This window comes from Phocoena sinus, chromosome 1 (genome assembly GCF_008692025.1).
Source record: "Phocoena sinus isolate mPhoSin1 chromosome 1, mPhoSin1.pri, whole genome shotgun sequence".
Lineage (NCBI taxonomy): Eukaryota > Metazoa > Chordata > Mammalia > Artiodactyla > Phocoenidae > Phocoena > Phocoena sinus.
The window spans coordinates 99,162,909-99,234,997 of NC_045763.1; the positions used below are offsets into that span (position 1 = coordinate 99,162,909).

General features: G+C 42.8%; 3 protein-coding genes across 3 annotated transcripts; all 3 read left to right on the forward strand.

Annotated features, from left to right (window-relative positions):
* Positions 1–1,394: 1,394 nt before the first annotated feature.
* CHI3L2 (chitinase 3 like 2) lies at positions 1,395–16,012 on the forward strand. The gene is given in 11 exon segments (XM_032646978.1): positions 1,395–1,434; positions 3,737–3,938; positions 4,232–4,288; positions 9,645–9,742; positions 9,745–9,794; positions 10,336–10,456; positions 10,891–11,028; positions 12,293–12,415; positions 12,418–12,491; positions 14,957–15,073; positions 15,869–16,012. Coding segments are annotated over 11 exon segments (1,164 nt in total).
* A 3,661-nt stretch (positions 16,013–19,673) lies between these two features.
* Positions 19,674–32,485, forward strand: LOC116761280 (acidic mammalian chitinase-like). The gene is given in 14 exon segments (XM_032647099.1): positions 19,674–19,680; positions 23,456–23,479; positions 23,578–23,779; positions 25,108–25,136; positions 25,139–25,163; positions 25,660–25,825; positions 26,993–27,117; positions 27,575–27,631; positions 27,633–27,687; positions 28,559–28,744; positions 29,582–29,698; positions 30,586–30,611; positions 30,613–30,725; positions 32,259–32,485. Coding segments are annotated over 14 exon segments (1,359 nt in total).
* A 20,840-nt stretch (positions 32,486–53,325) lies between these two features.
* Positions 53,326–63,540, forward strand: CHIA (chitinase acidic). The gene is made up of 11 exons (XM_032638721.1): positions 53,326–53,449; positions 54,646–54,675; positions 55,712–55,913; positions 57,023–57,079; positions 57,767–57,932; positions 60,686–60,810; positions 60,991–61,114; positions 61,403–61,588; positions 62,101–62,220; positions 62,308–62,449; positions 63,198–63,540. Exons 1-11 carry the CDS (start codon positions 53,419–53,421, stop codon positions 63,437–63,439), a joined length of 1,425 nt encoding a protein of 474 aa, XP_032494612.1. The 5' UTR covers positions 53,326–53,418; the 3' UTR covers positions 63,440–63,540.
* The last annotated feature ends 8,549 nt before the right edge of the window (positions 63,541–72,089 follow it).

Genomic DNA, 72,089 nt, shown 5'->3' on the forward strand with positions numbered 1-72,089 from the left:
TCTACAGTCAATATAAGTTACAAACACAATTCAGTTTACTAACCAGTCCCAGATGATAACCAAGACTCCAAACTTGACTAAAAGTTAAATCGGATCCTCTTCCCCAGCTCAGCCTGCTATGGGATGCTGCTTGAACCCACCTTCCTTTTCTCTTTTCTTGCTTTACTCTTCTGCCCCCTGATTTTCCATCTTGCTATTTTGATTTCTGAACCAGCTTTAGTCAAAGCCAGGGGAGGGAGAAGAGTGGCAAGAGGAATTAACTGGTGTGGGCTTAAGAGGGCATCATGCCTCCAGGGCCTGGCAGATGTTTCAAGCTGACATTTTTCCCTCCTGAGAGAATTTGTGCATTTTCCTCCAGCCACTGGTTCCCATCTGTCCCTGATTTTCAGGTATGTCCCTTCAAACAGCAGACTTTCTCTGTTGGGGTCGTATTGCTCTTCGTTGGGCAGAATTTAAGATGGATCCAGGCCATTTTTCTTTTCTGCGTGTGGCCCACATCTGATGTATGAGAAACAGCAGGTTCAAGGCTGGAGAGAGGTATCCTGGGACTAACACAGAGCAAGAGAGCAGAGTCAGGAAAAGTGAGAGACAGAGACACACCCACAGAGAAAGCCAGGAGACCGGAGAGGTAGTCAGGGAGCAGATCGTGTAGGGCCTTGAGAGTCTGTCTGCACCTTAGAATCTGGGGTACAATTCAATTCTAATCTTCAATAAATATTTGTTGAGGTTTTTGTTTTTCTTGTTTCACTCAGTTCTTGTACTTAAGAACTACACAGGCAAGTTGGGGAGATAGACATGTACACCAGTGCGCTACAGTACAGTGTGGAGACATGGGAAGAAATACAGTGTTCTGTGAGCAGAGGAGCCAGCTACCCTGGGCTCAGGGAGAAGCAGAAAAGGTTCCATAGAGAAGGCGTCATTGGATGTTATCAGGTGAAGAAGAGCTGTAGGGTAGGACCACCTGGGATGGTAGCACTGCCTGATTAGATGATCAAGAATATGCAGGCCACAAGTGATGTGAATATGGAGGGAGGTCAGGGAAAGAAGAAGGAAACAGATCCTGGGTGGTGGAGAAAGGGGATTTGGGAGCCAGAAAGCAGTATGAAGAGGCAACCCGAAGTACCATCTTCTTCCCTTCTCAGGGACCAGATCCCTTCAGGGTGAGACTGGAGGAAAAGGACCTCTCAGTGGTTGTCTCCACTGCAGCTTTTTTTTTGACACTTGGCATTGCACAAATCTGGGTCTCATTGCCAGGAAGTTTCACAAGGCAGATTTGCCAAGGGAAGTCCCCGGAATCTCCTGGACTTCTTCCTGCTTCCTTCCCATAAGAGAGGCTGTTGAAACCTCTAGGGCATAAAAGGCCCAGAGGCATCCCAGGGAAGCTGACCAGGGATATGGGAGAAATCACCGTGGACCAGAAGTCTGTCTCTCTGGGCAGGTGAGCTCTGGGCTGATAATTCAGCAGGAAGTTAATGAGGAGAGAAAGGGTAACATAGGTAACATAGACCTATGGAAGAAGCGGTCGTCTTCTCCTCCTGGGACACCAGTCTCTCTGTTCACCTCCTTATCAAAACCTATCGAGTCAAGGCAACTGCCCTAGGGGACCATCTGATCTTTCCTAGATGGGCAAGGGAGCAACCGTGGCCAGAGCCCTTCAGATCATCAGGAGTGTTTTCAGTCTGCATTTTCACAGAGCCGCCTCTCATCCAGATTGTGATATACGAGCACTGTCTTGGGAGTCCCATGTTTCACGGGCTCTGCTTTCTGCACATGTTAAAACTTTAGGGAGCCTCACCACTTCTTGTCTTCAGAATGATCTGTTGGGGTAAATGTTTTCTAAAATCCCCCTTTCAACTCTAAAGTTCTGATCCAAAACTCTGGCTTTCATGGTGGCTGGGAATTTGGATGAAGGTGAGGAGGACACTAAATAAATAGGGCTATGGGTGAAGAAGGGAAGTTTGCTGGGCCGAGATGGATTATGTCTTACGGAGAAAAAGGAGCCATTTCATCGTGTCTTTCCCTCTTTCTTCCTGCCTATGGTCTCAAGGCATGCCTGCCCACTTGGAAATGGCAAGAGCATTTTAAGTTCCCTGTTGAAGGTCTCCGCTCTGAGCCCTTGGAAGAGCAGCCCACAGGAAGCTGGCACTTTGAAGAAGGGCCTGGAGGCTGACTTAACAGCAGATGTGGCAACCAGAATTCTCCTACCCAGTTAGCTGGTGTGTGGAGGGCCAGTTCCCTAAGAGTCATGTGAATCGGGAGAACAGAACCCTTGAATCCAGTTTCCCAGCCCCAAAGTCTGTGGAGAAGGCACAAGCCCCAACAGCTGTCATCCAAAGTTTTACCTCATTTTTAACTGCCCTTTTCTCCATTTTCATACCCCCCAAATGTCTTAGTGTGGGTAAGTCTAGACAATGTCCCCAGGGTGGGGGTCATAGTTCAAGGAGTCTTGCCTTTTGGGTGAGGTTTCCAGCATCAGGGTCCTGCCCTTTCCTTCCCTTTAGGTGGGTGAATTAAGGATAGAATGGTCTCATCAGTCCTCGCAGGGGAGGTGTCCTATGGAGAAGAGGCTGGACATGACCTCAGTCATGAAGGCTTGGCGCACTTCCAGAGGCAGCTCACACTGCCCAATTCACCTTGCCTTGTTTTAAGAGTTGTGTGTACGCACGGTGACTATTCATTTCGATTCACCCAGGAGAGTTCTGGTTCAAGCTGGTGCCCCAGGGAAATTATTAATAATGCTCCTTTTCACCCTCCAAACTGTCCCATTGGATGATAAACTATTTGGTCACCTTAACTATATTCAATTCCAGGCAAGGCTGTGAGCTCCCTGAGTACAGGGACAGCATCAACCTCATTTTAGCTTTCCCAATATCCAGGACAACACTTGGCACAGAGCAGGTGGTTCAATTAATTTCTATTGGATAAATGAATGAGCAAATGAATTCCCGGTCTGGAAAATGTCTCTCTGTAGGGCTGTAGACTCCACAAGGCACCCAGGTGCTGGGGATCTCAAGGCCCTATAAAAAGACCTCAGTAGCTATGCCTGCAGTGTCCAGAGGAAGTGTAGCTATATTTTGCATGTAGGCACGCCCGCACACTCACTGCCACAGTCTGAGACAGAGAACCAGCTGTGGCTTAGCAGATTTCCTTCTCACCCACCTCTTACAGTTTTAGTGGTCTTGTTGCTTCAGGAAGTCAAGTAGTCAATGAGTTACCACTGCCTGGGTCCCCTGGGCTGTGTCCCTTCTGATGTTTGGTTTATATCTCTGCTTCATTTTGTTTCTCTTGATGACTCTGCCAGGTTCTGACACTAACATATTGATGACTCTGAGGTTTTGTCCTGTGTGTCTCTTTGTGCATGCATGGCTCTGCTTCTATCTTTTGAGCCTCTCTCTCTGTCTCTCTGTTTCTGTCTCTCTCACCCACTTCAATGTTGTGTGTATCATCTCTTTTTTTATCCACTGATATTTCTGTGTCATTCAACCATCCATCCACATTGAATCTCAGTGCTCTGGGGATGAGTTCCTTATGGATAATATCTCTGTCTCTCGTTGTATCTCTTAACTGGGGTCTGGATGCTCAAGAGCCAGCACTGAGGGCCCAGGTTGAATGACCCTCAGAGGCTCTGGCTGAATAAGCAAAGGAGGCCATGGTTTTGGGGGGAGAAACTTGTGGCATTCTGGGCTCTGAGGCCACCGCACTAGGTTCCCCATTGGCTCTCTTCCCTCTACTCCAGGATCTGCCTACAAACTGGTTTGCTACTTTACCAACTGGTCACGGGACAGGCAGGAACCAGGAAAGTTCACCCTTGAGAGCACTGACCCCTTCCTATGTTCTCACCTCATCTACTCATTCGCCAGCATCAGTAACAACAAGGTCATCATCAAGGACAAGAATGATGCGATGCTTTCCCAGACCATCAGCAGTCTCAAAACCAAGTCAGTAGGATAGGAGTGGGGAGCATCCAGGGTGGGTTTTGGGGGAGAGAAGATAGTTCTAAACTGGGCCGAAGGCCTTCTGGCTCCATTCATTCATTTGTGTGTTTATTCAAGTGTTTTTCCTCGGGTATAATCCTGATGCTTCCTGATTTTCTCCCCCATGCCTCATCCCTTCACTGAACTTAGTTGCTAAATAGCTGGAGCCCACTTACCCGTAATCTAGTCCTAACCCTTTAGGCAAAGTTTTCCCTGGCAGCCAGTAAAGAAATAATCAGCTTATTCTTCTACTCCAGGAATCCCAAACTGAAAATTCTCTTGTCCGTTGGAAGGTATCTGTTTCGTTCCAAAGGGTAAGACCACAATATCTCTATTTTTTGTTTATTCTGCCGTGTAATTTCTAATCATCACTGCTTTTCCTCCTCTTGAAAAGAGACATTGAATTAGCCTTTAGAAAGGTCCTCCCTTGGCTTAGATGGCAAAACTGATCTGAATCTTGTCACAAGTTGAGGCATAGCACTATGTTTGCTTGTGTCTTGGAAGGAACTCTGCAGGAGCTTAACACAAGCTCAGATACTTAAGTCGTGGGAGAAACTGAACTGGAAGCAGTATTTGGTAAACTTTCAATTATTTACATGAAGGTTTTTCACCTAATGGACTATGGGGAGATGCAATTTTTTTAAGGGTTCTGAAGGTTTGACTTTGTACCATGGGGGTGGGTCATGTAGGTGACTTCCACATAAAACCAAGTCCTTAGCAGCCATCAGTGGACCTCGATTACCTGGGTCATTGTTGTACAGCTGGATGGCCTGGAAGTGCAAAGCAGCATAGGGGCAATCAGGTCTGTTTTGCTTAAAAACAAAATAGTTATTAATATGAGGCATCTATTATAAATTATAATTCCTATTCACAGGAAAATGATACTCCATTTGCATCAAGCTAAATAAATACAAATATGTAAGGAAGAAAGGCACCTTTTTTTGCAATTTTTAAATGCAGTTAATCTAATTTTGAATTTCTTCTGCTTTAATTTTTTTTTAAAGTGCCAACATTTTAAGAAGTCCAGAGATCTTAATCTCAGTCAGCAGAGGCTTTCCGCTTTCACGAGAAGTCTGAAAAGACATCTTTCTCGTGTAGCAGGTCAGTACTCTTTACAGCTGGAGTAAGCAGAGGAAAGAAGTAGCATTAGAAGACCTATGTAGGTGAGTGACCTACGGAAATTTAACTCACCTCTCTGAGCTCAGTTTACCCATCTGTAAGATGTACATCACAACATCTACTTCATAAGGTGCGTGCAAAGACTTCGAATGAGGTAACGTATGTCATGTGCCTGACTTAGTTATCGACCAGTAAGTGTCAACTTTTTCTTCTCCTTTTTTTATACTGAATATTTTCATCTATGAAATAAGAGGGCTGACCTAATTAATTTCTAAAGTCTCTACCAGCTCAAAACTTGTAGAATACTTAGTAAAGCAATTTCTACACACATAAAGAAAAAAGATCAACCTACCTAACTTATCTGGTTCTGCATTAACCTCACCATGAACTCCTTTTAATTATTAATGGATTTTCATGGCAATTATCCATCTGATTCCCAAATTCTCTCTCATTCATAATACCTGCTTATCTTTGATTCAATTAAAAATATCTTCATTCATTCGTTCTTACATGCATGCATTCATTTATTCAATAAATAATTTATTGAGTACTTATTGTATATTAGTGTAGTGGTTAAAAGTAGGACTTTGGAGATAAACAAATTTGGTTTGGCTTTCTCCTTAGCTATATGCAAGCTGCATGCTTTCTCTTTAGCTATATGCAAGCTGCATGTTTAACTTCAGGCAATTTCTTTTTTCTTTTTTCTTTCCTTTAGGCAATTTTTTTAATGTCTCTATGCTTCAATTAAAAAAAAAAAACTACACAATGAGGCAAGTAACAGGATCAACCTAAGGATGAAGTTGTGAGGGCAGGCAATGCAAGCAAACTGTTTAGGTAGTGCTGATGTGCAAAAAGGACCTAATGGTTGCAATAATTATTGTTGTATATTAACGTTGTCATTATTATTAGGTAAATGCCAGGCTTTGTGCCAGGTGCTATGCAGCAATACTTAGAAATATGTAATGCATAGACTTGCTTCTAAATTTCTAGAATGTTTGTCTTTCCTAAAATTGGAGGTTTCTGCCCAGAACATCAGATGCAACTGCTCCCTAAAAGAGGTATCCTTGCTTTTCTTCTAATCACTGTGAGCACTTCTGAAATATAAGAATAAAGTTACAAACCTACTTCTACCATGTTTTTCAGATAATAGTCCAAGTTTTGCTATCTCCTCCACTGGGCTGCTGAGATACATGCAGGAACCAAATCCTCAATTTAATTTTTTTTCTTTTTTTTTTTAACATCTTTATTGGAGTATAACTGCTTTACAATGGTGTGTTAGTTTCTGCTTTATAACAAAGTGAATCAGTTATGCATATACATATGTTCCCATATCTCTTCCCTCTTGTGTCTCCCTCCCTCCCACCCTCCCTATCCCACCCCTCCAGGTGGTCACAAAGCACGGAGCTGATCTCCCTGTGTTATGCAGCTGCTTCCCACTATCTATCTATTTTACGTTTGGTAGTGTATATATGTCCATGCCACTCTCTCACTTTGTCACAACTTACCCTTCCCCCTCCCCATAACCTCAAGTCCATACTCTAGTAGGTCTGTGTCTTTATTCCTGTCTTACCCCTAGGTTCTTCATGACATTATTTTTTTCTTAAATTCTATATATATGTGTTAGCATACGGTATTTGTTTTTCTCTTTCTGACTTACTTCACTCGGTATGACAGACTCTAGGTCCATCCACCTCACTACAAATAACCCCATTTCGTTTCTTTTTATGGCTGAGTAATATTCCATTGTATATATGTGCCACATCTTCTTTATCCATTCATCCGATGATGGACACTTAGGTTGCTTCCATCTCCTGGCTATTGTAAATACAGCTGCAATGAACATTTTGGTACATGACCTATTTTATTTTATTTTTTTTGCGGTCGGTACACGGGCCTCTCACTGTTTTGGCCTCTCCCGTTGCAGACCACAGGTTCTGGACGCACAGGCTCAGCGGCCATGGTTCACGGGCCTAGCTGCTCTGCAGCATGTGGGATCTTCCCAGACCGGGGCACGAACCCGGGTCCCCTGCATCGGCAGGCAGACTCTCAACCACTGCGCCACCAGGGAAGCCCCATGACTCTTTTTTTTTTTTTTTTTTTTAATTTATTTATTTATTTTTGGCTGTGTTGGGTCTTCGTTTCTGTGAGAGGGCTTTCTCTAGTTGTGGCAAGCAGGGGCCACTCTTCATCGCAGTGCGGGGGCCTCTCACTGTTGTGGCCTCTCGTTGCGGAGCACAGGCTCCAGACGCACAGGCTCAGTAGTTGTGGCTCACGGGCCCAGCTGCTCCGCGGCATGTGGGATCTTCCCAGACCAGGGCTTGAACCCGTGTCCCCTGCATTGGCAGGCAGATTCTCAACCACTGCGCCACCAGGGAAGCCCCCCATGACTCTTTTTGGATGATGGTTTTCTCAGGGTATATGCCCAATAGTGGGATTGCTGGGTCGTATGGTAGTTCTATTTGTAGTTTTTTAAGGAACCTCCATACTGTTCTCCATACTGGCTGTACCAATTCACATTCCCACCAGCAGTGCAAGAGTGTTCCCTTTTCTCCACACCCTCTCCAGCACTTGTTTCTAGATTTTTTGATGATGGCCATTCTGACCTGTGTGAGATGATATCTCATTGTAGTTTTGATTTGCATTTCTCTAATGATTAATGATGTTGAGCATTCTTTCATGTGTTTGTTGGCAATCTGTATATCTTCTTTGGAGAAATGTCTATTTAGGTCTTCTGCCCATTTTTGGATTGAGTTGTTTGTTTTTTTTTGTTATTGAGCTGCATGAGCTGCTTGAGAAATGGAAATAAAAACAAAAATAAACAAATGGGACCTAATGAAACTTAAAAGCTTTTGCACAGCAAAGGAAACCATGAACAAGACCAAAAGACAACCCTCAGAATGGGAGAAAATATTTGCAAATGAAGCAACTGGCAAAGGATTAATCTCCAAAATTTACAAGCAGCTTAATTTAATATTGATTGAAACAAATGAATTCAAGACTCTAAATCTGTCTGGGGATGGGAGGTGTTGTGAGAGGTGGGAAGTGATACAAGTCAAAGATATGTCCTCTGGAAAATACCAATATCTTGTCTATAGCTTTGGATTTTAAATACTGTTGGTGCCCTCTGTGTGCGCAGCTAAGAATCAACTTCCTGGCTTAAGAATTCTAGTTCAGATAAAAACTCTTGAGGGGCTGCTGCTTTCAGGGTCCTCCTGGCTTTTCACCAGAAGCCCTGGGACTGGGGAGATCTGGGTTGCTAATTCGTGCCTGGGTTTATTGTTTGGGGAATGTGAAGTCCAGCTCTGCTTTCATGAAGCTTACCAAAATGTGATTACTTTGAGATAGATGAGGCAGGATCAGTATCTTCAATCCCAATTTAGAGATGGCCAGACTGAAGCCAGAGAGCTGGTTAGTGAACAAAATGTACTAGAAATGACTGTAACCTGGGACTTGAACCCAGATTTCCCAATCCTAAGCCCACCACAATGCAAACTGCTTTCTCAAGGGTGTAACATGTTAAGGAAAACCAGAGCTGGACAGTAATTAAAGAGGTAAAAATAGCTTTTATTCAGAAAATATTATAAGAGGGGAAAGGAGACCTCAGTATAGTACTGGGCTCAATTCTGGATACAGCAGGGGCAAGTGGGGAGGTATAGCCAAGGAACAGGTTGCAGGTGCAGGTTGGTGGATGGAAAAAGAGGGAACATTAGAGGTAGGGAGATTCTTGGTAAACTGACTCAACAGAACTCTTGCTGAAGGCAGGCCAGGGTGAACAGATATCACCTGGGTGATGGTAGGGGAGGAGGAATTTGATCAGATATTGAAGAAGATCTGATTTCAAGGGTGGGGCAGTCTCATTAAACTGACTTAGGATTCTCTTTTTAAACATCTTTATTGGAGTATAGTTGCTTTATATTGTTGTGTTAGTTCCTGCTGCATAACAAAGTGAATCAGTTGTACTGTATACATATATCCCCATATCCCCTCCCTCTTGTGTCTCCCTCCCACCATCCCTATCCCCCACCACCAGGTGGTCACAAAGCACCGAGCTGATCTCCCTGTGCTATGCGGCTGCTTCCCACTAGCTAGCTATTTTACGTTTGGTAGTGTATATATGTCCATGCCACTCTCTCACTTCATCCCATCTTACCCCTCCCCCTCCCTGTGTCCTCAAGTCCATGACTTAGGATCCTTGCTACAACTGCGCTCTGCAAAGATAGGCACAGAAGTCCAAGGTCAAAGTCTAGTTGAGAAGAGGGTTCATAGGAGTCTGGCTAAAGTTTGGTCAAGGAGCGTCTTTGTTAAAGGCAGCTCCATTACCCTGCAGAAAGGTCTGCAGAGAACCCAATTGTCCTCTGCCCAATCCAATCAATTTTCTGGCCCAACAATCCTTCCTCTCCTCTTTTGATCCAAAAGAGGCAGGAGTTGGGATAGATAAGTGGTGAGAATATATTGCGGAACGGAAGACTATTTCAGGATTTCTGTGAAAAATATGTTGTGCAATGGTAATTACTTCCTCTTTCCAAAAGCACCTGTATTGCTTCTACCCAGGTTCTACCGCATGGTTGATTCTTCTACATTACGCTTAGAATTTATCAACTCTGTAATCCTATTTCTGAGGAACCATAACTTTGATGGGCTGGACATAGCTGTATTTACCCATATCTGAAAGACAACACTTGTTTCACTGTGCTGATTCTTGTAAGACAAACTCTGTGGTACCCTTAGTACCTTAACAAGTGGAACCCATGGCCACACCAGGAGAAAAAAAGGAAGAGATTGGCTCTGGCTTGAAGACAGTCCCTTTCTTCCAGAAGCCCCCACTGATGAAGGAAAAGCCCTTGGTCCTAGTTTAGGGCAAGGACCCAACAGAGAACAGAGCCTCCTTATACAATAAACAACACTGAAACAAAGCAACACCCACATAAAAGATTGTGAGACCATAGAATCTCCTGAGCACTGAAAGAGTCTCACAGATGTTCTAACAGATAGATTAGAGAATCCATCAGGAGGAAACTCAGTTTTTCCTGGGTACAATGTGACTGGTTGTCCTCCTACCTAATGTGGAGATTTCCTGACCACAAGGCAGGAGGCATCCCCATGTGGGAATGGGGAGAAAAGATTTGGTCTTTCCATCTAATGCTGTTTCCATCTAGAAATGTCCTATCAAGCAAGAACTTTAGCGCTTTCCTCTGGGAGGGAAAATTGACCTCTTCTGGGTTTTTTTTGTTTGTTTTCATAGGAGTTAGCAGAAGCCTTTCAGCAGGACTTTGTAAAATCCACCAAAGAAAGGCTTCTCTTGACTGCAGGAGTTTCCGCAGGGAGGCATATGATCGACAACAGCTATCAGATCAAGGAATTGGTAAAGTAAGTGCATTGGAGCACCCCCTCCATCTCTCTGCCTCCAGCCTGGCCCATGCAAGTGATGCATGCCAGTATGTCTGAGGGATGAAGGGAAGAGGGAGAGCATGAAGGTCACTATCCTAACCACATCATCTGGGCAGGAACTTTTCCTCTATGGCTAATTTCAATCCTTCTAACAGCATCCAAAGCCCTAAACAAATATGTATACAGTTGACCCTTGAACAAAGCGAGGGTTAACCCACATGTAATTTATAGTTAGCCCCTTGTATCCATGTTTCTTCCAAATCTGTGGATCCAGCCAACCACAGACCATGTAGTACTGCAGTATTTACTGTTGAAAAATACCCTTGTATAAGTGGACTGTACAATTCAAACCCACCATGTTTCAAGGGTCAACAGTAGTTGCTCCCACCTCTGCTCATCACAGAATCTTCTCGAGAACTGGATTTCATCAACCTCCTTTCCTTTGACTTCCATGGGTCTTGGGAAAAGCCCCTCATCACTGGCCATAATAGCCCTCTGAGAAAGTAGCAGCTGGACAGAGGGACAAGCTCTTACTACAACATGGAGAGTTATAAGGAGGAAGGGTGGTGGGACACTGGCTGTGGGGCAAGCTGAGGACACTGCAGCTTGTCCAGAGTTATTTCTGTCTTGACCTGAGGAGGGGATGTGTTGCCAGAGGGACTCCGGTAACCCTGGAAGCTGGTGAGAACGGGGAAAATGCTTTGACCAGGCACAGTAAAATGTCACCAGGAAAATGTCAGAGGACCTCATATTTGAAGCGCCCTAAGCTTTGTCTCTGGTCCAAGGTGTCAGCCACCCCAGTCTTCTCTTAATTCTCCATCTTTGATACATTTCCTAGTGCCCACATGGATGTACAGGACTTGGTACTCTGCTGTGTCTGTCCACATTCCTCTGCTGTGTCTGTCCACATTCCCCATTAATTTGATTTCAACATAATCCTCTGAGGTTGGCTGGTCAGGAAGCATTACTCTCACTCCACAGATGATGAAATGGAAGCCTGGCAAATTAATTGGCTGTTCAAGGTCATGCTGATGTGAAGGTCCTGAAAAGTGGTGGCAAATGAAAAATGCAAGGGAAAAATGTCATTAACCAAACGATTTTATTGTTGTGGTACATATATAGAGATGTGTATTCTTAAAATTGGGTGAGAGAAAATGTTGTCTAGGTTGCATATTCCAAGCCTTCATGTTTAAAATTAAAAAATGGGTCAGTCCAAAGCTGGGTATTCTGATTTCTAGTCTGGGGTTTTCTAGAACTCCGTATGATTGTGTCACATCAAGTTCCCTTCATTCTTTCCTCTCCATTGATTATCTTTAAGGGTAAGGAGACATATCCTTATCTTCTCTAACACCTTATTCTGTTCTGGAGGGCAGTAAGGCCCCAACTAGCCTCTTACCTAGCCTCTTGGGTCTGATGTCATTGTGAGGCCCCACAGACTAGGGTCTGACGGCCACCTCCCCCCACGCCTGCTTTCATCAGTAACACAACTAGCCATCATAGTGTAGACAAACTCCGTAGGCAATTGACTCAAAGGGGAAAGAAAGATGGCGACAACTTTGATTTCATGTTTTCTGGGTCACTTGCCTGATTTCTTTCGTGACCCATTGTTCAGTTTTCTTTCACGATTAGAAAAAGCTGAATTGATCTCAGTGCTGAAGAGCATTAAGTGCATTAGAATAAGCACTCTGGTTCTGGTGGGACCCTCCATAGCCACTGATGTAGAAAGGGAATCAAGGAGTCACTTCTGTGAATTTGGGCTGGAGACTCAGAAAGGTCTGACACCTTTCTCTCCCATACACACTGTGCCTCAGTCTACTTCTCTTTCTAGGAATATGCTGTGGGATACTGGATAAACAAAGGGATGCCTGTGGAGAAGGTGGTCATGGGCATCCCAATGTATGGACGTTCCTCTACACTGACCTCTGCAGAAAACACTCGGGGGCCCCTGCCCCTCGTCCTGGAGCTGCTGGCCCCATCACCAAGTTTTCAGGCTTCCTGGCTTATTATGAGGTACCTGGAACCACCCTGTGCCTTCAGCTGCCCCCTGTCTCTGGGTAGGAGTTCCAGCTTCAATCTGACAATAATTAAGTATCACATCCTGAATGCTGGGAAGGGAAGTATGGAGTACTATTGGAGCATGTAAGAGAAGCTCCTCCCTCTGACTTGGGAGGGGGTCGGTGAATGCTTCCTGGAGGAAGTGATGTTAGCTGACATCTGGAGAGGAGGTGGAACAAGTGAGGAGTGGGGATGTGTGGAGCAGGTATGGGAGATTGAAAAGGGAGACTGTCCTAGGTTTCTGACTTGGGCAATTATGTGGATGGTAATGCCATTTTTACTGAGTTGGGATAGGAAGGAGCAGAGTGGGCATTGGTCTCAATCATGAGATCAGTTTTGGTCATTCTGAGTTTGAGGAGCAAGTGGGACATCCAAATGCCTGTGGGACATATAGATAAAAAGTGAGTGGTTAGGTATATGGGTTTGGATCACAGGAGGTCATTCTGTGCTAGAGATGTAGATTCTAAAATCATCAGCATAAAGACGGTATTTGAAGCCAAAGCGTGAGATGTGACAAAACTCAAGGACCTCCTGCACCTAAGAGATAGGCAGAAGAGGAGCCCACTAAGGAAACTGACAAGATCAACAGAAGCTAGGCAGAACCCATACTGTTCTGTGCCAAAGACCTTAGAGAAGAGAGTGTTTCAAGAAGAGAGGAGTGGTCAAATGTGTCAGATTCTGTCCAGAAGTCAGACAGACTTAACATCACAGAGATAACAGTCAAGGGTGTTCGGCTGATTAGACCATCATTTCTTTCTGCCCCTCAATCTGAAAAAAAAAAAAAAAGGTTTTTTTAATGTATAGGAAACACTAAGAATCAAACAATAATTCAACCAACAGAAACTCTTGGGACCCTGCCATATCACAAAGACTGGGTACTGTGAGAGCTAGACATAAGTAATTCTTCATCCTTGTCTCAAAGGGCTTACTGTCAAGGTGGAAAGAACATAGAGTGCATTCATAATATACCTAGTTAAATAAGAGTTTAAAAACAGGATAACTATGAGGAATTCCCTGGCGGTCCAGTGGTTAGGACTCCGTGCTGTCACTGCTGAGGGCCCAGGTTCAATCCCTGGTTGGGGAACTAAGATCCTGTAAGCTGTGTAGTGCGGCCAAAAAAAAAAAAAAACTTAAAAAGAAACCCAAAGATAACTATAATAGTTAATAAAATTATGTAGGTATTGCAAAATGAGATGTGATTAAGTGGCCAATGTGGAGGGTCATGAGTTGAAAGATGGGTAACAGGGGAAGAGAGATACATGCTGGCCCTTGAAGGATGGGAAGGAGTTGGATCAGGTAAGGAAAGAATAATATCTTACATCTTGGTTTCCTCTTGGAGTCCTAGTCTAGCCTCTTGTCACTGGCGTGGGCAAGCTATAAACCCCTACTGAGGGACTTGGCATCCACTGAGGTACTCAGTGAGTGTAATGTTCAATTTTTCCTCTCTTCTCACACAGGGGAATGATTGAGGCACCTTGTTCAGTTGGCAGGGGGAAAGGGGCATGGGTCACCATGGTAGTCCTCACTGAATCATTTAATATAAGGGATAAGAGAAGTCAGTGCTCAGAATCTGCTGGTAGGATTTTAGTACGGACCACTGGATACACAGTTCCCTATTTCATGGAAAATTTAATTTGATTGTTCAGTTTACCACACTAGATCATTATAATTTTGACAAACTGGTATTTGCTTAAATATTCAACTTTCCATTTTCTACCCTCTTTGAGGCAAACGTGAGTGTAAATAATCTAAAAAATGTAAGCAAGATCCAAAATGAGTTTTCTACATGACCTTAAAATACATTTTTTTCCACTGAAGATTTATCTCTTTTAGTAGCTCTTACTTACGCTAACAGAAAGAGAAAATAGCTGATGATAAAAGTGGGGATCCCAACACAGGCACATTGGGAAGGGGAAAGGGGAGAGGGAGAGCAGCGGGATTGAAGCAGGGATAATCTACAAGGTGGGGGGAATGATGGTGATTGTCATTGTAATTCTACATATTTATAAAGCGCTTTACTGTTTTCAAAGTTGTTTTTTTCCTAACGAGTGTTAGTTCATTTGATCCTAACAACAATATTGTAAGATAGATGTATAGGAGACATAATTATAATAGTTTCCATTCTGCAAATGAAGACATAGGAAGATTTACTGGTCAGTGCTTAGGTCTGATGTGGAACTCGAGTACTGTCTGCCCTCTAGCTGTTTGTGGCTCCCCCTGATGAGGACTTAGCACAAATAATTCCCAAAGGTTCACCTTGGACCATCCATTCTGTATGCTGTATCCGGTCATTTCTCTCATTGATCCCTGGAGTGAAGATTCTGTTGTCCCCAAGACCCTAGTGTCTTACCTGTCCCTTCTATTTCTAAATTTCAAGAAGAACCCATTACTGACCCTCTTGTTCCTCCTTCCCCTGCCAGATCTGCCACTTCCTGAAAGGAGTCAAGATCACGAGGCTCCAGGATCATCAGGGTCCCTATGCAGTCAAGGGAAACCAGTGGGTGAGCTATGATGATGTGGAGAGCGTGGAGACCAAGGTAGGTAGGCAAGAGGCTCTGGGACAGCAGAACACTCATGCAGGTGGGAATGGGGTGTGAGATCAAATGCCTTAGTAGTCTGTGTGGAAGGAAAGAAGCCTCTGGGGCTCCATTCTTGGATGGGATCCAGTGGCCTCTGGGGCTCAGACCTAGTAGTGACTCTAAGTCACACCTGTGAGCACCTATGGTACATGTGGGAGAGGTGGAAAGGACTCAAGGAAGAATTAAGAATAAGGGGAGAAGCGAGGAATGGAGAGGAGTTAGGAGGAGAAGGGAGAGGGAACAAAGGAGAGACATTTGTGCCTATATAGAGTAGTTACCCACCCAGTTGATCATCTCAGGACAAATCCTTCCATCCTTCTCATGGATTACCTATCTAGGAGACTCCAAATTTCTGAGCCTACCAGTTCTTAGATCTTGCTAAGACCTTTGTTTGCCTTCCAGGCTTAGAGCAGGACAAAGGCATCAATGTAATTGACAACCCAATTGTAATTCAAATCTTGCTAGCGGCTTCCTAGTTCCCGCTCCTCATACCGGAGCCTCTAGTGTTTCAGAGCCTCCAAGAACACTGAACCTAGGGTGTGGTTATTCCATGAGAAGTGGTTAATAGTGGGTGGCCTTCTCTTCATTTTATAAGCCTCCCTAAGTGACCTTTCCCTTCAGGGAATCCATGACTCCATAGGCTATAAGTCTACTTCTGCACTCTAAGCTCAAACCCTCATCTGAACCTGACTTGGGTCTTGGGCCTTTAACAGTCTCTTCTAACCTCTGTATGCCCTTCTGTGCCACCCTCAGGTTCAGTTCCTAAAGAATCTAAACCTGGGAGGGGCCATGATCTGGTCCATTGACATGGATGACTTTACCAGCAAATCCTGCAGCCAGGGCTCCTACCCCCTCTTTCAAGCTGTCAAGAGAAACCTTGGCTCCCTAGGAAGATAACAGAGTCCAGGACAGGCTGGGAGTGGGCAGAGAGCTGGGCAGAGTGGGACACAGGAGACTGGGGGAGATCATCTTCACATATTTGGATTGATCCATTCTTATGTCCTTTGGACCTTCTGCCTTGTTTCCTTATTGATTAGGCTGGTTCTGTCCTTTTGGTGGGCTTCCCATAGATTTTAAAAATATAACAGTAATAATTTGGTTACTATTTATTGAGAACAGTCTGAGCTAAGGGCTTTCTTTTCATGTAGAGTGGGCATAAACATTGACTCCACCACAAAATCATCAGCCTGTTTTAATTTTCTAAATCAGAATAAATCTGATTTTATGTCCCCCACTCACTGCTAAGAAAGCCAATCTCAGTCGTTAGTAAAGCTCCCTCCCTCTCCACATCCACAGTTGATCTTACTTTAGACATTCAGGAGGTCTCATGGTCATCATTGATGACCAAGCCCACTATTGCCTTAACGGCAGGTGGTTTGGCTCTGCTCCATCCCGGGGTGCCTTGTTCCCCAGGTGAATCGTACACATATCCTCTTGTGCAGGTGAGAGCCAGTTGCTGACCAACCAGCTGTGCTGACATCCGTTGCAATGGAGGAGCAGGAGACTGGGAATCACTGCAGACAGACAACTGGAGAGGACTGGCCATGTTGTCCTGGAGAAAGGCCCAGAACAGTTTGAAATCTCCTAGACTATATGACTGGGCAGCAGCTTTCCAACTCTGAACATCTATGGCTTAGTAAATTGACTCAGGCCTCAGGTTACTGACTTGGGCTTTGAAATAGTCTTTCTTTTGTACCCAGGTTTAACTCGTAGCTGAGCAGGCAAGGAGCTGCCTGCCCCTCCTCTGCAGGAATTCCTGAGTGAGATTCTCAGAGGTTAGAAGAGGCTCTCCAGATGTCTCTCCTCCAAGCCACCCCTTGACTTTCTCTCAGACTTCAGACTGGGCCTGGCTTTGTTCTCCTGCAGCTGCTCACTTGTCCTGAAGCTCAATAAAAGAAGCATTTGCTCCAGTCAGTGTGGCCTCATTTGTGCAATCTTTGACCTTCTGGTATAAGGTTGTCCTGTCTCACCATTTGTGGCACCCAGGGCTGGGGTACAAATGGAGACCTGCATATCGTATGTCTAAATATTTAAATGAGCCAAGTATTAAAATATGGTTTGTATTCTTAACAAGTATGATTTCACAATGACCTAAAAGAGCAGGTCTGAATTTAGAATTCTCCGACTCCTCGGAATTCTGCACCAGCGTGCGGCAGCTTGTGCTCTTGGTTCCCAGCCCACGTGCAACACCCTTCTCTTCCCATCTCTATCCCTGTCCCACAGAGCAAGGACCTCACATACACACGTTGCATCCAAGGTTCATCTACACCCCACCCCACCCCAACACACACACACACACACACACACATACACACACACACAAACATCCTCTAGCAGGTATGTTCACACTAGCTTTGTGGTTCACACTCAGGATCATGGGACCAGGAAAAAGGGCCGTGCAGGCCCTGAAAGTGGGCACAGGCTGTTTGGGCTATTTGAGCAGGAGTCCTGGGTATCTGGATTAGGGTTTGAAAGAGCAGGGATGTGGGCTTCAGGTGGATGTGCCCCTAGCCCTGCAGTCTTCTCACCTCACGGTGAGGGGTGCAGCTGGAAGAGGACAAGAATGGAGCCATCAAAAGTAGGGGGTAGCAAACTGCGACCGATGGGTCAAATCTAACGCACTGATTTTTTTTGTAAATCAGATTTTATGGGAACACAGCTGTGCCCATTTTTGTTTACATATTGTCTATGGCTGCTTTCTCTCTACAGTGGCAGGGTCAAGAACTTGCAACAGATTCGGTATGGCCTACAAAGCCTAAAGTATTACTCTCTGGCCCTTTATGGAAAAGTTTGCAATTCTTCCTCTAAAGCATGGTGCCCGAAGCAGGGAGTAAGACTGCTTGAAGTCTAAGGCTGTTTCTGAGTTCAGACACCCTAATTTCAGGATAAATTGTGTTTCCCCTCATTCTCCCACTACTCTTCCAATCTTTTCCTTATTGAAAAATGATTTTTATCCTAAACTTTCTTTTTTTTCTTTTTTTTGGCTGCGCGGCATAAGGGATATTATTTCTCCAACCAGGGATTGAACCAGTGTCCCCAGCAGTGGAAGCGCAGAGTATTAACTACTGGACTGCCAGGGAAGTCCCTTATCCTAAACTTTAAACAAGACTTTCATTTGCATATTTAAACCTCATGGCTTATGAAGGGGGCATTTAAGCCCAATTTTCAGATGAGCTGACTGGGGCTCAGGGAATGTAAGATCATATATCTAAGTGGTGGCAGCACTGATCTCGGAGAGACAGCAGTGAACGGTGGCTTGAAGCGAGATCTTAGTTCCCTGACCAGAAATTGAACCTGGGTAACCTGGATGAAAACAAGGAATCCTAGCCCCTAGACCACCAGGGGCTAGAGGCTAGAAGCAAAATTCCCCTGGCCCTTGCTCCCGCTGAAAAATGTATTTCTCAAGGAGGAAAAACTGTAAAACCAGGTACAAAGTTTATTATTAGAGACACAGTACAACAAATAGGAGAGTCCACAGAGAAACAGTTTGTTTAGTTAAGAAAGAAGCAGGACAAAGATACACACCAGGAGAGAAAGGGTGTGGGCGTCCTCCTTAATGAGGAGTGCAGTAAAGAGGCGGTTAAGTCATTTATATCGGGCAGTTCTTCCGGGTCTTTGTTTACCTGTGGCCAACTACCTGGTTTCTTTTTCCACACCTGACCTGTCCTAGGCCCCTCCCCAACAGGTGTGCACTACTTTTTCCAAGATGGATTCCAGCCAAGAGACCTTTGGGGGGCCTTGGCAGCACCTATTCTGGGGTGGTGCCCCCTCCTGTTTGACCAACAAGGAGTCTTTCTGTGCATATGCAGTATCTCCCTTGACCCAAGGAGGGAAATATGTGACCTCTTGATCTTTTACTCAAGCAGGGTTTAACCCTCTCTGTCCCTGCCATAACTGTTATCTTAAAGTGTCCACAGGAGGCAAAGTCCAGCTATTTACCCTGTTCCTGTTGTTATTTCCATCTCGAAGGGCAAACAGGAGGCTGGTTGTAAGTATCTGGTCTAGAGCCCACATGCCTCCTTCCTCAAGAAATGTAAACAGGAGGCTAGTTGTAAATGCCTAGCCTGGAACCCATCTATCTCCTGCCTCAGCACCAGAATTTCTGCAGATGAAGGGGCTTAGAGGTGGCTACGTGATCCGAAGGTGAGTGAGAGTGGGAGTACTAGGGGATTTATTCCTTTATGGTTGAGAAAACATTAGGTGTACATGTGAAAAAACAGGGGTGGCAAACGCTGCTGGAGACTAGGGAGAACTTTGTGCCCAAGGCCCCCTGAATGCTGACCCAGAGCTCAGGTCTTCTTACTATAAGGTATACGTTGTTTGGGGTACCTCTCTGGTTTTCTAACTCTGGCTCAGTCCTTTGCTTCCTCAGGTTGTTGCGTTCTTGAGAAGCAGAAGAGTGAAATGATTAAGAGCACAGTCAGGAGTCAGACTGCGTGGATTCACATCCTGGCTTTGTCACTAACTTACTGTGTGACTTTGGCCAAGTTGCTTACCTTCTCTGTGCTCCACTCTTCTCTGTAAAATGGGGATAATAAGCGTGCCTGCTGCCGGAGATATGAGGGGTAAGAAAGGTAATATTTGCAAAGAATTTAGGCTAGTACGTGACACATCAAAAACATTATTTGTGTCTGTTGTTACTTTGATTATCATGGACAGCTGTCCAACACAGTTACCTTGGCCTTGCATGGAGCCCAAGAGTCCATCAAAGGTCTATGTCTTGGGCTCCAAGCCCTGAACTCTATGGATTCCTTTCTCACACCTGCTGTGAGGAGAGAACCCTTTGCTTTGCAAATATCCAGGAGTAGATTAAGGAGATTAGGGCCTTCTGTTTAGCTGAGATTGGAGAGGAACTCTGATTAACCTCCTACCCACCCCCCCCCACCCCAGACAACTTCTCTCAGGAGACTTTTTAAGGCTAGGAGTCCTCTGCCAAAGAGGAGCCGTATGTGCCGGTTGTATAGGGTGGTATGGGTGAGGGATGGTGGAGCAAGAGAACCCAGGTCCCAGAGGCAAGCTGTCTCTGCTTGGGTCTCAGCTCTACTTATTCTCAGTGTGACCTTAGACAGTTCATTAATTTCCCTTAAATCTGTTTCCCCAGTCTGTAAAAGGGATGACAATAATTTGCCTCAAAGGGTTGATTTGAGGATTAAATGACTTAATCGTCTCTCACATTGCACGTGCTGATTGAATGAGAGCTGTTATTACCATTTTCAAGACTGGGCCAATTCCAGATAGTTAACGCCTCAAGTGCTTGGCAGTCAATGATAGAGGCCAACTGAGTCAAAGACCTGGGAAGGATAACAGCCATGGGATTGCCAGCAGCCCATCATACTTATGTTAAATCTGTAGGAGCCATTCCTGTATTCTCTGTGAACCCAGATTGCCCTTAAATGGGTCTGGATTAGAAGTTCCCAAAGGTCTGATCAGCATGTTCCAGCAGACCTTGAACACTCACCTAGCAGGTCTCAAAGCAGCAGGTGTTGCCTGGAGTGCAACCAGCAGTGCCACCCGTCCCAACTGGGATTTTATTTTATTTTATTTATTTATTTTGCGGTACGCGGGCCTCTCACTGTTGTGGCATCTCCCATTGCGGAGCACAGGCTCCGGACGCGCAGGCTCAGTGGCCATGGCTCACGGGCCCAGCCACTGCATGGCATGTGGGATCTTCCCGGACCAGGGCACGAACCCGTGTCCCCTGCATCGGCAGGCGGACTCTCAACCACTGCGCCACCAGGGAAGCCCCCAACTGGGATTTTAGTCAGACTCAGTGTGTGTCCTGGGGCTGGTGTCGATGCCAGAGGTAAAACCACACCTTTGCTCCTCTCATTGCCTTCTGAGGCTGAGTGACCCTGAGACGCGGTCTGGACATCTGTGATGTGGCCTCATAGTGGGCTTCCTGTAGATGCATCCCCTTCTGTCTGGGCAGTTAGCCTGGGAGTGGAGTGGAGGGAGGGAGGCGGGTCCTAAAACACTGTGATTCTCAGTGCCTCGATCCATGGACATTTTTGCTGCTGTCTTTGCTCTGATTTTTATGGCTCCCTGGGGCCTTGTCCCAGGACTTGCTGCTTCTCCCGTCTGAAGCAAAGCCTAACTATAAATGTCTGCACCCCGTGAATTTCCTCCATCCTCTGAAAACCAGGCAACCTTCAGTTAAATGGAAGCAGGTTTGAAAAGTGATGCTTTCTCACTGCAAACTTGGTGAAACCTCACAAACTGGTAGCCATTACCTGACAGCTATTGTTACGATGGATTCAAGGAGTTGGAGGCTGGGCAGGGCTGCCTACCCTTGTCTGGCCAGCGATAAATCCTGGTCAAATGGCAGCCTCACTTCCCTTGTCCATACTCATCCCCTAGAGTTCAGATGGTCTCTTTGGACATGTAGGGCCTACTGGGACCTGTAATGACTTTGAACCCTAGACCAGCCTTATACCTGTGCCAGATATACCATTTTCCTAAACGTACCTTCAGTCAATAACCTTTTATGTCTGTTCTTACCGAGTCTCCATTGTGTCTTGGGGTTGATTACCTAAGAAGGAAAACACAGGTAAGGTTCAGAGGATAATTGGGAGCCATGTGTCCCCTGCTACCCCTTTATTCCTGGGTCAGAGGAAGGGAGACTTGCTTGCTGAAGGGAGCCAGGTGCAGGGTGGCAAGGCCTCCAGTGTTCCCTATAAAAAGCTGGCGAGTGATCATTCAGCCCTGGAACTCGCAATGAGCACTTCCTATCAAAAAGGGGAAATTGCTGATTCTTGCCGGTGAGTCTGTCCCAGGTGGCCCAGGTGAGCTTTCAGAGTATCTGCCTTTTCTCCTCTATTTATTCTACCTCCACCCTCACTCTCTATGCTCCAAGGCTTCCTTGTCCCCTTTCTCTCTTGCAGATTCCTTGGGTTCATAACATAGTGGGGAAGGAAGGAAGGAAGAGAGGGAGAGGAAGAGGAAGGAAGGGCCTGCTAATCACCCAAGGGCTTCAGATGGGAAAGAAAATGGATAACTCTGGTGAATCAGGACAAGGCCATTTCCCCATGTAGGGTGATGGAAGACTTGGGCTAGCCATTCTAGTTCTGATGTACCTGTGGGGAGGAAGGTGATCTCCGCGTCTTACTCTTCCACCATCTTCCTCAACTCCTGGGCTAGCCATTCTACTTCTGATGCTCTGTGATGCCTCCTCACTGCCAGCCACAGAGCGGGAACTCAGTGCATACACTTGACCAAGGATTAATCAACTAACAGGAACAGTTAGCAGAAAACTGGATGGGGCAGAGCTTTTTCTGATTGTGTACTTTGGGGATAGGTGTGAGGGTTCCAGGGAGAGAGGCAGACAAGACCTTAAAGAGCTAATGCAGTTCCTCCAGTGCTAACTCATCCCTAGAGATGACGCCGCAACTGTGGGTAGGAGCCCAATGAGAATGGTCACTGAGTCAGATAGCACAGCGCATCCTGGGTACAACTGGGTAGCTTGGATGGAAATAAAATTTAGGAGCATAATTTCAGTTGAGAAGTAGAGTGAAACTGGTTCTGGAAAAGTGAGTTCTAGTCCTTAGTGTGAAGGGTATGGCTACCTGAGGGGGCCCTCTGCCTGCCCTCTCCTTCTCCACCTCTGGTGCCTCCTCTGCCCTTCTCCACCACTTTGGTTTATCTTTAGGGTCTGTTCATTCAATACATATGGACAGAGAGTTGACCATGTGCCAGGCACTGGGCTGGGTAGTGGGGATTCAGCGGTGTAAGCACAGTCCCTGCCCTCAGGGAGTTCATATTCTAGTGGGCAGACCAATAAACAATTAGTGCTTTCAGGGTGAAACATGCTGTGATAGGGATAAGAAAGCACAAATCCCAAAGGAGCCTAGAGGGAGAACAGAGAGCCCAGTCCCAATGTCACCTCTCTTGGGAAGTCTTCCCTGACTTGTTTTCTATAATATCCTGTGCATATCTCAATTTTAACACTTGTCTCATTGCATTGAGCTGAGGTTTGGTTGTGCTTACGGGTTTGACTTCCCCACCAGGCTCAGAGTTCTCTGAGGGCAGGGAGTTTGTCTAGTTTTTCTTTTTGTCTTCAGAACTCAGTACTTAATATGAGTTTGTTGAACGAATAACAACATGTGTTCCTGGTTCCTGAACTGCTCCCTATCATCTGAGCTTCCAGGTAGCTCACCGAGTGCCTACATTAGCTACTTTCCCTGAAATCATCATGCAGGGGTCCATGTCGGGAAAGGATTTATAGAGCAGAGGGGGCACCAGGCCCCAGCTCCCCTTCTCCATTTACTGCCGAGCGCTGTCCCAGGTCAGCCAGGGAAAGAATGACCCTGCTACCCTCTGACCAAGATCTCTTTTCTTCTTTAGGGCTGGCCCTCTTGCTGCAGCTGGGTAATTGCCCCATGTGAGGATGGGGTGTACCAGGGTACCCTGGGGACAAGGGATATTAGTCAGGGAAGGGGCCATCTCTTATTTCCCTGCCGTTCCAGGCACAGCAACCAATATTGTCTGTTACTTCACCAATTGGAGCCAGTACTGTCCTGGGATTGCCCGCTACATGCCCGAGAATGTGGACCTTTGTCTCTGCACACACATCATCTTTGCTTTCACTGGCATGACCAACAACCAGATGACAACCATTGAGTGGAATGATGAGACCCTCTATGCCAGCATCAATGGCCTCAAGCACTAGTGAGTTCTGGGCTTGGGCTCTGGGCTGGGTTGGAGGTTTTCACATGGGTCTTTCAGAAGTCCTTAGAGACACCAACACCAGAATGCCTAGTCTTTGAGTCCTGTTTGCAATCACTCTCATGCCTCATTGGCAGAGCTATTGGCATCATTCTCCCTAGGAGAGGCAGGTTGCTGTCATTTGTCTGGATTATTTTCTCAGCAGATCCTTCGCATTGAATGTTATGTGTCCCATGAGTTGCCATCCACAAGGGATTCATTGTGAATACAGTCCCCTGGAGGTTGCCATGTTGCAGTACAGACCCACACCAACCTATGGGCTAGCTGCCAATTTAACCTGAGATGGTTCTCGTGCCAGTTAAACACTTAGCACATGTACTGAGTGACTACCAATGAATTGGGCGAGCCAGACATTATGCTAGGTGCTTTTCATTTATTATTTTTGTAACCGCCACGACAAACACTAGGAAGTAGGCATGTTAAAGTTTAAAAGATATTTTAAGCTTGAGGAAACTGCACTTGTAGAGAGGTTAAAAGCTTTCCGTTGCCCACAGAACTAGTAAGTGGCAGAACTCAGGAATGCCTGATCAGTTTATCAGATAGGTTAATTGACACTTTGGTCCAGTTGGGAATCCAGTGGGTAGTTTTTAAGATCAAGCTCACAGGACCTGGGTGCCTGCTGGGAGACACCATGGAATAGAGGAGTTAGGTTTAAATCCTGGCTCTGCCAACCTTAGTAGCTGGGTGATCTGGAACAGATTGCTTAAGCTCTCTGAATATCACTTAAAGGGCAAAGTGAGATTAATAGTTCCTGCCTATTGGGATTGTAAGTGTGACAGAAGCCATGCATGTAAAAGTACCGGGCATTTGGTAGGCACTCAGTAAATGGTAGACACTTCTACTGCCTCTATTCCTTGTTCTTTCCTTTAAGAGTCTCAGACTTTCAGCTTTCTGGTCTAGTGTATCCTGGCAGCTCCAGCCCCTCTACCATCTGTGCTAAGGGACTACTTTTAGGTTTTTCCATCCTCCCTAGGATACCCTGCCTTGTCTTCCCCTGAAGCTTCCTGTTGAATCAGGATCCACCAGCCCACTGGCAAGGCCAGGAACAGGAACCTGTTCAATGAGCATTTATACTATGTCCTGGAGGTACCCAGAGTAAGACAGTACTTTGCTCCTACAGAGAGCTCTGCTCCCAGTGCGAGATCAGAGACTGGTAACGGGGTAGGCCTGGCGCTGCTCAGGTGTGGGATACGAGGGTGGAGAGACTGACCAGCAGATGACATCTCCTTGCCTGTGGAATTTTATTTACATTGGGATCTTTCTATCTCCAGCAACAGGGGACTGAAAACCCTGCTATCTGTTGGGGCTGGAACTTTGGAACCCAGGGGTAAGACTTTGCATTCACAGAGGAATCGCTCCCAGATTACTCAGTGTCTTCCAAACTCCAAGGGCTCTGAATTCTCTGAAGTGGGTGGCCTTTGGCTTCAGGTATCAATTTAGATATCCTATAACCTTCTGGTCAGAGCTCTCTTTGAAGTCTGTCCTTCCTTTATCACAGCTCTTACCACCTGCCTATCTATTTATCTATACCTTCCTTTATAGGAGCTCCTCCAGGGCAGAAACTCTATTGTATTCACCACTATATCCCAGCACTACCAAATGTCAAATGAATGTCTGAATAACTGAATATGCATCTGGACAAATAGGAGGCTAAGTGACAAGACAGAGGACCCAGGAGCTTAGACCACTATTGTTTCCTCCTGTGTCCCCCCACCCCACCCCTACCCCAGCCCCAAGTGTCGCATAATAGAATCCTGCCCTTGAGAGAGTCCACGTTGAAGCCCATCACTGCCACTAAGATGATAATGACTTGCTGGCTCCAGATTCTCCAACATGGTGGCCACTGCTGAGAACCACCAGACCTTCGTCCAGTCAGCCATATGGTTTCTGAGGAAGTACAACTTCCATGGGCTGGACGTTGATTGGGAGTATCCTGTCAACTGTGGCAGCCCAGCTGACACCAAGCAGCTCTTCACTGTCCTGTTGAAGGTGACCCACCTTCCCTGTGTCCAAAGAACATAGGATCTGGTCCACAATGGACTGGGGAGAAGACCTCTATATGATGAGGGGCTCTGAGAGAGGCTAAATACACCTGAGGGTGTGAATCTCAGCTCTTCTGGCTCAAAGCCTGATTTCTTTAGTGTAAGATCAGATTTTTCTTTCAGGGAAAACTTGTAGGGCCAAGTTATAGAGACTAGTATAGGGGAGCATGAAAGTTAATTTATTTACAGTAAGAAATCTGCCAAGGAGTCTGAAACATTCATGTTCTAAGCACAGCTATGGGAAGTCAAATAGTCCTCAGACAGGTCCTTCCTTGGGGGCAGCATGTAGGGCAAGGTGAGCTAGTTATAGACTGAGATGTTCAATGGCCCTTCACTCTGGTAGGTAGAAGCAGATGCTTCCAGCGAGGAGGTACTCCTGCCACCAGGGCCAGACATAAAGTTGTTGGTCCAGAGTGTCCTCTCCCCTGGGCAGCTTGATTGAGCACGAATGATTACGTCGTTACTCTTATTTCCTCTTCTTCCATGATTGATTTTTCCAATTGTTAGATTTAATCATATATAGTCTGTAAAGCTAAGAGCCATTTTTATTTTTTGTCCATATATAAGCTTTCTTTTTTTATTTTTCTGCTCTGGACATTATTTGTGACTCAGAGGGTCACCAAATTTCCCTCAGTACAAGTTTTGGGAAGACAACTCATCGTTGTTCCCAGAGACTATTAACAGTTTTTTTGTTTTGTTTTGTTTTTTTATTTATTTTTATTTTGGGCCACGTTGGGTCTTCGTTTCTGTGCGAGGGCTTTATCTAGTTGTGGCAAGCCGGGGCCACTCTTCATCACGGTGCACGGGTCTCTCACTGTTGCGGCCTCTCTTGCTGCGGAGCACAGGCTCCAGACGCGCAGGCTCAGTAGTTGTGGCTCACGGGCTCAGTTGCTCCGCGGCATGTGGTATCCTCCCAGACCAGGGCTCGAACCCGTGTCCCCTGCATTAGCAGGCAGATTCTCAACCACTGCGCTACCAGGGAAGCCCCCCAACAACAGTTTTTGAAGCAAAGAACTCTAAGCTGAACACTTTTCAGCTTTCTTTGTAAGAATCATGACCCCGTCAAATGTTCATTGGTCCTTGCAGCCTGAGTCCAGGGTCCTCTGTTTCACAGGAAATGTATGAGGCTTTTGAGCACGAAGCCACCCAGAGCAACAAGCCTAGGTTGTTGATTTCTGCTGCTGTGTCAGCTGGAAAAGGTACCATTGAAACTGCCTACCAGATCCCCGAGATGTCAAAGTAAGTAAACTCCAAGCCCAGGAACCCAAATTTAGAGCTAAGTAACTCTGAGACCTGCCCCATAGATTAGCCAATGCTCAGGTACCTTGGAGAGAGAGGGTTCTGTCCCAAAGAATAAGATGACCCTAAAGCCTGAGAGAGAGACATGGGAAGCCAGCCAAAATTCTCAATGATAAAAGGCTATTTGGAAAAGGTTAGGTGAGTTTCACACTTCTACAAGACCTGAAGGTCTGAGTGCAGCCAGATATTGATTATGGATTGTATGCCTTCTATATATCAGTTTTTCAAATAAAGGTGAGAGAGAATGAAATAAAGAACAATAAAGCATATTCCCTCGTGATGTAATTACAAACAACACATTCAGTAGGGACTAGGAGCTTTAGGGGGAGTGGGATGGAGACTATGATTTCCTCTGGATCATTTTTCTTCTCTTGTATCCTACCCCCAACAACCCAAGGTACATGGACCTCATCAACGTGATGACCTATGACCTCAGGGGCTCCTGGGATGGCTTCCTGCCCCCTGTTTGCAGGACCCAATGACAAGGGAGACTACAAATACTTCAGTGTGGTGAGTAAGGGTTTGGGACAGCTAATTCTGATGGATATTTTCAAAGCATGTCATGGGATCCCTGGCCAAGGACCAAAAGGGAGGCTGAGGAAGCTTGATGGACAAGATAAAGATGGTGATCTTTTTTAACCCAGTTCATGTTGCCTGCTTCCTTTTTCCTATGATTAATTGTACCCATTCATCTTTCACACCAAAGGAAGCAGAATAGTGGCTTGCGATAATCCCAAACATTGAAAAAATAACTTAACTATCATTGTCATTGATGCTAGGAGTACATTTCATGATCTATCTTGCCCCTAATCTTCCTCACCTCCCTTCCACTTTCTCCCCATCCCATAAGATGTATCTTCTTAACTTGTATGGCATAGGCAGCTGTAATAATAAATCTTCTTAATGATTAGTAGGTGTGTAAGTTGGCTAGATGTGATTTCAGTGTAGAATGCAACCAGAGATATAAAAATTGGCATGGGAATGTCTCCCAGGAGCATACCCCATGCTCAAACAATTCTGAGCTGCTATATTTCACAAGTTGGGAAAACAAGAGGATGCATAGCTGAACTCCAGTCCCATCCCAAATGCCAAGTCCAGCATGAGGGGAAGGAGGACAGTGGAACATTTCATTCCCAGTTGACACTGGGCCCTGCTACCTAAGTACTATACCTCTTGACTGACGCTGCCTCTAACACCCAGTTCCAGAAGGAAGGGTACCACTTTCCTTTCTGTGAGGTTGGGCTGTGGAAGGGTCTGGACTGCAGGCTATGTCTGAAGTGGCCAGGAAATTGGGTAGAAAATGTTGGCTATTCCACAGGCCTCTGGGCATATCCTCAGCTGCTTTTTAAGTACAGTAATATGTTCCTTACCTTGCCTCTAGGATTATGCAATGAACTACTGGAAGAATCAAGGTGCCCCTGCTGAGGAGCTGATGGTGGGCTTTGGGGCTTATGCCAGTACCTTCACTCTCACTAACCCTGCCAGCCATGGCCTGGATGCTCCAACCTCTGGCCCTGGGACTGCCAGGTCCTACACTCAGGAGGCTGGGAGTCTTGCCTACTTTGAGGTAATGTCCCAGAGGGCCGGAGGAGCAGAGAGATTCACTTTCTGTTCTAAAGGATCATAGATACTTCCAAAGAGAAAGAATTTATACTCTGATTTCTAATACAGGGTACCCCATTGTTGCCAGCTCCGAGTGTATGTGGTAGGGAGGGAAGGGTAGAATGAACTATTGATAAAACATCTCAAATTTTAACCTTTTAGAGTAAATGTGCATCTTTCAGGCTAGTAGTGGTTAACATTTACCGAGTCCAAATGTATAGCCAGGCTCTGTTCTCAGTGATTTTTATATATCATCCTATTTAACCCTCACAACAGTGAGGTGCTGATTTTATCCTCTTACACAAGAAGACACAGAGGCACAGAGAGATTAAGAAACTTGCTCAGGGTCACAGAACTTGTAAGTGGCAGAGCTAAGATTCAAACTAAAATTGTCCAGCACCAGAATCTCAGACCCTAAACATTATGTGTTATCACCCCCTTGTTGGCTCTTGGCTCTTTTTGGCAAAGATTCTTTCAAATAAGAGAAACAGGAAAACACGTTTCAAAGGGAAACTGGGCCACAAGGCACAAAGAAGCTGCCCTGTCCCTTGTCTCACAGATGGGTATTGGCAGACCCAGGACTGGGATTTAGGTCTTGTCTTTCCAGCCAGTGCCCTTTCCACTGTGCCACCCACAAGAGGGAAAGCAGGGGAGCTGGGGTGAAACTGGAACCATGAGCTCTTATTTCCAGCAAAGAGAGATGGGGAGAGGAGTATATTCCAGAAAATAAAGGGAGGGAGGAGGGAGATGTGAGCCAAACATAGGCAGGTGCATCTGAGCCGTGATTTGTCCTCCTGCCCAGGTCTGCTCCTTCTTGAAAGGAGCCACCGAGGTGTGGAACACTCCCCAGGAGGTGCCCTATGCCTACAAGGGGAATCAGTGGATTGGATATGCCAATCCCAAGAGCTTCACCCTCAAGGTAAGGCCCTCCACACCCTTCCTTCTGCACAGTTGGGAGAGGTAGGGAACCTGCCCTCCAAGTGCATTTGAATTATAAGAGAACACCTAAGAGAGGTAAGGCAAGACCCAGGGTGGCCCTGAGGTCTCAAGGGAGCTGGTGGCTCAGCTGTAGAGCTCGGTGGTTGGAACAGCCCCTCTGCTTCCGGGAAGTTGCAGCTAGTTCCTCCCTTCCCTCAGCTCCTGTGCTTTCCCGTCCTCGGCCCCCACGCCCACTCCTGGAGACTCCCTTTTGGCCCCTTTCCCTGCTCTGCTCTGCTCCTGATCCAGCGCTCTGATTCGTGCTTCCTGAATTAGGCACTCTTCCACCCCGAGGGCCATGGTGTAGATCAGTTTCTTCCTCTCCTTTGCTCCTCTCCTGCATACAGTAACTTCATACAGGAGGAACCCACATCGGGAGGCAAGAGATCCTTGGAGCCATTAGGCTTCTGCCCACTGGCCTTTACATGCTCATATCTGGGTGGTTACTATTTACCAGCCCCAAAGCCCTTCACCCTATACCTCCCCATCAGGAGCCCTGTCTCTCTGCCCAGACACTTGCCAGGTGAAGGGCCCTGTATCTCTTTTGACATCACAACCCACCCAAGCTCCAACTCAGACAAGCCTTCTCAGAAGGTGTTTGGTGATAACAGAGAGCAGGGGAGAGACTCATTCTCCCTGACTTGGTAGTCCTAAGATCTCTCCTTGTCTACAAATATGTCCATGAGTCCCTCAGAGTCTCTGTGGGAAAGCCACTCTCCCATTCCCTCCTCTCCATGACTGGATCATGGCCTTCCCCGTCATCCTGCTGGAGTCACTCCTTGCGCTTGTGCAAGGACATCCCACAGTGCCCCTGATTCTCTCCCACAGGGTGAGTGGCTGCTGAATAACAAGTTGGGGGTCCATGGTCTGGAACATTGGCTTGGATGACTTCACGGGCACTTTCTGTGGACAAGGCAAATACCCTTTCATGCATGCCCTCAAGTCTGCACTCAGTGTCTCCACTCCCAGTAAGTAGTGAAGCACCACCTACCAGCCACGAGGTAACAAACTAGACATTAAGGAGGAAGAAAAGACTATCCAGAACTCCTCCCATCTGGCCTCAAAGAAAGCCTCCTTCAGATCTTCCACCTATCCTAGCATGTCCACAGGAAACTGGCATTTGGGACCCAGAAAGAGAGACTCAGGTGGCTGCTAAGGGACAGCCCCTGAGTGAGAGAGAAAGGCCCATCCCTGTTCCCAAGGGCTTTCCTTGTAGAGCTGTTCAAGGAGCTCCTGGAGAACATTCCAGAGCCTGGGTAGAGAGAGGACCACAAAAGCCTTGTTCCTTTTCCTGTCTGTCCAGCTCCAGCCTTTAGGAACTTTGTGGAGCAGAGAAGACAAGGCAAGGGAGAGATGGCAAAGTTAGGTGGTGAGGAGAGGGAAGAGAGAAGGAGAACCCTGAAGGGGTCCAGCTGGCCCATTCCCTGAAGTGAGGAGCAGAATTACGATTAGTCTCAGCACACAGCTTTGCCCCAGACCCAAAGGCCTGGGCAAGTGCAGAAAGCAGAAGGGGCCAGGAAGACATGCGGACAGCCAGTGCTGACTGCTGGACCGTGTCAATTCTGCTGGTTCTTTCAGATTTTAAGTTATCCTCACAGATGCTCTTGGAGACAGGTGTAGTCTACTTAAACATAAAAACTAGGGAGGGAGAAACAGGGAGGTATTAGTCAAAGGGTGCAAGATTCAGTTTTACAATATGGATAAATCCTAGAGATCTACCATACAACATAGTGCCTGTAGTTAAGAATACTATATTGTATACTTAAAAATTTGCTGGAAGGGTAGATCTTGTGTTCTTACCACAAAAAATAATAATAAATAACGAGGACAGGAGGAGACTTCTGGAGGTGATGGGTATGTTTACGACATTGATTGTGATAATCGCAATGTGTACTTATCTCCAAACCGATCAAGTTGTATGTAAACACTTTGTATGTCAATCATACCTAATAAAGTGGTTTAAAAAAGAAAGACAACAGTGTAGTAGGCATAACACAGGCTCTGAACTCAAGTTAGAACTAGTTTTGAATCTCAGTTCTCACCTTAGCTGACATGAATAAAATAATCTTTAAAATTCTTCCACTTTGTAGGATTTTGGGGGGTTATGGAACATAGTATTTGGACAAGCATTTAGGTGATAAATAAACATTACTTTCCTCTTAAAAATAAAATAAAAACAAAGCAAATTATTCTGTAGCACTTACTATTTTATACAGCATACACATGGGAAAATGCTTTATGTAATAATTCTAAGAGATAGTACTAGTATGCCATCATTTAAGGGAGGAAATTGAGGCTCAGAGAAGTTAGTCACTTGTTTGTGGTCACATAGCTCATAGCAGAGCTGGGCTGTGAACTTGGGTATCACTGATTCAGGCCCAGAGCATTTAACCACTGGTTCAGATAAGATGAGGAACCCCCAGTGACACTACAGACACAACACTCATGCTGGGAAAGTAGTCCACCCCAGAACCTATGGGGCCCTTTTCTTACTCTCTCAGGTTGCAAAGTGCCCACCTCTACCATGGGCTCCCCCACCAACACTGTGGCTCCCGGGAGCGGCAGCACTGGCGAGAGTGGATTCTGTGCTGGAAAGTCCAACGGTCTCTATCCCAGCCCCACCAGCAAGTGCACGTTCTACAACTGTGTGGATGGATGTACCTACAAGGAGGCTTGTCAGACAGGCCTGGTCTTTGACACCAGCTGCTCTTGCTGTAACTGGATTTAAGCCATCTGCTTGTGGGATCCATTGGGGACTGTAGGACAGAAGGATGATTAAATGGAAGTTTTGCCTCAGACTACCAAGTTGTCTACTTTGATTTGTAAATCTACGTGATACTCCCCTGTGTGTAAAACAGAAGCCTTACCTTCTTGCTTCCCAGAGGTCTCCAGAGGTTGGGGCTGGGAGACAAGAATGGGTAGTGTCTGGGACCTCTCTGAGCATTTCCGTGAGAAGTTCTGGTGTTCTGGGCTCCTCTTGAGGCAGAAGGGGAGAAGAAATGAGAGGCTCTAGGGTCAAGAGAGATCAAGGGAGATTTGATCTCTCATTTTGTTCTTTCCCACAAATATGCCTCCAAAGTGTCTTGCAGAAGAACCTAGAAAAGTGGTTGGACTCAGAACACAATTTACTGCATCACCTCCTTCAGGAACTCTTCCTTTACCAGGTTAACTCATCTCCCAACTCCAGGGCTAAACAACCCAAGCAAACCATACTTGTTTGAAGACAGAGCATGAGGGCCACCTGTAGGATGGTCCACACACTCCACTTCCACACCTGTGAGGCTAGAAACAAAGGCCATTGGCACAATTGCAAAATTAGCTAACTTAAAACAATATTAGTTCATTTTCATCTTTATTGCCACACTACACCTGAATGTACCCTCAGAGAAGGTATCAAGAAAGTGGAAAGAAAAGGCAGCTTACAGCAGGGTGGGAGGTTTCGCTCCTACCATCTTCAGGACCGCATGGCCCCTGCTCTGAAGAAGCTGAGGAAGCGTGCAGCTCACCAAGCAAGGAAGCTTCCACACTAATCAGCTCGTTTAGGAGCTCAGGGAGGACTGGTTCTGGAGATTATGCTATTCTGACAAAACCAATACAAACAACAAGCAGAAGTTAATTTCTTTCCCTCCTATCTCATCAGCTGGAATATGAGCAGGGTTTCTACCCATCTCAGTTTGCCTGAGGTAGTCCTGGTTGTTAACTATTGTCCCAGCTTCCCATTCATTTAGCAATTTTACTGGTTTAAGAATTTTATTAAAAGATTTTTTAGGGCTTCCCTGGTGGCGCAGTGGTTGAGAGTCCGCCTGCCGATGCAGGGGACGCGGGTTCGTGCCCCAGTCTGGGAGGATCCCACGTGCCGCGGAGCGGCTGGGCCCGTGAGCCATGGCCGGTGAGCCTGCGTGTCCGGACCCTGTGCTCCGCAACAGGAGAGGCCACAACAGTGAGAGGCCCGCGTACCGCAAAAAAAAAAAAAAAAAAAAGTTTTTTTGTTTTGTTTTGTTTTTTACTAGTTGTATCAAAGTTATCTGGAGTAGATTTGACACACCTCTACTTTATACTACTTCCAATTTCTGCCATGGTCTGTACACAGCATTCTTACTTTAACACATGGTTAAATGTAAACGTTCACTGGTAATAACCTGTCTCTCTTTTCCTGATTCTTTTCTGACAAATCTTAAATTATAGCCTCTTGCAACTGCCTGCAGATGCTCACTGAGAAACGGATGTGTGCTTGGATGGAAGTGGCTAAGGACAGCTATCTCCTCTTGGTCTGCAAGGCTGATGGGGGAGGTATTGACACTGCTGCTCCTTAGTGGGCCACCCACTGTGCTGTGGCCTGAAGCACGGCCTGCAAGAATCATAAAGTCATCAGGCCAACAAGGGTGGGATCAGTGGGAAATGTGGGAAAATATAGGTTAGAATTATGTGTACTATGAACAGGGAAAGAGAAACCAAGCAATCGGACCATTGAACTTATAAAGAGTAGTCTGAAGGCTCTTGCTACAGGGTTTGTCATTTATTGTGTGGAATAAATCTACAACCACTTATTTTATTGTCTGACAACACTTTCTATTTTTCAAGTAAATGCTTTTGTCAGCAATAAGCTATATACAATTAAAGTGACTATATAATGAAAAATTAAGTACTGAATTTCCATTTTCCAAGAAAGTTGAGCTGAATGTATAACTTGCATTAGATGTTAGTTGACATTCACTATCTACCATGGGACTGTTGGGTATTGCATGAAAACCAGAGGTCACAAATCTACTGAGCAAGCATGAGCACCTATGTCTAAATTACTATTTTAAGAGAATTTTACTTAAAGATGCTGATTTAACAAAGGTAGTTGCCAAAGGTGTTTTATATCACTTGGTGAAACATAAATTTCATTTAGGCAGATATTAGAATAGATGTGCCAAGTTCATTTCTCTCTTTTTCTAATCTGTGTGTGTGTGTGTGTGTGTGTGTGTGTACACGCGCACATATTTATAAAAGTGAAGCTCTGTTTGCTTCACAAGCTTTTAAGTAATGCCAAATTTATATCGCTGTCATCAGGTGCTTTAAATAGAAAGTCACATAAGTTAATTCTAGTAATAGTTGAATTTTTTTCACTCAGTTCATGAAATCAAAGTAAAGTTTTTGGCGGTTCATTTCGTCAAAGGTGAAACATCTGACATTATTGTAAATGTTGCCATAAATTCAGTTAAAAATTTCAACACTGAAAATTATTTTTGCAGTGATAATATTTGTGGTGATGAATTTAAATATCAATGGAACACAACATTATTAAAAAAATATTCTTTCTAAATTAAAAAACCTACAGAGCAGAAATATCCTGGGAATTAGCTATAGGCCACAAGTCACTCATTAATGTGTTAAAAAAAAAGTGACATTCTATCATTCAAAATAAAAGTTGTAAAATTTTCAAATATTTTTATATACATAGAGTAACTGATCTATAATTTTTGGACAATGCTGATACTGAGTACAAGAAAATATACATCAATGTGTCAGTACAAGTTTCCTCTCTTTGCTGCCTATCGTCTGTTGGATTTTAGAAATGTTTGGACCATTGAAGAATTATGTCTTAGTTCAAAGTGTTCCACAGTGGTACTGAACTTTTAAAAAAAATTTTAGATATCTTCTACGTTTTGATTGCATTTTATTCCAAAACGATTATAAATATTTTATCAAAGTATTCAATGAAGAAACTCTAAAGCACTTTAACTTCTGAAGTTTTAATAAGTTAATGTTATTTAAAAAATGGATTTTGCAAATAGGAAGACTCTGAACGAGGCATCTAACAAATTAAATGAGAAGTGAACAAATTAAATGAGAAGTGCTCAAATGTATATGACATACAGTTTTGAAATTTTAAAACTGCATTTTCAAATATCTCAATTTGTAGGAAGAATATCTTGACTGAGCCACTATTTTTAGCTACAATTTTTAATTGGATATATTTATTGCTATATTAGATTAGAAAGAAACCGAAGAGGCATACAATCTTGCAGCATCTAAATTTGGGGAAACATTCAAAGGAATAATGAAGATATTTGTTGAAGAAAGCTTCTCTGGATGGAAGCAAAAAGATAACATCTGTGAAAATATTTGAGTTAAAATATTTAAACACTTTAATAGAAAAAAGTAGAATTGAGAATATCTCCCATTTAGCAGAATTTCCTCTGAGCATCTGTAGAGAGAGTTCTTCTCAATTAAAAATTGTCTGGCCTACAAAGAACAATCAACAGAAGTTTTATGGACTGAATTGTGTCCCTCTAAAATGCATACATTGAAGTGCTAACCCTGAGTACGTCAGAATGTGACTGTATTTGGAGACAGGGCCTTTAATAAGGTAACTGAGGTAAAATGAGGTCATTAGGGTAGCCCCTAATTCAGTATGATTGGTGTCCTTATAAGAAGAGAAGATTAGGATACAGACACACGTGCACACACACACACACACACACATGCACGCACACACATAGACAAACAGAGGGAAGACTGTGTAAAGACACATGGAAATGATGGACATCTACAAGCCACAGAGAGAGGCCTCAGAAGAAGCCAACCCAGCAGACACCTTGATCTCAGATTTCCAGCCTCTAGAACTGTGAGGAAATAAATTTCTGTTCTTTTATGGCAGCCCTAGCAAAGTAACACAAAAGGTATCAGCATCTTTGAAATGATTAACCATGAAAAGCAATGTTGAAGAAGATTTCAGGCAACATTATAAAAAAAATTTTAAATAGTAAAACCACATTGAAAAACCTTTATTCTTCAGAAAAATGTCAGTGACATCTTACTAGAAATATGGCTAAGAAATTGATTGAAGTTTGTGAATATTGTAGCAATAATAATCATTCAGAATTTAAAATTTTTGATTTACTGGGCATATATATATTTACTTTTTAGAAAAATAATTTTTTGAAAAAAATTTTAACAGAATTATTTGGTAAGTCCATTTGTATAACATAACATCAATCAAAAATAAACATTTCAAAAATTACATATTTCTAATGCCCCTTTCACTCAAATGTGTCTGGGTTTGGATGATAAATTATGTGAAAGGACTCAGAATTGTTGATCAGATATTCCATTATATACTGAATGTACTCATATATCCGCAGAAAAGAAGACCCCAGATTTGCACAAAGTGCTGACCCAGCCATTTTGTAAACTAACTACAAAGAGAAAACTTGAACTTAATTTCTTGTGTATTTGACATATTTCAGAGCCATTACAACATCTCTGGCCCAGGGTTTCCCCATCTCCCTGCGATCCCTGTGGCTTGCACTTTTAGCCATTTGCACATGTGTCTGGATTGCTGTCTTTATCCTGGGAGTCCACACACCCTCATGGCTCCTTATCTCATTGTCCTGGCTCTGCCAAGAAGGAAGTCACCCTCCATATTCCCCCAGTCCTCTCTCTAAGTTCCTTCCTGCTGCTTTATTTATTTAACCAACATTTATATAGCACGCTATGAACAGCCCTGTCCTCAGCACTCTAATGAACATCCACTCACTGGATTTTCATTAGGACCCCCCTGTGGTAGTCATGGTGATTATTCGCACTTTACAGGACACCTGCACAGAGAGGCTGAGAGACTTGCCTAAGGTCAAAGGGCTGGAAAATGCATTTCAAAGCTGGTAGTGTGGCTTCCATCTTAACCCACACTCCGTGCTGCCCTCTGGCCCATCCACACCCGGAGGCCACTCCTCATTTACAGCCCGGGCTCCAGTCTCTGGATCATACTCAGAACTGAGGGGAAAGTGAAGTGGAGCGGGTCAGGGGGCAGTACCCAGTGTTTTAGGACCCGCTCCTCTGACTTCAGCACACCCCATCCAGGAATCTGAGTCATGCTGCCCCTGACTGTCTGATCGCCCTCCCGGCGGGGCAGGGACCTCGAAGGGGGAGCGGGGTGGTTGCAGTATGCTGGCAGGTGGTGACCCAACTAGCGGGGCTGTCCTTAAGCCATCTCGCTAGGAACCACCAGCATCCTCATCACTTGCACGGAATGATCCGCCCCGCGTGCGGGGCCGAGACAGCGACTGTCCCTCTTTTCCCTCCCGCGGGGGCACTGGATCCCAGCCAGAGCGACCCTAAGCCGCTTCCCCCAGCAAGCGCACTTGCTGGCCCCTCGGCACTCTGTCCCCTCTTCTACCCGCGTCCCCTCCCCCTATCTTCCACGCCCCCTCCCCCCTCCTTCGCGAGGGTTGTCGAGCTCAGAGCAGAAGTTAAGGGCAGAGGAGCCAGAATCTCTTAGGGTGATGAAGAGAGCCGGTTTGCTGTTACGGCTGGACTGGACGGGAAGCCACAGGGAGGAGTGAGCCCAATGAGGAAATCCCCATCCCTCTTCCTGGAAGGAGACAATTGAAGGTCAAGTGACAGCGCGCTGGAAGTGTCAGTGATCCACACCTCCTGCACTTCACAATTCTCGCAGCTACCTGCGCCCTTCATCCACACGCACAGGCTGTGTGATCCATTGCTAAAGATTGACTTTTTTTTTTTTCAGAACCTCTGTAGGGGCATCCTGAGTTGGCTTGAGCTGTCAAGGCCAGAATCCAAGGCTGGATTCTTGGCTGGAAGGAGCATTCCATGTTGGGTTCTGCCCCGGGAAAATCATCAGGGAAGTGAGGACCCTCTCAAGCGCAGGCCGCCTGGACTCCTAAGGCCGCTTGGCTCTGGCTGTGGGAGTTCCCTTCCCACCAGCCGACCTGGGCCACCACAGTCTAGCCAGGAGCGGTGGCCACCATTCCCAGCAACAAGGAGCAGGTGGGCCACGCCCTGGGTCTTTAAAACCTCCTGGCTGGAAGCTCTGAGAGCCCAGATGGGAGGCAGGCAAGTCTGTGGGACCAGGTGCCCAGACCTTGCTCGTTATTCCTACACATTGACACTCACCTGCTCCACTCTTGTCCTGCTGTCTCTAGTTCCTCACTCCATCACCATTTTTTTTTTCTCAAACATCACTATGAGAGCTATCATTTGGATCTGACAGGTTGCTGTTCCATCAGCTGCAGCATTTTGCAAAACATGTTCTAAATAACACCAGCATTTTGCAAGCTGGTAATAAATGAAACACATTTGGGAAATGTATCCTATATGCATACTATGTGTGGGCCACAAATTTCATTCTACATTTCAGGTAGCCAGTAAAAAATAGGAAAAGAAATTAGTTACACAATATATAATATCCAGAAGATCAGAGCAAACCAACAAGACAGATCCAACTAGTTTAGATTCTAAGAAGAGAAATAAACTTCTCCCCAGGATTTTCATAAAGAGAACACTGTATAATGTGAGGATGAACATCCTCCCAGTACACACAAGGCATATTTTATAAATGGATGCTCCCTATAGCATCCCTCAAAAGAAAGGGAGGTCCTAAGTCCAAAATGCATGTCAATCAAAGCAAAACTCTGGAGAGCCTATAACATAAGAGCCAAATCTGAGTTCTCTGCTGGGCTCTCTAGAGCTGGGCTGTCCAAAACAGTAGCCACTAGTCACAGGTGGTTACTGAGCACTTGAAACATGGTTCATCCAAACTGAAATGTATATTTAAGTATGAAATACACACCAGCTTTTGAAGACTCACTAAAGGGAAAAAAAGTTAAATATCTCAATAACTTTTATATAAATTATATAAATGAGTATCACATGATGAAATGTTATTATAGATAAATTAGTTTAAATAAAATATTATTAAATTAACGTCACCGGTTTTCTAAATGTAGCTGTTAAAAATTTTAGAGTTATATATTTCTACTTAACACAGCTGCAGTGTTACTTAAACTATATACCATATAAAACCATATATAAACTATAAATATCAAGTATGCATGACAAAAAGATTTCATATTTAATAATTTGGGAAGCACTGTCTACTGTATCCCCTTCTTGGTGTGTTCTGTAGGACAGTAATGTGGAAAACTTGGGGAAAAAATTCATGAATTAAACATATTTGGGAAATGCCAGGTTAAGCATAGAGGACTTCTTGGGGCTTTCAATACCATGAGAATTGTGATTTTTCAAGAGGTGCTTCTCAGATGCAGCATTTTCCCAACATCTTCAACCAAAGAACTCCTTTTATCATGAACACAGCACTCATTGACATAACTCTGAAGGGCAGTTTAGGGAACACTGGCCTAGAGGATAAGTCTCACAGGACTTACCTTGGTCCCTAAGGCTCTTGTGTGGCTTGCGGTTTGGCTCCAAAATCTTTTCTCTTGCTATTTCCTCCAGTTAATATCTAATATTTTCACTAGATTTCAAGTCTTCACCCCAGACTTAATGAATCAGACCCTTTGAGACTACCCTTTTTATATCAATTAACTTTTGCTGCATGATAAACCTCCCCCAAATACAGTGGCTTATAATAGTGACAATTTTACATGCTATGCCATGGATGAACTTTGCCGAGTGAAGTAAGCCCATCACAAAGTGACAAATACTATATGATTCTACTTACAGGAGGTATCTAGAGTAGTCACAAGCATGGATACAGAAAGTAGATGGTGCTTACTGGGAAATGGGGAGTTGTTGTTCAGTAGGTATAGAGTTTCAGCTTAGGATGATGAAAAAGTTCTAGAGAGCTGTTACACAGCAATGTGATTATAGTAAACACTACTGAACCGGACCCTTAAAAATGGTTAAGAAGATGAATATTACAGCATGTGTTTTCTATCACAATTTTAAAAAGTTAAATTAAAAAACAACCAGCAACAATAAATTTAGTTTGCAATTCTGTAGATCAGCAATTTGGGCTAGGATGAGCTGGGCACTCCTACAGGTCTTGGCTGGGCTGAAGCATGCCTCTATGGTCAGCTGGCAGTCATCTGGCTGACACTGCTCCTGGGGTTGCCTGGCTCTCAGCGAGGGCCATTAGGGTGACTGGCCACATGCTTGTTGTCCTCCCTCAGGCTAACTCCGCTCACATGGCGGTCTCAGCACTCTAAGACTGTGAGAGCAAAAGCCGCACAGCCTCTTCAAAACTAGACCAGGAACTCACACAATGTCATCCCTCTTGCCGCTTTCTATCAAAGCAAATAACAAGGCCAGCTCAGATTCAAAGGGTGGGGTAAGTATCTCTATCTCCTGATGCAAAGAGCTAAAAAGCCGAGTGACTGTTTTTACAATGGTCCACACATGTTCTGTAGTCCCATTTTCCAGAACAATCCATTATAATCGGTTTCTTATCTTTGATATGTACAGAAGCATACTTTTTTTGTATGAGGCTACCTTCCTGTTTATTTTATATAATGTACAACCAAACATAGTGTATAAACTTTTACTTGATATAATAAAACTTCCTATTTCAGCACAATGTCAGAAGCAGACTCTTTTGTACTTCACTTTTTTCACTTTCTCAGACACATATCATCAGCAGATCAGAGCTATTTTATTTTTTTTAGTGGTGAATTTTTGCATTATCACATTGCTAGGCTTCCCTTGCCCCCTGTCTCTCCATTGTCTTTATTGTATCTCAATACTAAATGCAGGATATTCTCAATATGATCTTTTCCAAATACATTTTTTGAGTCCTTCCACCTACCTCTGACCATTTTCTTTGGAATCTTTAACCCCAGGTGCATAGCTGCCCGCTCCTCAAGCTGAACTCCTTTTTGCTTGGCTCTAGTGGTTACTCTGGACCAACTTGTCCTGTAGCACTTAATTCACCAGATCATAATTTTCCACTTATTTACCTATCTGTAGCAGTGATGGTGTGCCCTGTGTCTTGTCTACTCATACAACCCAGCATCCTCATGGTACCTGGCACAATGTAGGCATTCACTAGGTCATTATTTTTTGTTTGTTTGTTTGTTTGTTTTTGCGGTACGCGGGCCTCTCACTGCCGCAGCCTCTCCTGTCACGGAGCACAGCCTTCGGACGCGCAGGCTCAGCGGCCATGGCTCACGGGAGCAGCCGCTCTGCGTCACGCGGGATCCTCCTGGACCGGGGCACGAACCCGTGTCCCCTGCATTGGCAGGCGGACTCTCAACCACTGAGCCACCAGGGAAGCCCCACTAGGTCATTATTAAATAAATAAATGAACATTAATGAATAAATAGTTCAATGCAGGTGCATTCCCATGGTTTTTTTTACTGTGAGTACGGTATCTGTCCACAAGATTATAAGGGATGGGAACCGTACCTCCTCCCTTTATTTCTTCCAACTTGTGACTCACATTTTACTGGAAGAATGCCTTCTTTTAATACCACTACCCTGGTTTCCCATATGCTCATTACTATGGCAACACTCTCAGATTTCTGTGTATACATCTATGAGTACTACCTGTTAGATTCTGCCTCTTTATCAGAGTATTTCTTCTTTGTGTGTGCTTTAAGTGATGGGAACTCTCTGGAAACAAGGGCCCCTACCCTCCTCACTCCTTCTTGTGCACTTGAAAAGAATGATTGTGCAACTGTGGATACAGTGTTTTATGTATGTCAATTAGGTCAAATTTATTGATCATCTTCTCAGATCTAGACACTGACTTTTCTTTTTCTTCTTACTGTGGAGAGGTACTTTAAAATCTCCCTCTGTGATTTTGAAGTTGTCTGTTTTTCCTTTCGGTTTTGTCAATTTACATATTATAGAGACTTTGAATTTTGATATCTTCTTGTTGGATCAACCCCTTATTATTACAAAATGCCCTTCTTTATCTCAAGGAATGCTTCTTATCTTAAAGTCTGCTTTGTCTAATATCAGTACAGCTACATCAACTTTCTTTTGGCTAGTGTTTACATGGTATATTTTTCCCAACCTTTTACTTCAATCTTGCTGTAGCTTTGTGGTATGTATCTTGTAAGCAGCATACACTTAAGCAGTATTTAAACAAGAAAATAGATTGCCAATCTTTGACTTATGCCTAGAGTATTTAGCCCATTTACATTTACTGTAATTACTAGTATATTTAGGTTTAAATCTACAATCTTTTTCTTTTTATTTTCACTGTTCCAGTCAACTAAAGGGAAACTTTATTGACACTCCCAGGACCATGGGGGTATGACCCTGCAGAGCAGGAGGGACTGTATTTGACCTTCTTCTTTGGGTGCATGTTGTTTGTGTGGCTTGTAACATTTGACAGCATAGGGGTGCAGGTGAGGGAAACTCTTGGGAGAGCTTATCTTGTCGAAGTTGTATTTCTGGTCTAGCTTGTGGGAGGAAGCCTCAGTAATGCCACCTGGTAGGTGCAGCACCAAGTTCAGTGTGGATTTTTCCTGGATGTTATAGTCTGAGTGAGTATAGCCACCCTCCAGCTGCTTACCCATGAAAATCGGAAGGTGCTGGCTAGGTGGGATGCCCTCCTCATCTTGAATTTTGCCTTTGACATTCCTTTGACATCTTTGACATGGTCACTGGGCTCAACCTCAAGATAAAAGACCCCATCAGGGTCTCACAAAGATCTGTATCTCTACATCTTCTTATTGGCTGCCTAATTGAAGAGAAAGAGCTAAATCTACAATCTTTTTTGACCTGCCTGATTTATATTGCTTTCTCTCCCCATTGAAGAAATAACAATTGTGAAAAGTGAAGCAAGGAAGGAAAATCTTCAGACTGTAGACTAGTTTTCAGGCAGATGAATTCTAGCAGAGAGTACATAGGAAATTTGAGAATCTGGACATTTATTCTATTCAAAAGTGCTGTTAGATATTCTAGCATCAGGTGTGAAGGCACAGGGGAAAGAGAGAGTAATAGCATGTTAATCTGCTTCTGGAAATCGTTTGCTACTAATACATGAGATAGGAAGCCAGAGAGATTAAGTGACTTTCCCAAGCCCCTCAGCTTATTAGTGGTAGAGCTCGCACTAGACTTCTCCTGACTTCCAAGTCCAGTCTCCCCCTCCTCCCTCACCCTGTCCCCATCACTGCTGTAATCCCAGTTCTTACTGTCCTTTGAGAGGTATGGGCAGCATACCGCTGCTCTAGAATCATAGGCTGGGGTCTGTCCTTACTGTTGAAAAAGAGGCCAGAACAAAGGAATATTAATAGCCCTGTAGGGCTTTCCAGGAGCCCACAGTAGGGTTGGGAGACTTTCAAACAAACCATCTGAACTAGCACAGATGGTTGTGAACTTTCTTAAACTCACCTGAGAGACTTAAGATCTGGTAGTAAGAACAGGGGTCAGGACCTCAACACCATTCTACAGATTGGAAACCCAAAATAAATCAGAGATAGGACTGAGTCCAGACCCACAGGCACCAGCAAAGTGCTTCATATGCTACACTGCTAGAACTCCCTAGCTCACCTGTTTTACTTTTAAGGGAGAAGAATGCTTTGAGCATTCCAAAACATAGCTCGGGAGACATAGTAGGAACTAATGATGATCTGGGAGGGCTGGAGTACAAGATGAGAGAAACCATACTTGCCTTTCATCCAGGTGTACCTGGTGTGCACACTACCTCAGTGCCTCACTCTTACGGCTACGAGTTTTACAGCAACCCTTCTCAGACTGCAAAAAGGCTCAGCTAAAATCCATCCTGCATTTCCTAGTGCTTGTACTAAGGCAGGTGGTATGTCTGGACAGCCTTCTACAACATGTGATTTGAAAGAGATCAGAACATCCCTGCCCAAATGTATGCCCTTGGGCCAACCAGTTCTTGTATATAAAATATGCGTAATAGTTACTCTTACTAAAATTAATTCATTTGGTATTCAGTGAATGTTTATCCATGTGGCCTATGTTGCATAGGAAGTAGATTTTAGGTGTGATATGGGAAGCAACATTGGTTTGGTTGGTGTTCTTAAGGAGCATTAAGTCAAGCAAGGAAGATAAGGCACATGTGCAATATTCTATAATGACAATTGTCATTTGTGGAGTGCTCATTGTTCTCTTGATGTTTTACATATATTTTGTTTAATGCTGAGAACTGCTTTGAAAAGTAAGCATTTATGTCCCACTTTTACAAAGTAGGAAACTGAGATTAAGGAATTTTCCAAATTTCCCACATCTAAGAAGTGGTAGAAAGGACTCGAACCTCAATCTGTGTGGCCCTTCTACTAGTTCCACACTTCTTCCCAAATGGTCCATAAAATAAGCAATGAGTTATCTGAAAGGTGCAAATAAAATGTCAGGAAGCGGGCTTCCCTGGTGGCACAGTGGTTGAGAGTCCGCCTACCGATGCAGGGGACACGGGTTCGTGCCCTGGTCCGGGAGGATCCCACATGCCGCGGAGAAGCTAGGCCTGTGAGCCATGGCCGCTGAGCCTGCACGTCCGGACCCTGTGCTCCGCAACGGGAGAGGCCACAACAGTGAGAGGCCCGCGTACTGCAAAAAAAGAAAAAATGCCAGGGAGCAAAGATGCTCACTTCCAACTGTGATGATTGGGGAAGGTATCATGGCAGAAACCATTTGAGCTGGGCCTTTAATGATAGCAATAGATACAAGAGGAATATATTCTAAATTCTAGATAGAGGGAATGGCTTCAGAAAAAGCATAGAGGTGAGATTGATTTGGATCTCATAATGGGGAATAGTATAATTTAATACCCAAGGTGTATATTGAGGGGCAAGCAGTAGGCAAGGCTAGAAATGTGAGTTCAGGCCAGATTGCGGAGTCTTGCTGACAGGTGAAGAAGAAAAGACGCTATGAGGCAATAGGAGCCATTAAAGCCCCCCTCTCAGACCCAGGGAATTGGGGATATATATACATTAAATTTAAAAGGAAAATGAGGCCACAGAAGACTTATACCCCATTTTATTGCACTTTGTTTTATTTCACTTCGCAGATACTGCGTTTCTTACAAATTGAAAGTTTATGGCAACTCTGTGTTGAACAAGTCTATCGGAACCATTTTTCCAATAACATTCTTTTACATTGGGTCTCTGTCTTACATTTAAAAAATTCTCCCAATATTTCAAACATTTTCATTGTTATTGTATGTGTTATGGTAATCTGTGATCAGTGCTTCTTTTTTATGTAAAAAAAATTTTTTTAACATCTTTATTGGAGTATAACTTCTTTACAATGCTGTGTTAGTTTCTGCTGCATAACAAAGTGAATCAGTTACATGTATACATATATCCCCATATCCCTTTGCTCTTGAGTCTCCCTCCCATCCTCCCTATCCCACCGCTCTAGGTGGTCACAAAGCACCGAGTTGATCTCCCTGTGTTATGCAGCTGCTTCCAACTAGCTACCTATTTTACATTTGTTAGTGTATATATGTCCATGTCACTCTCTCACTTCATCCCAACTTACCCTTCCCCCTCCCCATGTCCTTAAGTCCATTCTCTATGTCTGCATCTTTATTCCTGTCCTGGCCCTAGGTTCATCAGAACCATTTATTTTTTTTATTTTTATTTTTTTTAGAACCATTTATTTTAATTCCATATATACGTGTTAGTATACGGTATTTGTTTTTCTCTTTCTGACTTACTTCATTCTATATGACAGGTCCATGCACCTCATGACAAATAACTCAATTTCATTTCTTTTTATGGCTGAGTAATATTCCATTGTATATATGTGCCACATCTTCTTTATCCATTCATCTGTTGATGGACACTTAGGTTGCTTCCATGTCCTGGTTACTGTAAATAGAGCTGCAATGAACATTGTGGTACATGACTCTTTTTGAATTATAGTTTTCTCAGGGTATATGCCCAGTAGTGGGATTGCTGGGTCATATGGTAGTTCTATTTTTAGCTTTTTAAGTAGCCTCCATACTGTTCTCCATAGTGGCTGTACGAATTTACATTCCCACAAACAGTGCAAGAGGGTTCCCTTTTCTCCACACCCTCTCCAGCATTTATTGTTTGCAGATTTTTTGATGATGGCCATTCTGACTGGTGTGAGGTGATATCTCACTGTAGTTTTGATTTGCATTTCTCTAATGATTAGTGATGTTGAGCATCCTTTCATGTGATTGTTGGCAATCTGTATATCTTCTTTGGAGAAATGTCTATTTAGGTCTTCTGCCCATTTTTCGATTGGGTTTTTGTTTCTTTGATATTGAGCTGCATGAGCTGCTTGTAAATTTTGGAGATTAATCCTTTGTCAGTTGCTTCATAGGCAAATATTTTCTCCCATTCTGAGGGTTGTCTTTTCATCTTGTTTATGATTTCCTTTGCTGTGCAAAAGCTTTTAAGTTTCATTAGGTCCCATTTGTTTATTTTTGTTTTTATTTCCATTTCTCTAGGAGGTGGATCAACAAAGATTTTGCTGTGATTTATGTCATAGAGTGTTCTGCCTATGTTTTATTCTAAGATTTTGATAGTGTCTGGTCTTACACTTAGGTCTTTAATCCATTTTGAGTTTATGTTTGTGTATGGTGTTAGGGAGTGTTCTCATTTCATTCTTTTACATACAGCTGTCCAGTTTTTCCAGCACCATTTATGAAGAGGCTGTCTTTTCTCCACTGTATATTCTTGCCTACTTTATCAAAGATAAGGTGACCATATGTACGTGGGTTTATCTCTGGGCTTTCTATCCTGTTCCATTGATCTATATTTCTGTTTTGGGGCCAGTACTATACTGTCTTGATTACTGTAGCTTTGTAGTATAGTCTGCAGTCAGGGAGCCTGATTCCTCCAGCTTCATTTTTCTTTCTCAAGATTGCTTTGGCTATTCGGGGTCTTTTGTGTTTCCATACAAATTGTGCAATTTTTTGTTCTAGTTCTGTGAAAAATGCCAGTGGTAGTTTGATAGGGATTGCATTGAAGCTGTTGATTGCTTTAGGTAGTATAGTCATTTTCACAATGTCGATTCTTCCAATCCAAAAACATGGTATATCTCTCCATCTGTTTGTATCATGTTTAATTTCTTTCATCAGTGTCTTATAATTTTTTGCATATAGGTCTTTTGTCTCCGTAGGTAGGTTTATTCCTAGATATTTTATTCTTTTTGTTGCAATGGTAAATGGGAGTGTTTTCTTAATTTCACTTTCAGATTTTTCATCATTAGTGTAGAGGAATGCAAGAGATTTCTGTACATTAATTTTGTATCCTGCTACTTTACCAAATTCATTGATTAGATTGATTAGTATCTACTATACATAGATACTTACTATGTATAGTATCATGTTATCTGCAAACAATGACAGCTCTACTTCTTCTTTTCTGATTTGGATTCCTTTTATTTCTTTTTCTTCTCTGATTGCTGTGGCTAAAACTTCCAAAACTATGTTGAATAATAGTGGTGAGAGTGGGCAACCTTGTCTTGTTCTGATAATGCTGTTTTCATGCCCACTAACACAGCGTCCATTCTGTGTTAGCCCATGGATCAAGGAGTAATTTCAACTTGTTATTCAAAAAATACACTTTTAAAGGCTGTTGTTGCCATAGATAGTGATTCCTCTGATGGATTTGAGCAAAGTAAATTGAAAACCATTCAACTTTCTAGATGACATTAAGAACATTCATGATTCATAGAAAGAGGTCAAAATATCAACATTAACAGGAGTTTAGAAGAAGTTTATTTCAACCCTCATGGATGACTTTGAGGGATTCAAGACTTCAGTGGAGAAAGTAAGTGCAGATGTGGTAGAAATAGCAAGAGAACTGGAATTAGAAGTGGAGTCTGAAGATGTGACTGAATTGCTGTAATCTCATGATAAAACATGAATGGATGAGAACTTGCTTCTTTTGGATGAGCAAGGAAAGTGGTTTCTTGAGATGGAATCTACCCCCAGTGAAGGTGCTTTGAAGGTTGTTGAAATGACAACAAAGGATTTAGAATATTACATAAACTTAGTTGATAAAGCAGTGGCAGGGTTTGAGAGGATTGACTCCAATTTTGAAAGAAGTCCTACTGTGTGTAAAATGCTATCAAACAGCGGTGCATGCTACAGAGAAATTGTTCATGAAAAGAAGAGTCAATTGATGCAGCAAACTTCATTGTTGTCTTACTTTAAGAAATTGCTGCAGCCATCCCAGCCTTCAGCAACCACCACCCTGATCTGTCAGCAGCCATCAGTGTCGTGGCGAGACCCTCCACCAGCAAGAAGATTAAGACTCTGAAAACTCAGTTGATGGTTAGGGTTTTTTTTTTTTACAATAGACTATTGTAAAATTATGTTATGCACATTTTTTTGGACATCATGTTATGGCATACTTGATATACTACAGTATAGTGTAAGCATAACTTTTATATGCACGGGGAAACCAAAAAATTTGTGTAACTTGCTTTATTGTAATATTTGCTTTATTACAGTGGTCTGGAACTAATTCCACAATATCTCTGTGATATGCCTGTAAACCATCACAGATGATAAGCTCTGAGAGCAGTGGTGGTAGAGAGTGGAATGGAGGGTACTGAAGAGAGGGGACCCTCTGGGACCAAGGAGAGGAGCGCTACTGAGCTCAGTAACCAATGGGTTGTGGACAGTAGAGAGATGATTCAAAAGGGATATTGTGGTGAGAGCCATGGTGACCAGAATGTTGGAAACATTCACAGAAATATGGGCAATAGGAAGAGGTGCTGGCCTGGGGGAAATAACCACCTGGAAAGTGTCACCCTTAGGCTCAGGGTCTGGTGGTGAGGCAGCTTATGCTGGGGGCAGCTGAGGAAGGCTGAACCCAGGGAAGTATCACAGTGGGAGGGAGCTTGAGCAGAGTGGAAACAAGCTAGGGCCACTTGAGGGGTAGATGTTTGGGACAAAGTAGGAGGACTAGGAACAGGAAAAGGAATAGGAAGAAAATAGGTAAGAATTGGAGGGCAAAACACCAGAGTAGGTTACTCCTCTCTATGCCTTTGCTTAAGGAGGGACCTTTGTTCTTACAATAAATGAATAAATTCAAACAATAAATAAAAGCAAAGTTAGTTAACTTAGCTTCTGCCTATCAAAGAGAGTGCGTGTGACACAGCCAATTAGTTGCTTCACTCTCCAAACAGACTGTAGCCCACTGTATATGAACCATCTTGAATTATGTAAATTATTCCTTAATAGAGCTTATTAATATGGTTCCTGGGCTTGAGTCCCATCTTTTCTTCTAGTAAAGTGAAATCAAATAGCATGGTTTCACTGTCGATAATGAGTTCTTAAATGGGCTTGAGCTTTGTTAACATTACCAACATCAACATGATTTCATTGTTTCTGGGGAAGAAAATATAGGATGATATTCAAAGATAATATTATCTTATTCAAACTGGGTGGTGGGACAGGGGTTTCACTTTAATGCCTTTCTTTAAAATGTATATCTAAACTTATATATATGGTACCATAAAATTGATAGAGACTAAATAATACAGGCTTACTGAAAGAACAATGCGCAATATGGAAAGATACACAACACCAACACTTTTAAACCTTTATTATTCTACAAATCTTATCATGCTGGTAATTCTTTCCAGCACTCAAGTGCTCAGATGGAAAGCAAGTTTGACAGGGACTCAGTGGGAGCTACTAAGGAGTTATTAAGAAGGGACGTTTTACCAGCAGGTCTTTTGTACAGGGCCAGGAGGGCCAAATTCAATAGAAAACATCTTACTAAATTTAAACAACATCTAGATATGTTAGTGCCAAATAGATAAATCTGGGACTACCGGCCTTGCTGCTTATTTTTGCATATTTTTGACCTGCCCTTGATTTGACACAATTCTGACTCTTTGTCCCAACGATATTCTCCTAGGTACCTCATGGAAATGTCTTTCCTAGTTCAACCTGTGCCACCAACTAGCCCACTTCATTTAATATAAGGAAGTAATACAGTGTAAATATTAGGAGATTTCCATTCTGTATGCTCCTGCTCTTGACACTGAATCCCAGACCTGGTACTTAAGAGTTGTTTGACAATTTTCTCACCTACAAAGTTGAGGTGACAGTAATAATTCTTGTTATAGGCCAAATAAAATAAGGAAGTAGAGCCCTCTGACGAATATTCATTGTTTTCCAGTCACTCAGTATTCTCTCTCCATTCTTTTAGAATTTCCTTTTATGGCTAATTTGGATGGAAATTTAAATGCAAGTGCCCTGTCCTTTCTCTAAGTGAGGGACTGGTTCAAGCTCAAAGCTACACAATCAGACTATTTCTCACAGGACTTTGATTCTTGTATGGACTGATGCATGGATAAAAAGTAAAATTGGAGCTTACTTATCCTAAGCCCTCCTCCCACTTTGCTCCCCCAAGAAATGTGATTTCTGTCATAATCACAAGCAGGTCCTATATTCTTATCTTTGATTCTGTGAGCTTCCTCATATTCTCCCAATATACTGATTTGTGCTTGTTAGAGTTGGTTTTAATCACTTAGAAAAAAGTAATCTTTCGTAATATAAAAACCAAGAACAATCTCTGGCATATAGTAGGTGCTTGTAGTGTTTGTTGATATTATTATTTTTATAACTGAAAATCTTCCTGGCAGCACTTCTACCAGACTTTCTCTCTGGTCCTATGAGTGAGAACCAAACACCCAGAATCTAATTATCATTGAGTAAATGGACACAATTTAGCTTCTAAATGAGATAAAATAAAAAATTAGTCTATATTTACAATAAGTCTGCTAAGGTGTCAGCATCCCATGGTGTGCACCCATATGTCTACCAACTGCTTTCCAGTTACTGTCACAAGACAATACCATATAAGCAAGAATAGACAATATGTACTAAAGGTCATAAAGTATTTCAGAGGAAGGAGAGATCATTGAGCTTCAAGGAGAGGATCTGAGCTGGACTTTGAAGAACTGTAATACTGGGATAGAAGATATTACAGGCAAAGGGTGGAGAGACAGTGTGAGCAAAGGCATGAAAGACATGTTTCGGGACAATGAATAGACCATTTTGGCTGAAGCAGAATTTTTTTATAGGACAATAGTAGTGGATAGTGTTTGGAAAGGTGGGTTGGAATTAACTTTAAACAAAAATTCTATAAATGGTCAAGTTGCAAATATCTCTATTAAAAGAAACTCTTCAATATCATCTGCATCATCTTTATCCATCAGCAGCACAAAATATTTTTAAACATCTTCTGGATGTAATTTGGAACTATGGATTACAGAGTTCTCATTGACCTTCAGAGGGTACATTTTGGGAACCATACGTTCCTAGATAAAATTATCATATAATCATGACTAAGGTCATTCCAAAGAACAGGTATGGATAGAATGTTCATAAAACAGCACCTGAAGATGAAAGCCCCTAGGCACTGATTATACAAATCATATATGAATAATTCCATGAAAGAAAATTTTTGTTTTGTTTTGTTTTGTTAACATCTTTATTGGAGTAAAATTGCTTTACAATGGTGTGCTAGTTTCTCCTTTATAACAAAATGAATCAGTTATACATATACTTTTGTTCCCATATCTCTTCCCTCTTGCATCTCCCTCCCTCCCACCCTCCCTATCTCACACCTCTAGGTGGTCACAAACCACCGAGCTGATCTCCCTGTGGTATGCGGCTGCTTCCTACTAGCTATCTATTTTACGTTTGGTAGTGTACATATGACCATGCCACTCTCTCACTTTGTCACAGCTTACCCTTTCCCCCTCCCCATATCCTCAAGTCCATTCTCTAGTAGATCTGTGTCTTTATTCCTGTCTTACCCCTAGGTTCTTCATGGCATTTCTTTTTCTTATATTCCATATATATGTGTTAGCATATGATATTTGTCTTTCTCTTTCTGACTTACTTCACTCTGTATGGCAGACTCTAGGTCCATCCACCTCACCACAAATAACTCAATTTCGTTTCTTTTTATGACTGAGTAATATTCCATTGTATATATGTGCCACATCTTCTTTATCCATTCATCTGATGATGGACACTTAGGTTGCTTCCATGTCCTGACTATTGTAAATAGAGCTGCAGTGAACATTTTGGTACATGACTCTTTTTGAATTATGGTTTTCTCAGGGTATATGCCCAGTAGTGGGATTGCTGGGTCGTATGGTAGTTCTATTTGTAGTTTTTAAAGGAACCTCCATACTGTTCTCCATAGTGGCTGTATCAATTTACATTCCCACCAGCAGTGCAAGAGTGTTCCCTTTTCTCCACACCCTTTCCAGCATTTATTGTTTCTAGATTTTTTGATGATGGCCATTCTGACCGGTGTAAGATGATATCTCATTGTAGTTTTGATTTGCATTTCTCTAATGATTAATGATGTTGAGGATTCTTTCATGTGTTTGTTGGCTATCTGTATATCTTCTTAGGAGAAATGTCTATTTAAGTCTTCTGCCCATTTTTGGATTGGGTTGTTTGTTTTTTTGTTATTGAGCTGCATTATCTGCTTGTAGATTTTGGAGATTAATCCTTTGTCAGTTGCTTCATTTGCAAATATTTTCTCCCATTCTGAGGGTTAAGAAAAGTTTTAAGAACAGCTAATACCTTCCAAGGGTTTTTATTGTTTATTTTCCAATAAAAACATGCTTTGATGCCAGGAACAAAATGTCCACCTCATGAAAACCACAATGTTTAAACAGATGCTTATCAGCCCTGAGAACTGCCAAAAAAGCTAATAAGCCGGTGCTTTTCATGGTGATGGTCTCTACCACCCTGTTAGGAGCCATGACATTTTGTCCTTATTGAGCAGAGAAGGTGGTGGTGAGGGGAGTGCGGGTTGGAGGTACACAAACTGGTGTTTGTAGGGGAGGAGATCTGTTGACTTACTGATTAGCTATATACATGTTTGGGTTAAATGCTCTCCACTTGGAAGATATCCTTTGTGATAACCTGGTACTCAGATGGTATAAAAAGAAAATCCAGGCTCTGCTAGACCAGAGCCAATGGCAACCATGGCAAAGCTTATTCTCACAGGTGAGTCTGTAATTGGAGATAAAGCCTTGTTCTTACCTGATTTCTTTTTCTCTCTGCATCTGACAGGCATGAAATAGTCTTCACACACACCTCTATGCTTTTCTATTGTTCTTTCATTATTTCAAATTTCCAAGAGAATCCAGACATACACAAATGAGTCTACTTCTGATTCTTTTAATCTCAATTGACTCTGGCAGCAATTTTACCTTTGTTGATGCCACAAGCATGGTCCTAAAAGAAAGGCTAGTTTTCTTCCAATGCTTGTCTTACACTCCCATTCCTTGTTGGGTTGTTCCCATTTCTCTATTCATCTTCCTGCACCACCTCATTTTAATTGATCTTATTTTAATTTACATGTTTGTGTTTTTGGTCTATCTTTTTCAAAGATGAAAATCAGTGGGAACTGAGACAGAATTATGCAAGTTATCTTTGTTCTACTGTTTTCAGAATTATTTCTCTTTAATCCCTTACTGTCTTACTGAGTTGCTGATGTATTATAAAAATATCAGTTATAATTCAATCATTTAAAGGGGTTGATTCAGTACATTGTTTAGAGCCAATTTATATCCATAGCTTATTAGTTGCTCTAGAGCTGAGATTTACAAAGTTTTTATAGCTTCAGAACCTTTTCCAAATGAAACCTCTAGCTCAATTTATAAAGCAATCAGGTCAAAAGTGTCCTGGTAGAAGCCAGGGAACAGCATCTGGAGCCTTGTCTAACAGTTTCTAGTTCTCTTCTACTGTAAGGGCCATTAAAGTTGGTATAAAAAAACTCGAAGGCCCCAAGAGATACTGAATTCACTGATTTAGTAGATGCTTTGTGTGTGAAGCTGTATTCATCCCAGTTAAGGGTGGTGAAGCATGGATGGGTGTGTAGTCATTGAGTAGAGTAAATTTTGGATAGTTTCAGTACGTAGATCTCCCATAGGTAGTAGACTTCCAACTCTGTCTTCCGTAACATTTGTTACTGACATGGAAGAAGGAAGAAGAGAGAGCCATGCTCATTTTTGACTAAGAGAAGGGAAGTACAGATTTATTGGTACCTTCACTGAAAAGCCTGCTCTTTGGCATAACCCCTAAGTGCCACTTGGGCTATAAAAACCTATGACCCATAGGATGGTACCGAAGGCCTCAGAATTGTATTCTACAAGATATAGACAATTGGTTCAGAATACATGTGTTTTCTTTCTCTCTAGGTCTGGCCCTTCTGCTGAATGCTCAGCTAGGTAAGTCATGGACTCTGTATTATATCCTTGACATAATTTTTTCCTACAATAAACCTAAAATCTTTATAAATTACACATAATGCAATTGTCTGCTTAATGTATTAAATGTGATTTTTTCATATTCTAATATTACTTTTTAAAAAGCATATCAAGGGCTTCCCTGGTGGTGCAGTGGTTGAGAGTCCGCCTGCCGATGCAGGGGACATGGGTTCGTGCCCCGGTCCGGGAAGATCCCACATGCTGTGGAGCGGTTAGGCCCGTGAGCCATGGCCACTGAGCCTGCGTGTCCGGAGCCTGTGCTCCACAACGGAAGAGGCCACAACAGTGAGAGGTCCGCGTACCACCCAAAAAATAAATAACTAAAAATAAAAACATATCAAGAGATAGATAAGCTATGCTAGGAAAGAAAGCTACTGTCTTCTTTACAGACAGATGGATTTGATGTTGGGAGAACCTGTTATTTTGTATTGGCTGCCACTGTTATTCTCTTCAGCATGACCACCTGAGAGTTGTAAGTTGGTATTCACTGGGCTTCATAGGACTACTAGGCATTTTTTCTTCAGTGGTTCCTAGGCTTCACCAAGATCCCAAAGTGAATCTGTCAAAGTTAAAAATAACCAACTTGGGGCTTCCCCGGTGGCGCAGTGGTTGAGAGTCCGCCTGCCGATGCAGGGGAAACGGGTTCGTGCCCCGGTCCGGGAGGATCCCACATGCCGCGGAGTGGCTGGGCCCGGGAGCCATGGCCACTGAGCCTGCAGGTCCAGAGCCTGTGCTCCGCAACGGGAGAGGCCACAACAGTGAGAGGCCCGCGTACCGCAAAAAAAAAAAAAAAAAAAAAAAACCAACTTGAAAGTCAGTGACTAGTTCCCAAGTTAGAAGCTTTGAAATCATTTGCAAGATTGTTCCTATTAACCACCCTTACACAGAGATCAGGTATCTGAGGCAAAGGGAGGGAAACAGAAGCAGGGCTAAAACTTACAGCATATTTCAGTGGCACCTAAGTCAGGCCATTTTTCTTACTTCTTACTACTCTCAGGTTCTGCCTACCAGCTGATGTGCTACTTCACCAACTGGTCCCAGTACCGACCAGGCCTGGGAAGTTTCAAGCCTGACAACATTGACCCCTGCCTCTGTACTCACCTGATTTATGCCTTTGCTGGGATGAGAAACAACGAGATCACCACCACTGAATGGAATGATGTGACTCTCTACCAATCTTTCAATAGCCTGAAAAACAAGTAAGAGAACAGGAAGATTTCTAAGTTGGTATCTCTGCAGTTCAGGTTCAGTGAGTCTGAGGTGGGAACCAAGACTCTGTATTTCTAAGAAGCTTCCCTATGATGCTGATGCTTCTGGTCCAGGAGCTACACTTTAAGTATCGAGGATATAGATAACGTAGCACGTTGCCTGCTCTAGCTAGTATTAAAAAATAGTTCTGTATCTTCCTTTCACTGTAATTATCTTTTTTATGACTCAGGAAACTGCAAACCATCTTAGCTACTTGCATCAGAGAACAGGAGGCAGAGGATACCGAAGTTTAGACATAAAAGAGCCCGAGAAATCAGAAGAGTTTGCTGTATTTTAATAGAGTTCTGTTCTGTGTAAAAATGAAACAAAACAAACAAAAACCCTGGTATCTTTTAATTTCTAATTTGTTCAGTTAGTTAAATCCAGGAGAAGTCAGGCTACAGGCCATTGCTACCTTCAGTAGTGGCAGTATCTTGAATGCAGCCACTAGAATTTGAGTTATGATGCCTAAGAAGAAATAAACCCCTTCAGAGTGGTATTTCTCAAAGTGTGATCCATTGACCATGCAACAAAACCACATGAGTCACTTGATAAAAATCTCAATTCCCTAATCCAACTGAATCACAATCTCTGAGAAAGGGGTTAAAAACCTGGAATTTTAATGTTGTCCTCCAACTCTGGTCCTTGTACTTCATTCTTATACAAACTGATGTTTGAGAACCACTATTCCAGAAAATGTGCATGATTTTAAGCCAACTGATTTATATTAATTATCATAAAGTCTGAGAAAGTAATTATGTTCAAGCAATATTTACCATATCATCTGATAGAGTAGAATGTAAGAATTGCCAATACATTCCAATTTTTAAAAAAACCCGGTTGTTTAATTTAGATTTTTCTAAAGAACTCTGAGTGCATTCATAATGATAACACAAATAATTTTTATAAAGTGTTCAGTAGTGAAGGAAAATTATTATACAGAATATCTTATCAAGGCAACATCAAAGTTTCTGACCAGGCCCAATACCTAAGCAATGTTATTTTAAATTGAGGGACTCATGGATTTTGAAGTTCTTCTTTTCTATCCTTTGCTTTAAAGGAACAGCCAGCTGAAAACTCTCCTGGCCATTGGAGGCTGGAAGTTTGGAACTGCCCCGTAAGTCCTCTACGAGAGAGCCTGGTGTTCATTTGTTACAGAAAACAAGTTAGCCCAATGTGATCTATGTCCCTTCAGATTTCACATCTTAAGACAGGATATTAAGGATATACATTAAACAAATATGTTACTTAAATAAATTACTACACCAGAATCTCAGTATTGATTAGAACACCATTTATTTTGTACATTTACATTTAGTTGGATATTCTGGGACTACATTCACAGAAGCTTAGTTACTGAGATTTCAAAACAACCTCTTCTCAAAATGTTTCAGAAGTACAACCCCTAAGGAGAGTGTTATAGCACTTCTGTCTATTTACCTTCTGGGAGAAGGAAGAGAAAGTCATGCAAATAAACAAGAAGAATTTTTTGAGGGTATACGAACATCAGGGACTATTTGGAGAGACAACACAGTGGGCCAAGGTAGCCAGGTGTTCAAAGCAACAGGTACAATTTGGGAGAAAGATCAGAGTTGGGTGGATAACAAAACAAAGAGAACACTGAGGTACCATGGCTGACAGAGCAGTGATTACAAAGCAAGCACAGGAGAAAGCCAGGAACATAGTTTTATCTGGGATGTGGGTCTTGGTGTAAAGCTCTGAGGCAGAAATATAGGAGTTTGACTTCGCTACATGGTGTTGGGACTACCAAGGCCTCACCCTGCCTTCTTTGGATCTCCTTCAGTTTCGCTACCATGGTTTCCACTCCAGAGAATCGCAATACTTTCATTTCTTCAGTCATCAAATTCCTGCGTCAGTATGGATTTGATGGGCTGGACTTCGATTGGGAGTACCCTGGCTCTCGTGGAAGCCCTTCTCAGGACAAGCATCTCTTCACTGTCCTGGTGCAGGTGAGGAGGGAGGTGGCAGTGTTTAGCCCAAGAAAATTCAAAGCCTGTTCTTTTCAAGGAGAACCTGGTGGTTCCAGAGTGAAACTAAACTGGAATTTAGAATTTTGGAAACTTTACATTGCAAAGATTCTTAGATATCATGCCTACATTCAACAGCATTTAATAATAATAATATTATTATGTGTGCTATGTGTCAGGCACAATTCTACAAGCTGTTTTTATTTTTTTTTTATTTTTTTTTAACATCTTTATTGGGGTATAATTGCTTTACAATGGTGTGTTAGTTTCTGCTTTATAACAAAGTGAATCAGCTATACATATACATATGCTCCCATGTGTCTTCCCTCTTGCGTCCCCCTCCCTCCCACTCTACAAGCTGTTTTTAGAATCATAACTCATCTCATCTTCGTATGTACTCTATGGTATAGGTACTGTAAGTACCATAATCTTTATTTTACAGACGAGGAAGCTAATATATAGCGGGTTTAAGGAACTTGCCTAATATCACACAACTAATAGGTGTCATAACTACCCAAGTAGTCTGACTACAGAGCCCATTGCTTCTAACCTTTATACTAGCTGCCTATTATCACTGAGCACTTACACCATCCCAGACACTGCATTAAGTGTCAGGCTAAAGATAAGAATAAGACACAATCCTTGGCTTTAAAAAATACACCATCTTAGGTGGAAGCCTGAAAAATAACCAACAATTACAGTACACTTAGGTAAATGTCATGATAGAGGTATTCAGAGTGCAAAAGCAGCACAGAGAGAAGGTACCTAATTCTGCTCTGGGGCAGGATCAAGAAGAGCTTAGTCTTGAAAGTGGTGTTAACCAATTAAGTGACGATGGGATTGCACAAATGAAGACATGTAGATATGTGTGAGCAGGTATGTGAGTAATGGATTATGAGGCTGCACCAGAGACAAGAATCAGATCATGTAGGATTTGTATATTATGGTAAGTAATTTGGACATTATGTTCAAGACAACTTTGAAGGATTTTTAAGTAATGGAAAGATATGACAAAGCTCATGTTTTAGAAGGATCACTCTGGCTTTAACCATGGTGGATGAATTAGAAGGTAAGGAGTCAGGGATAGAGTTAGGAGGCTATTGCAATAAATCAAGCAAGAGATGCTGAGGGTCTGAACAAATACCCTAACAGTGAGAACAGAAAAAGGAAGTATATAAGAGATATTAGGAGGGTAGAATCAATAGGATTTGGAGACCAATTGGAAGTGGAAAAAGAGAACTTCCAGTTTTCTGACCTTGAGAACTAGTTTGACTATGGTCCTGTTAACTAAGATGGTAAATACAGGGAAAAAGGTAGATTTGGAGCAAGAAAAAGGGCTCATTAATTTGTCTTTGAACATGCTGAGTGAGAGGAATCTGTAGGGCATCCTATAGTTTTGCCTAATAGACACTGGATGAATAGGTATTGGGTGAATGCCAAGCTGGAGTTCAGAACAAAAGACTTGATTTGATATACTGTATTGATGTCATCAGCAAAGGTAAATAATTAAGAGATCACCAAGGAAAAATGAATGGAGTGAGAAAAGCCAAGGATGGCTTTTAGATTTACTCTCCCCCAAGACAGGGTTTTTTCCTATACCATCTGGTATACCAGATTGTCAGGCAGCCTCCAATAGTTTCAATATTAAGTAATTCACTGGTTGAAAAATAAACCTACTTACTTGTTGAACAGCTCTAGAGATCAAAAAGAACATCTGTATTCTTAGTCAATACATGCGTCCAGTCATAATTAATAACTTCCAATTAGTGGTTCTAGCGCTGCCCATTGAAGTAACATAGAATGAAGCTGCACCTTTTGCAATATATTAGTTGGATATTTGAAGACAGCTATATCTTGCCTATAATTTTTCTCCTTCCAGTTAAATAACCTAGTTCCTTTAACAAGTACCCATACAACAATTTTCAGACCCACTCTTCACTGGAACACACTCTGGTACACCCTAATAATGCAGTTATAAAAACTGAATCCATGGATTCCCTGGTGACGCAGTGGTTGAGAGTCCGCCTGCCGATGCAGGGGGCCCTGGTTCGTGCCCTGGTCCGGGAAGATCCCACATGCCGCGGAGCGGCTGAGCCCATGAGCCATGGCCGCTGAGCCTGTGCGTCTGGAGCCTGTGCTCTGCAACGGGAGAGGCCACAACAGTGAGAGGCCTGCGTACCACACACACACAAAAAAACAACAAAAGACAAAACTGAATCCAGTGCTCCGGGTAAGATTAGAGTCACAAAATAACAGTGGATTAACCTCTAGCATTGAACGGGAACCTATCACCTGGCTGTTACCACCTTCCTCACTGGCCAATTCAGCATTTCATTTGATGGGATGTCAGTCCTATAAAGTAGCTCATTTACTGGACAAAGGGAAGCAAATCTCTATATTGCTAAAAGCTGGATATAGGTTACTGTAGCAAGTATAACTTCAAAGTGTAGTTATATAAGTAGAGCTCTGACTGGTCATCTGGGACCTGGGTTCTCGTCATGATCTGGATACTAACTTGCTGTGAGACTTTGGTGAAATTGTCTAACTTCTATGTATATTAGCTGTAAAATGAATACCATCAATTCTGTCTACTTTATAGGGATATGCAGAAACTAAAGATAAAATATGTGAAAGCACTTTGAAAAAGAAAAGCATTATACAAACATATATTTATTAATTTTTAAGGAGGTGAAATCAGTTTCATAGATGTCCTACTATACTTGATTATTCTATAGGAAATGCGTGAAGCTTTTGAGCAGGAGGCCATCCAAACCAATAAGCCCAGGCTGCTGGTCACTGCTGCAGTAGCTGCTGGCATCTCCAACATCCAGTCTGCCTATGAGGTTCCTCAGCTGTCCCAGTGAGTGACTCACCTTATCCTCAAACTCCTATAGGTATCAGTTTTGCAAAGCAGACTTGACTTAGTCTGTCATGCCACTCAGGGACTTTGTTTAAGAGGCATTGGAAGTGGTATCTTTTGTCTGCACAGGTATGAGAAATAACAATTGGAAATGCTTTTAAACGCTTTATCCCACCTCAGGTACCTAGACTACATCCATGTCATGACTTATGACTTCTATGGCCCCTGGGAGGGCTACACTGGAGAGAACAGCCCCCTCTACAAATACCCAACTGACACTGGCAACAATGCTTACCTCAATGTGGTGAGTACCCACACAGATGCAGGTTCAGACCAGAGATGTTGTAAATCACATGGAGATTCAGAGACAAAAGAAATATAAATTCTGCAAAAGTCTCATTTGGACAACTCTCTTCTTAAGTGGCTGATCATATTTCATTAACTATAACCTCACCAAAATATTTCCAAAAATACCAACTAATCTATCTGTTATTAGCATCATTCAATTTTACCTTTTAGGACAGTGGACTAGCATAACTAAGCAATGGGTCATCAGCTGGGTGGGCCTCTAACTTACCTGCTACATTTTCAGGATTATGCCATGAACTACTGGAAGAACAATGGGGCTCCAGCTGAGAAGCTCATCGTTGGATTCCCTGCCTATGGACACAACTACATCCTAAGCAACCCTTCCAACAATGGCATTGGTGCCCCCACTTCTGGTGCTGGTCCTGCCGGGCCCTACACCAAGCAGGCTGGGTTCCTGGCCTACTATGAGGTAGGTAGCCTGGGCTTTACAGTTGAAATTCTGTGAATTTCATGCCCAGTGCTGCACAGTAGCCTTAGGACTAGAATCTGTGTAAAGCTTGAATGTTCATTTTGTCCACTACTTACCTACTGTAACACAGATATTACTCCAAATGCTTCAGGTGTTTAAGTAACCTATTCATTTACCTAGTCCAGTATGAAGAACATGTGTAGTGTGCAATATCCCTTCAAACAACAGACTACATACTTAAGGTCATTTATATTAGCACTTAAGGGAATTAAATAACTGTATCTCCCATACTAATATGGGTTCTCAAAATCAAGCACTAAAAATAGGGATAACATCTGAGTATTTCATAAACAACTTGATCTTATTTACTGCAAATAAAAACCCATAATTAGAAATCTGAGGAAAGCCCCTATTGCAGGCATGACAGAAAAAAAAAATCAAAGAGGAAATTGTATGTTTTCTCTTTTTGGGGAGTCATACTTAAAGGGTTTGAATCTCTTGACTTTTTAAAGATCTGCACGTTCCTGAAAGATGGAGCCACTCAGGCATGGGATGCCTCTCAGTACGTGCCCTACACCTATAAGGGCAATGAGTGGGTTGGCTATGACAATGTCAAGAGCTTTAATATCAAGGTAAGGTCAGCCCCTCCAATGTGCTGTGAGTTCAGCCCTGAGTCCCCCGAAATAAAATGACTGCTGGTGTCCTCTATCCTTAAACAGGCTGAGTGGCTTAAACAGAACAACTTTGGAGGTGCCATGGTCTGGGCCATTGACATGGATGACTTCACAGGCACATTCTGTAACCAGGGCAAGTTCCCCCTGATCAACACCTTGAAGGATGTTCTTGGCCTGAAGAGTGCAAGTAAGTGACAGCAGGGGGATGCCCATGGTGTATAAATGCTCCTTTTCCAACTCAAAAGACAGCCTAACATCTTCCCCCTTTGCCCCAGGAGTCTCTTCCCATTTTACCTCACTGTTCTTGCCTGCCTGAGAGAGAAGTGCTATATTCTTTCCTTACCCTTGAATGTCCACATCAGGAATTTTATGTTCTTATGAGAAACCAGGCTTACTGGGTGGGTTTTCCAGGTCTACTAATTCTTAAAGGTGTGGAAAAGCCTCAAGAAATTAGGCTGACCTTCAATATAAGCATTTATTTTTCTATGAACCCCTTATTAAAAGTCTCCTTCAGCCTGCTTGGGGAGATTGAACAAAAAACCCTAAGCAGTACTGAAATATTTCTAATCTATAATTCAGAGGAAGTACCAATTCCCTAAAATTCATCCAGATTTTCTCTTACAGCTTATTTGCTTACCGCTTATAACCAGATCCTAGAAAAGCATTTCGCATATACTGGGTGCTCAGTAAAAATTTTTTTAAATGATTTTAACATCATAAGAGAGAACTTTTAAAATTTGAAACTGGGCTGGCTTGAAATTATAGCTGTTCCTAATTCCTAAGATGGAGTTATCTTGTGAGCTCCTCAGTTACAGGGACCCAGAGCGAACTGCACTCCACCTCCAGACCTCACCCCCAGTCTGCTAGTTCTCCACCTCTAGGTGAATCTGAGAGCTTCTGCCAGGTCCACTAGTCTGCTCTTCATGCTGTTTCAGGTTGCACCACCTCCACTCAGTCCAGTGAGCCCAACAGTCGTACCGGAAGTGGGAGTGGAAGTGGAAGTGGGAGTAGCAGCTCTGTGGGTAGTGGATACTGTGCCGGCAAAGCCAATGGCCTCTACCCTGTGGCAAATAACAGAAATGCCTTCGTGAACTGCGCAAATGGAATCACATACGAGCAGTATTGCCCGGCTGGGCTTGTCTTTGACACCAGCTGTCAGTGCTGCAAGCTGGCATAAATCTGACCTGTGTCTCCATTCCCTAATGTGCTGAACAGTCTCCTTTGTTTAGCACACCTTGCTCTTACCTAGAGTTCTGCAATAAAATCCATCAGTCAAAACATGAGTGTCCTTGGTTTTAAGTGATTTGGGTGGAGACCCTTCTAGATTTGAAAATACAGGCTGTGCATGGGGGTGGAGCGGCAGAAGAGAGTGTGTGAGGAAGTGATGACACCAACAAACCCACAAGCCTTCTACTGGCTTAGGTTAATTTGCATAAAGGTTGGATGCTGTCAGGAGGAAACATCTGAATGTTTGGTGTTGGCATGGGATGAGGACATGAAGAAGATAGGTCTGCATCTTGGTGACTGTTCTCAGTAGGGAACCAAAGTGATTCTAGGAGACTCGGGGGCACAGGCCTGTTTGGCTTGCTCAAGGAACAGAAGGCCAGGACATTGTTTCCGTGTCTGCTGAGGTCCCAGAACTGGTCCACCTCCCCTGAATTGGCACCATCGGGAAGGTCTTTGCAGTGGGCTCCTTTGGGGATGTCTGCCTTTCTCAGGAGTGAAAGCAGAGGTCCTTTCCTTGAAACCATAGCTGTGGTCACTAGCAGCTGTGGTTTTACTGCATTATCTCCTCCCCTGGCTTGGCTGATTGACTGGCGTAGAAGTCAGATTCAAGAGGGCTTATCAGATTATAACCCCTTGGAATCTGCATCAGAGAACAAGGAATGGCGCACAGTCCCTGAGACTGGCTTTGCCTATAATATGTGAGCTTAGGATCTGTAGTGAGAAACTGAGGAGAAGGGAAAGTTGCCCTGGATGCAGAGCAAGAAGACTAAAGGGGAGAAATGGAGAAAAGCCACGATGAAAGATGCAGAGAGAACATTTATCAGTAGCTTTCCAACTCTTCATTCTAGCTCCTTCCTGAGGCCCAGATGCATTTCTGCCTTTGGGTTCTGTGAAACACCCCTATAACTATGTAATAAACTCCTCTTTGCTACATAAGCTGGCTTAAGTTTGTTTCTTTTATTTTCAACTGAAAGAATCCTAAGTAATAAGAATATAATGGCTCCTATTTTCTGGCATGCTTACTGTATGTCAAACTCCATTTTAAGTGTTTTACATGTGTTTTGTTATTTAATTCTCTCAGCAACTTTGTGAGGAAGATAACATTAACCCAAGAAACTGAATAACCTGCCCGACATCTCACAGCTAATAAGTTGCAGAGCCAGATCCAAAAGAGGTCACAGTCCTAACTACTATGCTTTACTGCCTCCTTTGACACAGATCTCAGTGTTCTCATGGTAGATGGCAGCACTGGTGGTAATGATGAGGCACATGCAGCTTTCTGGGTAATGATTATTCATTCATGAGCCCACAACATTTCTTGATTATTTATTATGTGCCAGATAATGTTCTAGGTACTAAAGACATAGTGGTGAATAACATAAAGAGTTCACCCTTATGGGGATTATATTTTGCTGATGGGAGTGTTAAGCAATAAATTAGCAAAAAAAAAAGAAACGAGGAAAGTGAATCAGTGATAGAAAGTGACAAAGGGAGGAGCCTATTTTAGTTTGAGCAGTCCAGGAAGGCATCTCTGGAGAGATCCCATATGAGATGAGCCTTGATATTAGAGAGGAACCAGTCATTCTGAGATCTGGGAAAAGTGCAGAGGTGCAGCAAGTACAAAGTCCTTGAGGTGGAATGAACATGGCATGTTGGGAAAAAGAAGATCAGCGGTGACGTCAATATCATGGTAGTATGAGACAGTCTGTTGGTCTCTCCTCTTCAATCTACAATGAGTAAAACATTCATAACTCAACAAAGGTTCCTCTGGTCCAACACACTAGGATTCTGGAGAGATCCACACATCTGTACATCTGAAGATAAGTAGACTGGAACAAATAGAGGAGGCGGAATTGGGAGAACAGCAGAGGTGGTACTTGCAATCTGGACTCCGTGGCCACGACAGTACTGAGCCAACAGTTCCAGAGGACCCCGTAGTAATAGGGGAGGCAGCACACACAGATTAGGCCTCCAGACTGCAGCAATACCCCAGACACAGGGAACCAGGCGTCAGCAGTGGCAAGGCCCATGACCTCAGTCCCTCCAGTTCTGGTGGTGCCTGGACTCTGGCACTCTTGCATCTGACAATCCCAGATGCATCAAAGGCACCCATGACCCCCTTCCCACCCTACCCTCCCTCTGCCCTTGTTGTGGCAGTGTTGCCCACCACCCAAGCATCCCTGGACCCAGTGGAGGTGCCCACCATCCTGATGCCCTTGGCAGTGACCCTAGCAACAATGGCAACATTGGAAGCAGCAAGGCACCAGAGATTCTGGAGGCAAAGCAGCAAGGGCATAAGTAACACCTCTGGCAGAGGCGGTGGAGGGTGGAAAGTTAATTTTCAAATATAGCCAGAGACATTTCAGGTAAGAGAAACAAAAACGTGTGCTATAGCACTACCTACTGGAAAAAAAAAAAAAAAGGCCTCTAATAACCAACATGTTGAATTGTTAAAATCAAAGTGAAAAGAGTTTTACCTAATTAAAAAAGGTATTTGCTACTTCAAAAGTTCCAGCAGAGGAACAACTCATTAAGCACCATGAAAAACCATGGTAATATGGTATCACAAAAAGAAAACGGCAATTCTCAGGAAACCAAACTTAAAGTCATGAAAGAGTGTGAACTAACTGATAGAGAATTGAAAATATCTGTCATGAAAGAACTCAATGAGCTACAAGAAAACTCAGAAAGACAGTTCAATGAGCTCAGGAATAAAATTAATGAACAGAAGGAATGCTTTACTGAAGAGACTGAAACTCTAAAGAAGAACAAAACAGAAATTCTGGAGCTGAAGAACTCAATAAATTAGATGAAGAAAGCATTAAAAGCATTGGAAATAGAGCAGACCATAAGGAAAAGAGAGCTAGTAGGTTCAAAATCTACGAATGATTCAGGTAGAAGAGAAAAGAGAACTACAATTTTTTTAAACGAATAAATTCTATGAGAACTACCCAATTCCATTAGGAAAGGCAACATAAGGCTAATGGGTATCCCAGAAGGAGAAGAGAGGGAGAAGGGAACAGAGAGTTTATTTAAAGAAATAATAGGCTAGAACTCCCAAGCCTGGGAAGGAACTGGGTATACAAGTTCACAAAGATAAGAGAACACATAATTATCTCAGTGCAAGAAGACCTTTTCCAAGAGGGCTTCCCTGGTGGCGCAGTGGTTGAGAGTCACAACAGTGAGAGGCCCGCGTACCGCAAAAAAAAAAAAAAAAAAAATGTCAGTGACAAACAAAGAATTTTAAAGGCAGCCAGGGGGAAAAAAGACAGTAACCTACAAGGAACCCCCATTAGGCTATCAGTAGATTCCTTAGCAGAAACTCTACAGCCCAGGAGAAAGTGGGATGACATACTCATAATATTGAAAAATTAAAAACTGTCAGCTGAGAATACTCTACCCAGCAAATTTATACTTAATTATAACAAAGAAATAAAGGCTTTCCTAGACAAACAAAACCTGAGGGAGTTCATCACCACTAAACCTGCCTTAAAAGAAATGTTGAAAACACTTCTCACTACCTCTACTTCAACTACGTTGGTGTCTTTGCTGTTTCTCCAATAGTCCAGTCATGTTACTGCTTCAGGGCTTTTGCACAAGCTAGAATACTCTTTCCCAAGATTTCCATTTGACTTTCTGCCTCACTTCCTGTAGGCCTTTCCTTGAAGCCACCTTCTCAGTGGGCCCCTTCCTGGCGATGAAACTCCCTTTTCCCTTCTTCCCTGTCTGTGATTCCTTTGTTTTTCCTTGGCAAAATCAATACCTGACATCCCATACATTTTATGTATTTACCATTTTTATTGCCTCCCCTGCTAGAATTAACCTATAGGAGAACAAGGATTTCTGTTCACTGCTATATTCCCAAAGCCTAGAGCAGTACCTGACATATTATAAGAGTTTAATAAGTACCTGTTGAATGAATAAATCAATGAGGGCAGGAAGGGAAATGATGAACAAGTTGAATAAGCGAAGCATTGGACTTTATATAAGTTATCTCCTACATGGTGAATATTGTCCTTGTGTTACAGGTGAAGAAATTGAGATATTGTGAGGAAAATTTGCCCAAGATTATGAAGTTAATAGTTAGCAGAGCTTATTTTCAACGTTGGGCTTTTCTGGCTCCTTCTACATCATAATGTTGCCTTGTAGAAAGCAATGTCACAATGACTTCAAGGGAGGAGGGGCTGTTGCTTGGCAGCCAGTCTGAGTTACACCCATCAAATTCTTGGTTAAAGTCCACTTGTAAGAGTGGTCACTCATGGAGATGGTATACAAGAGAGTCAGGGTTTTTAAAAGTCTCTTTGATAGAGAGTTCTGGTTCAGAGCTTCTCAGAGATCTTCAAAGTTCATGCCATCTGGTCTATCCAGGAACATGAAGGGAAACAAAATTATGCTACAGATCACCCAGCCATTCCTTTGGGACTTTGATCATGGTAATCGTATTCTTGGACTCTAGCACATGTATGAAAACTCATTCCTTCAGTATTGGAGTCTAATTGGAGAGAGATAGGGGAAGGACCTTGATCCTCGTGGGGATAGGGGCAGTGCTCCACTCACCAAGTCATGAGCCTTGACTGGGAGTGACACCCATCCAGATGAAAGGATATCATTTTAAAATTTGCACAAAGGTACCCTTGGAGTTAGCTATAGTCCTGGGCATGGAGTTGGTAGATTGGAAGTGCATTAATATTTGTTCAATGTCAATTATAGGTTAGTCACTTGCTGTGCAAGGTTTGTCTTGTCTGTGTTATCTCCTAAATTCTCATGGCAACCCAAAGAAGAAAGAAATGATTAGTGCTATTTTATAGATGAACCAAGGCTTAGGTGGTTTAAGTAACTTCCACAAGGTTATGTAGCTAGTAAATAACAGACCTGTACCTATTAGAAACCAGTTCTGAGGGGCTTCAAAGCCTGTGTTTTTTCTTCTACCAACAAATGAAAGAGAGTGATGTTTAAGGAAGTCAGGAAAGTGGGATTTAGAAAGTCTATTATCCTCTCCTTTGTTTCCCTTCTCAAGACACATCCATCCTCCAGCAGAATCCCTATTATTTTGATCAGAGGTTCTCAATTCTGTTTAGACTCAAGTCCTGCTTTGAGTAACAAATTATTTTGTAATTCTCCCTTTATTATCCTAAGATTAACTTCATGGATAGCATAACCTACTAATATAAAGCTATAATTGTAAAGGAGGAAACAATATAATGCTATAATTGTAAAGAAGGAAAAATAATTCCTAATAAAATAATAGTATTGCAATATATAAATGCTCAGATACAACTACTTTAGAAGAATAAAGTAGTCAGGCTCTTGCACCATATAATGAATAATGAGTAAGTCTAGAATTAAGAGAGAAGGTTAAATGTCGTTTCATACAAGTAGTTTAGGAAAGAAAAAGAGCAGTGTTATAAGTGGACATCAGAACAAAAACTAAAGTTAGGAGAATTAATAACACTTTAGACTTACTAGTTTCTGGTAACAGAAGAAGGTAAATAGCTTTAGTTAAAAGAAGGATAATATTCAACAAATTACAAATCATTGAAGTAAAAATAAAAAGTGAAGTGGGTGTGACTATGTTATTCTTGAAAAGAAGTGAGTAAATAATGTTAATGTGCCAGATTTTAAAAAATAAGCTATTTTATTGGTCTATCTTACATACCAAAAAAGGTCCAAATCATAACTGAACAGATTAATGAAATATTCAAGGTGAGCTCATCAGTTTAAGCAGTATCCAGTTCAAGAAATAGGGAGAGTTAGCCAAGGTGGAGGAGTAGAAATACCCTGAGCTCACCTTCTTTCATGAGCACATGAAAATTATAACAATTTACAGAACAGCTATCAATGAAAAAGAAAAGGGCCTACCAGGAAAGATCTTCTACAACTAAAGATATAAAGGAAGAACTACAATGAGATGGGTAGGAGGGGTGGAGTTGCAGTATAGTCAAGACTGATACCCCTGGGTGAGTGACCTACAAACAGGAGAATAATTACAATTGCAGAGTTTCTTCCCAAGGAGAGAGGGGTCTGAGACCCACAACAGGTTCCACAGCCTGAGAGTCCTGCACCAAGAAGGCGAGCCCATAGAACATTTGGCTTTGAATGCCAACAGGGCTTACTTTCAAGAGACTCAGAACATTGTGGGAAATAGAAGCTCCATTCTTAAAGGGCTCACATAAATCTCACATGCTTCAGGACCAAGGGAGAAGCAGTAATTTGAAAGGACCCTGGGTGAGACCTACCTACTGATCTTGGAGAGCCTCTGGGAGACACAGGAGACAACTGGAGCTCACCCTGGGAACCTAGACATTGGCAGCAGCATTTTGGGGTGCTCATTCTACCACGTGGACACTGGTGCTGGCAAGCACCATTTTGAAATTCTCCTCTTAGCTAATTAGCCTCAGGATCCAGCCCACCCACACTCACCGGCTTGTAGGCACCAATACTGGGTTGACTCGGGCCAAGCAACTAAGTGGGGACACAGCCCCATCCACCAGTAGAAAGACTGCCTTAAGATCCCCTGAGCCTATAGCCACCCCTGGACATGGCTCTGCCCATCAGAGGGCCCAAGACCAGGTCCCACACAACAGTGTCTTCTTCCAAGAAGAAGACATAAGAATTGTAAATATATATGCACCCAGCATAGGATCCCTTAAATACATAAAGCAAATATTAACAGACATAAAGGGAGAAATTGACAGTAAAACGATAATAATAGGGACTTGTAACACCCCATTTACATCAATGGACAGGTAATTCAGACAGAAAATCAATAAGGAAACATGGGACCTAATTAACACATTAGACCAGATGAACTTAATGGATGTATAAAGAATATCTCCTCTAAAAGCAGCAGAAAACACATGTTTTTCAAGTGCAAATGGAATATTCTCCAGGACAGATCATATGCTAGGCTACAAAACAAACCTTGATAAATTTAAGAAAATTAAAATCATATCAATCATCTTTTCCAAACACAGTGCAATGAAACTAAAAATCAACAAGAAAAAACTGGACGAAAACATAAACACGTGGAGGCTATACGATATGCTATTAAACAACCAAAGAATCACTGAAGAAATCAAAGAGGAAATTTAAAAAATACCCAGAGACAAATGAACATGAAAACAACTCAAAATCTATGGGACACAGCAAAAGCAATTCCAAGAGGGAAGTTTATAGTGATACAAGCTAACCTCAGGAAACAAAAAATCTCAAATGAACAACCTAAGCTTACACCTAAAGGAACTAGAAAAGAAGAGCAAGAAAACCCCAAAGATAGCAGGAGGATAGAGGTCATAAAGATCAGAGAAGAAATAAATGAAACAGAGACTTAAAAATAGGAAAGATCGATGAAGCTAAGAGCTGGTACTTTGAAAAGATAAACAAAATTGATAGCCAGACTCATCAAGAGAAAAAGAGAGGGCCCAAATCAATAAAATTAGATGGGAAAAAGAAATGACAACTGACACCACAGACATACAAAGGAGCATAAGAGACTACTACAAGCAACTATATGCCAATACAATGGACAGCCTAGAAGAAATGGACAAATTCCTAGAAATGTACAATCTCCCAATCTCTGAAGCCTGAACCAGGAAAAAATAGAAAGTATGAACAAACCAATTACCATTAACAAAATTGAACCAGTAATGTAAAAACTCCCAAAAAACAAAAGTCCAAGATCAAATGGCTTCACGGGTGAATTTTACCAAATATTTGGGGATGGGTTAATAATTATCTTTCTCAAACTATTCCAAAATAATTACAGAGGAAGGAATGCTGCTAAACTCATTCTATGAGTCCAGCATCACTCTGATACCAAGACCAGACAAACATATCACAAAAAAAGAAAATTACAGGCCAATATCACCAATGAACATAGATGCAAAAATCCTCAGCAAAATATTAGCAAACTGAATCTGACAATACATTAAAAGGATCATACACTGTGATCAAGTGGGTTTTATCCCAGGGATGCAAGGATTTTTCAGTATCCACGAATCAATCAATGTGATACACCACATGAACAAACTGAAGAATAAAAAACATATGATCTTCTCAATAGGTGCAGAAAAATCTTTTGACACAATTCAACATCCATTTATGATAAAAACTCTCCAGAAAGTGGGCATAGAGAGAACATACCTTAGTGTAATAAAGGCCATATATGACAAACCCACAGCTAATATCATACTCAATGGTGAAAAGCTGAAAGCATTTCCTCTAAGATCAGGAACAAGACAAGGATGTCCACTCTCACCACTATTATTCAACATCATATTGGATGTTCTAGCCACAGCAATCAAAGAAGAAAATGAAATAAAAGGAATCCAAATTGGAAAAGAAGTAAAACTCTCACTGTTTGCAGATGACATGATACTATACATAGAAAATCCTAAAGATGCCACCAGAAAACTAGAGCTCATCAATGATTTGGTAAAGTTTCAGGATACAAAATTATTATACAGAAATCTATTGCATTTCTATACACAAACAGCAAACTATCAAAAAGAGAAATTAAGGAAAAAATTCCATTAACAATTATATCAAAAAGAATAAAATACCTAGGAATAAACCTACTAAAGGACATAAAGGACCTGTAC

Excerpts from the sequence above, each read along its gene's own strand:
- CHIA (XM_032638721.1), top strand. The coding sequence starts at position 53,419 with ATGGCAACCATGGCAAAGCTTATTCTCACAG. Across the intron at positions 53,450-54,645 it reads GGCAAAGCTTATTCTCACAG|GTCTGGCCCTTCTGCTGAAT; the intron begins GTGAGTCTGTAA and ends CTTTCTCTCTAG. Across the intron at positions 61,589-62,100 it reads GGTTCCTGGCCTACTATGAG|ATCTGCACGTTCCTGAAAGA; the intron begins GTAGGTAGCCTG and ends GACTTTTTAAAG.